This window comes from Perissodus microlepis, chromosome 3 (assembly GCF_051167445.1).
Source record: "Perissodus microlepis isolate ML-2025 ecotype Zambia chromosome 3, ASM5116744v1, whole genome shotgun sequence".
Lineage (NCBI taxonomy): Eukaryota > Metazoa > Chordata > Actinopteri > Cichliformes > Cichlidae > Perissodus > Perissodus microlepis.
Window position 1 is genome coordinate 5822501 of NC_140463.1, and position 56963 is coordinate 5879463.

Genomic DNA, 56963 nt, shown 5'->3' on the forward strand with positions numbered 1-56963 from the left:
AAATTCCACAACAATGATAGTGACATTTTCAGAAAGCCAGCAAAAATACCTATGTTTTGATGTATAATTTGTGGAAGTTGAGTGAAAATTGAGCAAGTAGCAAGAAGTTGTTCGGACATGAAGAGAAGACTGCGAAACCTTCAGTGGCACACTGGAAGCCAAGTGCATAGCAACCATAACAACGCATGTATTTTGTGAAAAATCACAATTTTGCAACTCAAAACTTTAAGAGGCATAAAAGTAAAACGGTAAAAGATTTGAAAAAGCTGATTTATACCTGAATAGCCCAATAATTTGAGAACATTTGAAAGTTTGAATGGTTGTTCTACGTGAAAATATGAGGAAGTAGTTAAGTTTCAAAAACAAGAAAATTTTAGCAGAATTGCAGAAGTTTTCCATTCATTTCAAATTAAAGGAAAAAAGCTTAATATTTTAAAAAGTATAATAGTGAAAAATACCAAAAGACATAGCCGTCATTAGCAGAAATAGCAGAATAGTTTAAAATTTGAACGGTGAAAATAGCACAAAAATTGTGGAAGTAGATCCACGGCGAAAAGTGTACGGAAACACCAAGAAGCATCCACACAATAAGCTGAAGGCACAGGTGTCGGGGCTCGGCCAGGAGCTGACCTCTGAGAAGAGCCGGACAGCAGAGCTGCAGAAGGCCGTGGAGCAAAGCAAGGAAAACATCAATAAACTTCAATCTGACGTGTACGGAAAAGACTCTGAGGTTTCTGCCCTCAGTAAGAGCTCAAGGCATCAGAGCAGAAACTGAGCATGGCTCAGGAGGAGCTGGCTGATAATCGAACCCATCAGTCAGGCTTGGAGTCCCAGACACAGGACTTGAAACCAGGCCGGAGCTTGCTGGAGCAGGAGGTCGCCAAACCTGACGAAAAGCTCCAACAGCAGGAGCAAGCCCTGAAGGAGCTACAGAAGCAAAAGGGTCAAGTTAAGGAGGAGCGGAACAAGGAGAAGATGCAGGACACTGGAGAAAAGGACTGCCTCAATTGGGGCCAGAACCAGTATGGACAGAACTTTGAGCAGCAGCACCAATGGATGCAAACAGACTGAAATGGAGGAGGGCAGGACCCCAGGGCACGCTTCAGGCCGTGGTTTACCCAGAACACCAGAACAGGAAAGTGATGAACACAAACACACACATCTACATACACTGACTCAGAATGAAGAGAAACACACATATGAACACATATGCACTAGTTGATTGAGTGAGAACTGACACACACACACACACACACACACACAAATCGAAATGCTGATTCAATTCACTGAGAAGTGATCCACACACACACGCACACGCTTGTGCAATGAAGAATGCTTTACTAACAAATGCTTATGCTGACATGCAAAATGCTGCACACAAACATCCAAATTCAGAATCTGTTACACCAACAAGAAGCCATTGATTGTTTATTGGTTAAATGCATTTCATGTCACCCAGAGGGCATTTGTGTAGGTTTAGGGGACAGGGTCTAAAGCAGTTTGGTTATGAAAACAATGTCTGTGCGTGATGTCTGTTTATGGCTCAAGGCCTCGACTGAATTGTTTACTGTGCTTCACACAGCCTGATAAGGAGCAGTGGTACAGAGTGAAAATGATGAATTAACGGTGTGAGCCTTATTTCGGAGCGCCACATTTTTGTGATTGAGATTTAATTGAAGGAGGAACACACTGAAAAAAAAAAGGGGGGCCAGCCCTTGGATTTACGTAAGCATCTCGCGTGTATTTAACACAATTGCCACAGGCTTTAAAGATCTGTACGAAATTCTGGTTTCCAGTGTGAGAGAAAAAGTCATGCAGTTATTAGAGCTAGGTTAATTGATGATTCTAAATCATCCATGAATGTAAGGTTAAATAGTTGTTTCTATCTGATAGACTGGTCGGCTGTCCGGGGTGTACCCTGCCTGGTAACCTATCACTTCAGGGTTATTTCCCAGCCCTGTTGCAACCAGGATAAAGATAGGAGGATGGTAGTTGTTGTAGACCCATTCAGTTTTTATGGTAACCAGGATCTAGACTTTGTTGAGCCGTATGCGATATGAAGACAACATGTAGTATTTAAGTGACCAAGTAGTAGTTGGATAAAAGTTATTGAATAGTGTTGAAATAAACTGACAGAATTGTGAAGGATTAAAATATTCCAGGAGCTCAACTTACTCCATCTGAACATGGTTCAATCGTGTTTTATGAACACAAAATGCACAGGTTTACTGAATATGAAAAGGTTGTGTTGATTTAACTCAGTTGTTTAAGTTTCTGCCAAAGCAAAACATTTGTGTGCAACCAGTGTCCACTATTGAATCAAGTAAATCCAACATGTTTTTTGTCAGGGCAAAAAGGAGTTATGGTCCCTGTGTTCCTACACAATATTGTCCCAGGAGGGAGAAAAACTTTCTGGTGAAGTTTTGGTTGATTTTTGGGTTTTTCTTAACACTAGGTTTATTTTATCAGTGAGGTTTGGATTGTTTTCTTTCTCTAAGAGAGAGAAAGATGGTTTTATGCTTGGACATGTTTGCAATGGGCCCCAGTATTTGTTATTATATGAGTATTGTATTGGTTACGTTTGTTTTTGCTTTTGTTACAGTGCACTGAGATAAGAACATCTGAGAGGTGTGATCCACCGGTGGTGATATTTTGGTATTTTGTGAGTTCCTGATTTAACAAATCAGCTCTTTAATCCAGGCCTGAGAGATTGAACTTTAAAGCGCTATAAAATATTCTTACTGGAAACAGTCGCAAAGTATTTTTCTCCATGATTATAATGGGCTTGGGAGAAATTCACTTATATGGGACATTGATCACATGAGAAGTCCTGAGCCTAAAAGGATTGCAGCGAGTCAATCCAGTCCAAAAAACAAGGAACTGTTTTCCTTTAAAATGATGACGTCATCTTGCTGGTGATGGAGGCTCGAATAGCTTGCGCGTGAGACTCCATTATCAGCAACTTCTGGTATGAATGTGTGTGGATGTATGCATGTGGCTGGACTGTGATGGACTGACGACTAAAAGTTTTAACTGACTTGATACTGAGACAAAAACGGTACAGACTTTAGGATTAGTAAATGTCCACAAACAATTCACCCAGCCTGTAAAAGAAGGGTGGATGTTTTGTCTGGCTTTGTTTTGTTTTTGCAAGAACAGAAGGATGACAGAGACTAGAGGGGGAGGCTGTAGCTTCACATGAGTGTGAACTGCAGACTGAACCCTTTGGTGGTTAATTTTGAGTTACTGATGTTTGCATTAAGGAAACTGTGTTTTATTAGCTGTGTTTCGATTAATGTATCACATTATATTGTTGGGAATGTTAAATGCTAAAGTGAAGAAAATCTTTGATTTCACTCATGACTGAACATGTTATTATTAACCATAGCAGGCCACTGTAAAGAGTCAATTAACTTTTATAGAGGGAAAAAAAAGCCAAAATCTCTATTAATATCTATGGATATCAGGGAAATGGTAGACTTGTCACATTCAAAATGGAGATATGTAACAATAAACACTGGTCCCCGTCTTTTAGGTGCTTTCTTGAAATAGTCAGCAATTTAAAAGTAGGATAGAACCGACAGGGGCATGCGCTGAGAGGTGGTGCTGCACAAGAACAAGAGCAAAATAAAGAAAAAATATTGTGTTTAGCTTCGACAAATTCAAATTAAAATGTACCATTACACTCAGAGGATCAATATGAAATCAAATATATGCAAATTTCGTATGAAGTACATGACTGACAACTGTTCTGTCCTGAGCTTTTGTTTTTACAGCACCCACTTGTCCACACCAACAGTTTCTCGCCACCAAAAGGGGGTACTTGCAAGGAATAGGGAGGAATAGCATCAAAACTGGGAAAGGTAAGCCCCAAAGGGGGTGATAACACCATAACTTTGACTTATGGTCAAATTCTCAAAATTTGACCCCAAACATGAAAAATTCTTCAAACATTTAGAGACAGAGTGGAGTTCTAGATAAATATAATGTGCCAAACCACATGCGAATGGAGCGTTGGAATCGATAAGATGGTGAAATAACACGCAGTAAAATGTTGATCATGTTGATTATGTTTATTCCAGTGTGCAGAGCAAGGTTATTATCATTAACGAAAACTAACGAAATAACGAAAACTAGAAGTGAAAAAAACATTTTTGTTAACGGAAATAAAAATAAAAACAAAAAAGGAAAACTAACTAAACTGTAATGAGTGTTCACAAAACTAAGTAAAATTAACTGAATTTATAGCAAAAATGTGTTTAGTTTTCATTGAGGTGTGCGTGTCCTACAATAGTCAAAGGTGAAAATGAAGTTTAGTTTCCAGATTTTTTTTTTCTTGCTGTGTCTCATTATGCCAGCAGGTGGCAGTACGTTAGTCGAGTCGTCTGTGTTGCTGCTCCGTCCACGCGCAGAATCATGTCAGGAAAAGTCAGGAGAAAGCGCCAGAGTCCAATTTGGGATTACTTTGAATATGACTGTGTTTTGGATAAAGCAAGTGTCTTGTAGTGGAAAGAGACAAATTATGAGGGACAATTCTAAGGGGAAAAAATCCCACAAACCTTAAAGTGCACTTGAAAAGCCCACACAAGAAGGCTAACCTAGCTTACCTTGAGAAGGTAAGGGAGCTCACTCAACCCCCATCCCCAGAAAACAGAAGCTAACCCCAGGCAAGGCAGCGTGATGCATCCCGAGACAACAGGACTGGGACATCTACATAACTGTGTGAGTCAATTGCCTTCAAAAAGTTTATCAATTCACTTGAACCAAAATTACGAACACCCGGTGCTGCAAGAGTTAATACTCAATACCCAAGGATAAGCACAAGAGCATGACTGATATGATGAAACTGGGATTTTGTTACACTTAATTTTTGCAAACACAACTAAAACTATAACTGAAACTAATGAAAACTAAACTGAAACTAAGGATTTTCAAAAAAATAAAAACTAAACTAAACTAGCAAACAATTGGTAAAAACTAATTGAAACTGATATAAAATTGAAAATCTGAAGTCGAAACTAAATAAAAATAAAAACTAATGAAAATTGCAAAACTATTAAAACTCTGATCCAGACTAAGATGGCGTTGGACATCTTCAGGGCAGAAAAGGGTTGGTGTGACCAAGGTGTGGTTTGGCTTGTTGTATGTATATTTCGAGATGATATGGCTCTGGATGGACCAGTTACCAGGGCATGGAAGGAGGACAGACTTATTAAATGTGGAGAAGGAATTTTCTGGGATTGAAGATCCTCTGGGTGAGTGGTTGACTAAAATCATGCATAAAATAAAAGCTATTTTTTGTTATTGATTGTTAATAGACTGATAATTGGCCACATTTACAGCTGTATTGACTTGTTGTGGACGCAGTCTACTTCATGTTTAAGCACTCTAATTAACAGATTGAAAATAGTGACATTAAAGGAAGAATATGCAGCACCACCCTGTCAGGCGCCAGTGACGGTGGGGCTCAGTGATGAATCAGGTGAGCTGGATTCATGGCTGAATCAAGACATAGATTCTCCTGCTGTGGTCAGTGAGGGAAAAACGGGGGGAAATAAAATTAAAAGAGGCATGGATAAACGTTTATTTGTGAAGTTTGTAAACGGGATAAAAGGGGGTGTTTTACTGTTATTTTAGCATCAGCATTATTGTTACATCAGAATCATATAACAAGCATTGCATTAATGATTTATTGAAGCTTTTGACATTATATTAACATTTGTGTTCCGGTGATTGTTATAACCTCAGGTTAATCTTCTATTTACAGGTGTCAGGATAATCGTATGATCTTTCATTGCAGGTGTAACCATGATCATTTTTATACATATTGCAGTTTGTTGCTCATTATAGAGTTGTGCTCAAGTTAATAAGGGTTAAAAGCTACAGTCAACGCGATGTTTGGCTGATCTATGGACTGGAGTGACTTCGGGCATTGAAGGCCGCACGCGCTTACATAACACTGATATCATGCTATTCTTTGTGATCTTTTATTCAGTTATATCGTTTGTTAAGTTTTACGTAGTGGCAGTTGATTAAACAACATTCATTTAATATTACATACCTGATTCAGAGCATTACACACAGATCAACTTAACAATCTGCAGAACCTTGTAGCTGCAATGTTGTGTCTCCATAAGGGACAGTTGGCTCCAGGAGATAAGTGGTAGTCAGTGCCTGTCCTCGGGAAAGAGAGAATGTTCCTTTGCTGTGTCAGAAGTAGTCAACAAGTTCATATTCAAGTGAATTTCATATTATTACAGGTTTTGTTTCTTGCCAATTCTGCGGACGCAGGCTCTGGGCGGAGCCAGGAGTTGAACAGATCTAACATGACAATTAAATTGATTTCATTCCCTAACACAGGATGACAGGACTGGAGCAACGACACTGGATAGGAGAAAGTCTGATACTTTCTGAGAGATGAGGTCACTAACCTTTCCTTTTAATTTTCTAGCTCCGTTGATTTGACACATGGGAATGTGTCAAAAAAGGGGGGAAGTTGGGTTTTAACATCAAACAAGGGTTATATGAACATTTTTATGACTTCATTTGTGTTTTAATAACTTAGGTATGGTACAGCTTAAGCTAATAGTGACCCAAAAGGTTTCTGGACTTTTTTTAGAGAACCAGTGAGAAGCATAAATCATTATTTCCATGTTTAAGCGTTAATCATTCAAATGAACTGAATAGCGTTTAGAAGATAAAATCCTGTGTTCATGAGAAGCTGAGTACCACACTGGAGAGGAAACCGTGGGACAGTAGGCGGAAGGAAACACATGATTTTTGTGAAAACGGGGGGCAAAGGTTAGAATTAAAAATGGCTAATTTGTTTTTGATGTCTTTTATTAAAATGAGTGGTTTTAATCATTTTCATACACACCTTGCAAATGTGCTTATAATGAGTTGGCACTCGGTCTTTTGAAGGTCATAAGCTTCGTTCGGCGTGATGGTCCGGACTGATATATTGCAGGTATTGACTTTGAGTGCAGAGGGCTAAATGCAAACACGCTTACACACACATAGGATATGATTAGAATAAGTTGCTGGGACATTCTGAATATTCTAAACCAATTCTGACTCACCAGAAGGTCAGTAGATAACAACAGTAGATTATTAGGGCTAGGCAGAGAGGTGTTTTGGCTTTCTGTCTCTTACAGAGAAAGGAACAGACACCAGACGAGGTCACAGATATACGAGGATCCTTCGCAGCAGAGACAGACACAGTGACTGCCAAGACAGCAACTGGGGTGAAGTGTCATGGCGTTTCGGCTCTGATTAGTCACCTCAAAAGGATGGATCCCATAAACACAGCAATAACCATGAAGGGGTTGGCGGAAATCCAGGAACACCAGACCAGCGAGGTTCGAGAGGCTCTTGGTCAAAAGGGGGACAAGTTCCTGTTCCTTTCTCTGGGGACACAGTTGTGACCCGAGGATACACAGATTGTTGTTTGACATCGGGGCAGAATAATCCCCTGATCTGTGCAACGACTGAAGGGTTGTCTAACCCCTGAGGTTGAAGGAAGAAGAGCAGTGGATCACCCGACTGGAAGACACTGGTGACTGCAGCAATAAAATAAAGGCTAAAAGCTCCTCGGACAGAGGTTCTAGTCTGAGTACGTCTGAAGGGTATAAGGTGGCACCAAAATAAAGCTGTGGGAGAACTGGGGAGAACTGGGGAGTGTCATCTGTACCTGCTACTGTTGGAATAATAGTTTTTCTTGCATCTGAACTGTGACACAGAGGTCATCTCACATATGGTTCACCCAACAGGGGGACAAAGGGCCTCAGGAGTGACAAGAAATGAACCCGGCAACACTGGATTACAGGGTGTAGGTGAGCTCTTTATTCTAAAGAGCACAACAGGGGGACTGTGAGATTATAATATTATTTTATGCCATGTTAGACCCTTAATTAAAGATGGTGAATTATTATGTAGTTTTAGTTTGCATTATTCTCCTGAATTAGAAGAAGGTGATAACTATTACATTTGTTAAACTGATTTGCATTACATTAGACTGCTGATTGATTGTGAATGAATGATATTGTTTTATGATGCATTATACTGCTGAGTTATGAGAAATACTGTTTGCAGAAAGTCATCGCCTTATTTGTCTGATTAGAAGAGAACAGAACACACTGGAGTTTTCTGCCCCATCTCAGCAGGAGCAGATAAACAGGGAGCCAAGGTCGTAGCTTAGGCGCCGTGTGAGAGAAAGAATGTGAATGTTTAGGCTTTTATGATTAGGTGGGGGCCACTAGAGGCTATAAGAGTTTGATCAATGCTCCACCATTTTGAGATCTGATGCTGTCTGCGTACGGTGTCCATCTCCCATGCGTGTGATCATTAAAATCATCGTTTGACTCAACCCGGCCGGACCAGTGTTGTTATTTTGGTTTTTCCTCTTGTATCCATCCCCAATATTTGAATCCGTAACATCATCCACAGCTTTTCTTTCTCCTCATCTTTAAGCAACATTTCCTAACAGGACAGAGTTTATGATGTGATTCTAAGGATGGATTTCAGATACACTGTGTGCCTGATCAGGAACGTCAGCACACACTTCATCCCAGTGATGATCTGTTAGCTCCGTCTTTAAGGCCTCACTTCTTCCTGCTGTCATGTCAGTCGTGTTGTTTCACTCACTGATTTTCTCCAATATTTTCTGTTGCTGACACTAAATCTGAGCACAGCTCACAGCTGAGTGTGTTCCAGTAAAGTGTGAGCAGCACAAACACAATCACACTTTCATCACAAGTTCCCTCCAACTATGTGCTGACACGTGTGAGTCTTTATATTGATGCTGTCATTATTATTTCTTATATTGAGACCATGATTGTTATTCTCTCACTGATAAATTCAAAAAGTGCAAACGTAGCTGGAAATGCACTGAAGGACTCGACGCTGCTGAACGGGCCAATCACAGCAGCCGTGGGCTGCGTGGACCCGACGTGTAGTTATATTTCTGTGGAGGTGCTACGACATAAATCTCCTGCTGGAGCAGAACAAAGCTGTCTCCTCACTGTGGCTGTGTGCTGTGTACCTGTACAGGTGTGTGTGAGCTGAAGCCCACGCTGTCCGTCAGGTAGGAGGTGAACTGTTCAGGTCTGAGCCTCAAACTCCTGCAGGGACCAAACGTCTCCTGAAAAACATCCATAGAAAAGAATCTTTGACTGTCTGAGCTCATTTTCATATTCTCTACACTGCTGTGACCTTCTATATGTTTGTATTCAGCTTTCAGGGCACCCTTATATCACATTCATGTTTTGGGGCGTGAGTGAGTGTGATGGAGCGAGCCGCTCAGACGTGAGAACACAGCGGCCATTTTTGGAAAAAGTGTCTTTTATTTAACCAAAAATGCACAAATATCCAACAGGAAGTGACACAGAGCCTCAGAGAGGTCAGCTGATCAGAACTAAAGTCAAACAACTTCACTCCAAACTAACTGCTCAACACAATCAAAGTGAGCCGACCCACAAGAAACAAAGAGGACTTAAATACTGGCTGATCAGAGCAGTGTGAGACATGAGGGCAACACAAATACCAACATTCATCTAACAACAACACAAACATGGGCCCCCAATGAGAGGGCTGTGCTGGGTTTGGTCCAATCAGCACTTCCTGTATAGAACTACCAGCAGCCCTCAGCAGTCACATGGAGCCTTCAGCAGCAGGAAAACAAAGAAATGTGACAAAGACAGAATTTAACTGTGTTGTACAAAAGCTCACTAAATGCTCCAAATAGAACTAATGGATTTCACCAAAGTCCAAATGAATGAGTGAGATATATGAACAAGGAGTGTGTGTCATTATATTTGTGTGTGCAGTGTGTGTGAAACTAACACAACTCATACTGCATCAAAGTGTTGCTGCACGGGGGTCACTCACTGCATAGTTGTGTGTCTGCAGGTGGGCCCGTCACACCAAACATCTTTTGCTGTGTCTGTTCCACAGCTGCAGCTCCAGGATGAACAATCTGCCCGGCAACAGGCTCTGATAGGCCCATTTAAACAGTCTAACTGCAGACATGTGAACACACAGAACAAACAGCAGACAGAGAAAATAAGAAAAATGGCTCCCGGAAAGTTGAACATCAGCTAAAAAACCTAATATGTTTCTCAGGGTCTGATTGAAGCCAAATCAGAGTTAAAATGAGGGAATCATGGACTTGTATGTAAATACTACTCCAAATAAATGGAAATGTTTCACTGTGTGGGCAACTTTGATGTGGAAGTGGGTAACAGAAATGTTTTAGCCTTGTTTCCAGGTGATACTGTCAGGTGTGATTGTAGCCACGCAGCTACCGAGTGGACAGAATGTAAAATCAAATCATCTTTACTTCTCATTTCATGGATTTTATGCTTTATTTTAAACGTTAATACTTTTTTCTCCTCTATGTAAGCTGGACTTGGAGTTTGTCAAGCTCACAGCAGGAAAGACGGATCGTTTTTATGAAGATGGGAAGCCAGTATCATTCTGAAACTCACATCAGAGGAAACAAGAATGTCCTCTCTGCTGAAGGACTTTGAAGAGAAGACTGAAGGTACTTTTCCATAAACATAAACTCCTCCCCTCATGTTTACTGATAGAAAGTGAAAACAAAAAAGGATGACCAAATAAGAGGTCTCCTTACTGTCTTTAGATGATGAGTAAGTGGAAGTTTTTATGTTAACTGAAAAATTATACAAAAAATATTTATAAATTTTTATTTTTGTTGTCGTTTTTCAAAAAAAATGTTAGATGCCACCCTCTGATAAATGGGCTGGAATATCAATATGATTACTGATGGGGGAGAATGAGGTCTATGGAGATGGTTGTGAAGAGGCTTTAAGTTATATGGCCTTGTGCAGCCGTCTTAGCTGCACATGATTGTAATAAGTTTTGTCCAGCTTTGTCTGAGAAGACAGTTTATCACATAGAAGCCAAAGGAGGAGCCTTTAGCCTCTGCATTTCTGATTTCAGCCATTTTTGTTGTACATTTCATGACTGATTGAATAACACATTTCGTCTCATTACTGAGAAGTAACAGCTGCTTAACATGAAGCCCAGATGTTGGTGTGGGTCAGTGCTGTGGGCATTTTTCTCCAGCATTAGGATCAGATTACATGATCTGGAGTCTCAGAGTGAAGTGTTTATATCTTCTGTGACCACGGCACGTTAACTTCCTGTTACTTTAACCATAAATCTGTGATCTCAGAGCTCAGTGAAGACAGGAAGTGAAGCTGCTGCATCTAATGGAGGAAGAGGAGGGACCTGAGTTCCTGTTAGAGGAACAAAGTGCTGATTAAACAGACTGAACATCATGAGCTCTGAAGAACAACCTCAAAGTTTCATCTTCTCAGACTCACAGGGAGGAGCATCTGCTGTCAGTGTCAGCAGCACAGCAGGTGTGAGGATGAAGGCAGACTCTGACCTGATGGTCACATGTCACATGACTCTTCTTCTTCTGCAGAAATGATCCCTGTAACTGCTGCCTGCACCAATCAGACGTCAGTTGATGATGATGATGATAAAATAATTAAAAATCTGTGAGGAAGATGGAATTAAAATTCAGCAGCTGTAACAAATAAGACGAGATTAAAGCAGAAAATCATCAATCTGCTGATTTAGTGCACAAAGCGGTAAACAACATTTTAATGTGATCATTATTTAATGCTGAGCAACTTAGTGCTGCTGTTTATTTCTGAGGTGATGGCTGCACGTGTGAGTCTGAAGCTTTAAACCCACACAAACACTGGAAGAACATGCAAACTCCACACAGAAAGTCTCTGGCCTGAATTGAACTCAGGATCTTCTTGCTGTGAGGCAACAGTGCTAACCACTGCACCGCCGTGCAGAATGCTACGTTAAAAATAGTCTGTAAATAAAAGAATCACTGAAAAGGTGGCACTTCTAAACGATTTACTCTACAGATTACAAGTTTTACAGTTTTACTAAGTCTGTGCAGGTTTTCAGTCATAACGGCTTGAAGGCAACAGGGAACGTTCCCTCTAAGGTGGAAGAGAAAGAAAATTAACATTAAAACTAGAGATGGCACGATACCATTTTTTATGTCTGATACCGATATCATACATTTGGATCGCTGCCGATACCGATATAGTGTGTTATTTAATCAATAAAACTGTTTTTTAAATATCTTGCTGCTTTTTGTATAAGTTCATACTCAAGTTAAAAAAACAAAACAAAACACTAAAGCTATTCTGTTCTACCTGTATGCAAAAAATACACTGCACCCAAAATATTTCATAGTTCAGCAATACTGATCAATCTAATAAACTTAAACCTACACCATCCTCCCTATTCTGGTAATTTAAAGAGTAAGCAACCTAACTAATACGGCTCTAAAACTCCCAGCAAAAAAAAAAAAAAAATAGGGACCCACCACCCACCCTCCACCTCATGATGCTTAATCGACGTAATCAACTTTAATTTGATGCAGTGTGAAAAAAAGATGCACAGAAATAAATTATTTTTCAAGAAGAATTAAATAGATTCAACATCTTTCTTCAACAGAATTGCAGACTGCAGAGATGGTACCTTCCCAAAGGAAAAAGTACTATAGCTTACTAGGGTATATTAGACTTAATAGTTACTATATACAGTAATGGACTTCTATACATTTTACATCAGATTAAAACTTTGGGTGTAAGATTCAGATAATTATTAATTAAAAGCTAGACATTTTAAATGAGAATAAGAAAGAAAAGTATGTCTTTGTGCCCCCTTTTCCCTGTTCATGCCCTATCGGCCCCCCTGGCTAAACTTTGCTAGATCCGCCCCTGCACAGTTACCAGCCGTCAGCTACGTAGAAAAAGATCCTGGTGTAGAAAGTAATATTAAATAAATTCTAACAACAGCTTATCAAGCTTAAACGTGCTGCTGTTGTTCAGCCGCTGGTTTCCTCTTTCTGGCACGAAGTGGGCCAAAAACAAAGAAGAGAGACGGACTCGCGACAGAAAAGCCGATCAGCTGATCATTGATCAGTTTCATGATTGAAGTAGCAGCAGGAGAGGGAGAAGCAGTCGCTCCATATATCGGTTGTTAAGCTTAACGCTGGAATGCTTTACAAACATTCAGAGATGAACTTACACACTTGCTTTACTTCTCTCTGGGATCACTTCCTCGGAGATGAAATGCCGGTTTGGTAGCGAGGCTACAAATACACACAGCCGCTCTATCACGTGATGCATACTGCTCCCACGTGCTACGGTTATGAGCCGAGTTATGCAGGGTCGCAAGTTTTGTGAGGTTCTTTTTTGATATTTAATGGATCCGATTACATTTTTTATTTCTCTCAGATATCCGATCCAGTAATTTAGGTCAGTATTGGACCGATACCGATATGTAATATCGGATCGGTCCATCTCTAATTAAAACATGTGGTTATCCAAACTGGGCCTTTATGAAACTAGTGAAGACACAAAGGAAGGAGTCTGAGACCGCAAGCAGAGAAGGGAGCAACAGAAAGAACAACACCATCATCACTTATGTAGCAGGTTTATCAGAGAAAATCAGGAGAGTAGAGAAGCAGAGCACTGAGTGCTGTGGCAAGGAGATAGTTGCAAACTGAGAAAGAAGCACTCGCCATTGTGTGGAGTTGCGAACATTTCCATTTGTATGTTTATGGACATTCATTCACACTGGTGACCGATCACAAGACACTCAAAATCATCTGGAATAACCCACGATCGAAACCACCTGCCAGAATAGAAAGATGGGACTGAGACTTCAGCCATATAACTTCAGAGTGGAATACAGAAAAGGTGCTGATAATCCAGCTGACTTTATGTCACGTCATCCAGTGCCAACACAGGAGAATGAAAGTGCTCGTGCATGTAAGGTTGCAGAAGAGTATGTCAATTTCTTCTCTTATCACTCCGCCCCAAAAGCCATGACACTTCAGGAGATAAAACCAGAGACTCTGAAAGACCAGGTTCTGCAGGAAGTCATCAGTCACATCAGAAACAACACGGGGCATCTTCTGCTATCCCAGTCATTGACGAAGTGTTCTCCATGTTTGGAATCCCAAGGACAGTAAAAACTGATAATGGTCCTCCTTTTAACAGTGAGGCTTTCTCACAGTTTGCAGACTAACTAGGATTTCATCATCACAAAATCACACCTTGTTGGGCTCAGGCGAATGCCATTGCTGAGAGATTTATGAGGACCCTAGCCAGAGCACTGAGAGTTGCCGAGACACAGGGCACACCATGGAAACAGCAACTAAACATCTTTCTTTGTGAGTACAGATCTACACCTCATAGCACAATGGCGAGCTCACCAACCGAAATATTGTTTCAACGCCAGCTATACACCAAACTCCCCTTCTTTAACACCACTCCACGCAAGTGTTCAGATGCTGAAGTGAGAGCAAAGGATGACGGTGCCAAGATCAAGATGAAGGTGATTGCAGATGCAACCCGTCACGCTAAACCACACTCACTAAGTTTGGGTGACACAGTGCTGCATCGCCAACCCAAGCACAACAAATTATCCACACCATACAATGTAAAACCCTACAAAGTGACCAAGGTTAAGGGTTCTGAAATTACAGCTACAAGGGATGGACACTCAATTGTCAGGAATGCATCATTCTTCAAGAAAACATGACATGGACTTGAAAATGCCCCACCTGGACTGCATGTCGACCCCGCCTTAACAGACAAGCCCAGATACCCAGTCAGATCTAACAGACGCGTACCCATGCATCTGTCTGATTACATCAGATCTAAGACTTGAACATCTGAGTGACCAGTTGAAGGCTACGCTGTGTGAACATGTTTGATGTGCCTGAATCTAACACTGTAACCAGTATTCTAGTGTTGAAAGTGGCCTGTTTCATGAGTAAATCATATATAAATTATATAAGGCTTACATGATTTACTCATGAAAGTGGCCACTTTCTCATTACTTTCATATATTTTTTTAGTAAGTATCCAAAACATACAAGTTTCATTATATAATTTTTCAAGGGATCTTATATGTGTTTTCACTCTTGTATGCTTTTCATACAAGTTTCATACAAGACAGATACAAACTTTATAAGATGTATATATATCTTTTCCATATGGGTGAGAATTAAAGAATGGAACTGATAAACACTGTTATCATTAATATTTGAGGCAGGCAAACTTTACAGGAGAGACCAAACAGCCACGTCATAAACGCACAGCATAGAAGAGCCACCTCCATGGGACAAGAAACCAAGATGGCGCGGCCACGTCCAGACGCCTTCCTGACCGCTCCGCTCCGACTATCCACTTTTCTTGTTTTTTACTTATTTTTTGCTCTGGTTTACATCCCAAAATCCTCTAGTCTTATAGTATACGACAGCGGATCACTTGTAAACATTGGTGACAAGGTTGCACATCTAATCTTGGACACTTTTAAACCCGACCCTTCCTGGCCGCCAGAGATTCTACGCGGCGCGGAGAACAACAAAGGACGGGCCGCTCATCCGAGGCGCAGAACAAAGAAGCGCCGGGGAAAACGCGCTGGCATTAGGAACAGACTGAGACAGCAGGCGCATCGCGCACCACTGCCCAGTATCCTACTGGCCAATGTACAATCCATGGAGAACAAGCTCGATGACCTAAGAGCAAGAGTCACCTTCCAACGTGAAATGAGGGACTGCAACATTCTGTGCTTCACGGAGACATGGCTGACCCCCACCGTGCCGGACCAGGCCGTAACTCCGTCGGATTCATTCTTTGTGCTCCGCGCGGACAGAACGGCAGAGTCGAACAAAACCAAAGGTGGAGGAGTGTGTTTCATGGTAAACAGAAAGTGGTGTGATGCCAGGAGCATTTCCACTCTTTCCAGCGGCTGCTCGCCACATCTGGAGTTCCTGAGCATTAAGTGCCGCCCTTTCTATCTGCCCCGTGAGTTCACCTCGGTCATCGCCACGGTGGTCTACATCCCACCCCAAGCGGACACAGGTATGGCTTTGTCCGAATTACATGATGTGCTGAGCTCGCTTCAAAACAAGGACCCGGGAGCAGCACTCATTGTAGCAGGAGACTTTAATAAAGAGAACCTCAGACAAGTCATGCCAAACTTTTACCAGCATGTCTCGTGTCCAACGAGAGGGGATCGAATTTTGGATCACTGCTACACGCCATACAAGCAGGGCTACAAAGCTGTCTCACACCCGGCTTTTGGGAAGTCTGACCACAACGCCATCTTTCTCATTCCCCAGTATAAACAAAACATACGGAGGGAAGACGTGACCACGAGGGAGGTAAAACGGTGGACTGCCCAATCAGAAGCTACGCTACAGGACGCACTCAACGACGTCGACTGGGACATGTTCAGAGCATGCGCAGTCGACATCAACGAGTTTATGGAAGTAGCAGTATGCTTCGTCAATATGCTAGTGGAGGAGATTATCCCCACTGCGAGAGTCACCACATTCCCAAACCAGAAACCGTGGATGGACAGATCAATCCGCACTGCAGTAAACGCCAGGACCGCCTCCTACAACGCGGGTCTCGCCACTGGCGATATGAGCGCCTACAAAGCGGCCTCATACGGCGTGCGGCGCGCGGTGAGAGATGCCAAACGCCGGTACCGGGAACGTGTGGAGTCCCGCTTCCACCAGGGCGACACACGGAGTATGTGGCACGGACTACGCACCATTACGGACTACAAAGCCAGGGACACTGCGCCGATCAACGCCGACTCTGCATTCACCAACGAGCTGAATCAGTTCTACGCCCGTTTCGAGGTTAGCCAGGCGGCTAATGCTATCTACCGCCTGACTACCGAGGACAGTGACGTCATCAGCGAGAGACCGGTGACCAGCATCGCGGAGCATGACGTCCGAGCGGCATTGAGGAGAGTGAACACAAGGAAAGCGGCGGGGCCAGACGGCATCACCGGCCGTCTGCTGCGCTGCTCTGCTGACCAGCTAGCAGGTGTGTTCACTTACATCTTCCTGGCGAAGTCTGTGGTCCCCACATGCTTCAAAAGATCCATCATCATCCCTGTGCCCAAGAACAGCAAACCCTCATCCCTGAACGATTATCGGCCAGTTGCACTGACCTTAGTAGTAATGAAGGTGTTTGAGAGGCTGCTGAAGAACATCATCTCCTCCTCCATCCCAGACACCACAGATCCGCTCCAGTTCACCTACCGACCCAACAGATCCACTGAGGATGCCATCGCCCACGTCCTGCACACCACCTTCAGCCACGTGGACAAGAAACAGGGTAACTATGTGAGAATGCTGTTTGTTGATTACAGTTCAGCGTTTAACACAATAGTGCCCTGCAGACTGTTCACAAAGCTCAGGGATCTGGCACTTAACAGCCGTCTATGTGCATGGGTGTTGGACTTCCTCACTGGCAGAACTCAGGTGGTGAGGGTGGGTAGATGCGTCTCCGACAGCATCACCATCAACACAGGAGCACCACAGGGATGTGTCCTCTCGCCACTGCTCTACTCCCTCTACACTTCAGACTGTGTGGCCACCCATGGCTCCAACACCATTGTGAAGTTTGCTGACGACACAGTGGTGTTGGGTGCCGTCTCCAACAATGATGAGGCGGCCTACATGGATGAAGTGAAGAATCTGGCATCATGGTGCCAGGACAACCACCTCCAGCTGAACGTCAGCAAGACCAAGGAGCTGGTGGTGGACTTCAGAAGGGGTCAGCACAGAGACTACAAGCCCATTATCATCAATGGAGCTCCAGTGGAGAGGGTGCAGTCCTTCAAGTAGCTTGGTGTCCACATCTCCTCAGACCTGACATGGGCTGCCCACATTCAGGTCCAGACCAAAAAGGCTAGGCAGCGCCTGTATCACCTACGACAACTGAGGAAGTTCAGGGTCTCTCCAAAGATCCTCAGGATTTTCTATACAGGCGCTGTGGAGAGCATCCTCACACAGAACATGACATCGTGGTTTGGGAACAGCTGTGTGAAGGACCAAAAAGCTCTCCAGAGAGTGATCCGTACAGCAGAACGCTGCTGCAGGATTGCTCTCCCCCCGCTTCAGGACACCTACACCAGGAGATGCCGGACTAGAGCAGCGCAGATACTGAAGGACCCGTCCCATCCTGGCAACAAACTGTTCCAACTTCTGCAATCTGGTAGAAGGTTCCGCATCATCCAGGCAAGGACAGAGAGACTCAAGAGGAGCTTCTATCCCCAAGCCATCCGGGCCCTAAACACACACACCCGCCCTCTCACATCATCTATAACTGACTGAGACAGGACTCTCTTCCAGACACTCTAAACCAAGGCACAATGTACTTTCCAAATTCCTTTAATTTTAAATATGTTTATATTGTCTATCCTGTAAAATAGTCAGATGTCTATTCATATTAATGTACAGAATTCACCTGCTTGCTGCTGCTACTGCACATTCACCCAATGTATATACTATATATATATATATAATGTCTGTGAAGGTTCTCAGTCATCCAGGTCATCGTAGTCAAAGGAGCTTGCAAAGAAAAGCGTCTGGACTTCTTTAAGTTTACTTGAAGACGTTTCACCTCTCATCCGAGAAGCTTCTTCAGTTCTAAGGTCAAATGGTGGAGAGTCCCAGATATAAACCTAGTGGGAGTATCCCCCCACAGAGGGACAAAAGGACCCCCTGATGATCTTCTAATCGCCTGAGCCAAGGTGTGAAACTGGGTGTGGGTCCCAATCAGCCAGAGTTTCGGGTGTGTTCATTGTGAAACCTGGCCCCACCTTATCATGCGAATTCCTGAGGTCAGATGGCCCAGGATGTGAGTGGGCGTTAAGGCGTCTGGGAAGGGATCTCAAAACTGGATTATAGATGGCAGAGAGTTGGTGTCGTAAACCCCCGCCTCTGTTCAAAGATGGTCGCTCACAGTGGACATAGATGGCTTCTTTCACTCCTCTTTCAAACCATCTGTCCTCTCTGTCCAAAATGTGAACATTGGCATCCTCGAAAGAGTGTCCTTTATCCTTAAGATGCAGATGGACTGCTGAGTCTTGTCCTGTGGAGGTGGCTCTTCTGTGTTGTGCCATGCGCTTGTGAAGTGGCTGTTTGGTCTCTCCAATGTAGAGGTCTGGGCATTCCTCGCTGCACTGTACAGCATACACCACATTGTTAAGTCTGTGTTTTGGCGTTTTGTCTTTCGGGTGAACCAGTTTTTGTCTGAGCGTGTTGCTGGGTCTGAAATGCACCGGGATGTCATGCTTGGAGAAAACTCTCCTAAGTTTTTCTGATACACCGGCTACATAGGGGATGACAATGTTGTTGCGTCTGTCCTTCTTATCCTCCCTCGTTGGTGGGAGAATATATATATATATATATATATATATATATATATATATATATATATATATATATATATATATATATATATATATATATATATAATGTTCTTCCTCTACCCCCCCCCCCCATTTTTGCACATGTCGAGGAGCGTGTCAGGCCACATTTCACTGTGTGTTATACTTGTATAACTATGCATGTGACAAATAAAGAACCTTGAACCTTGAACCTTGAAGAGTCCATCTGCATCTAAAGGTCAAAGGTCACTCTTTCGAGGATGCCGATGTTCACATCTTAGACAGAGAAGATCTCTGTGGCTTTTAAACCCCAAAACACGCTGCGCCAAAAATTGGTCCACCCAAGGATCGGGTCCCCTGACACAAACAGAGTAACATAGTGTACGCTGTTAAGTGCCAGGAGGATTGCCGGGATTTATACATCGGGGAAACCAAACAACCTCTGGCGAAGTGGATGGCACAACACAGAAGAGCCACCTCATCAGGCCAGGACTCTGCAGTCTATTTACACCTACAGGCCAGTAGACACTCTTTCAAGGATGAGGATGTACACATCCTGGACAGGGAGGAACGCTGGTTTGAGCGCAGAGTCAAGGAGGCCATTTACGTGGAAAGGGAAAGACCATCTCTGAATCGAGGAGGGGGCCTAAGGGTACATCTTTCGCCATCTTACAATGCTGTGATTGCAGCCATTCCCCAACTCTCTGTGAATGGTACTCATGGCCATTGATCAGTGGGCTTTGATCAGTGGGTTTTGGTCAGTGATTGTTGATCAATGGTCATGAGAATTTGCATAATCATGATTAAGGAACTGACCTCCCAGCCCATTGTTCCTTCAGTGGGCTGGTTTCAGTCATTATGCAAATGTACTGTTTTTAAGATTTGGGGAAACCTGCAGTCAGCTGAGACTGAAGAAGTCACTTGGATGAGTGACGAAACGTTTCTCCCACAAAACGCTACGTCCAGATGAACAGAATCAACTTTTGGAGAAATATAATAATAATTATGGCTGTCAGCGTTAACGCAATCATGAAAACCAACGCGATTTGCAATTAACCCAACTGGAGCGCAGACTGACTCAAAATCCCTGAAATGTCTCTGTCAATGCATTTTGGGCAGTTTGTCTAAAGTTTGTCCATTTTTCAAAAGCCCCCCCCTTGCTGACTGAGCCCCATCCAGGGGTCTGCTTTGGTATTTGCTGAGTGGCTAGTGCGTTAACGTGGGCTAATTTGTGTTAGCGAGTTAATGCTGACAGCCTGAATAATAATTATAATTCATTTAAATCCATACAAAGCAGTATGTCAGTTTGTTATCCTGGTATTCAGTCTGTGCTGCTCTCACTCAGAGATCAGAGTTCATGTTCAGTAACCACACTGACAGCAAGAGGGGGAAATGATTGGTTTAATTTAAAAGAACAGTCTGAGCTGTGGATTAAAACAATAAGAAATATATAAGTGAGTCACATATCAAACACAGATCAGACCATTAAGTGTAAGAAGAAGCAGAATAAAAAGCTGAGTGTGAGGGTCAGGGTGCTGTCTCACTGCAGAGGCTTCAGGCTGAATCCTGCTGAGCTCACAGAGTCCGACTCACCTGTGCAGCTTGGACAGGTAAACACATCAGGAGATGAGGAGAGTTGGCAAAAGTACAGACATTCAGTACCTTAGCACAAGTACAAATACTACTATTAAAAATACTCCAGTAAAAGTACTGATTCAACTTTTTTACTCCAGTAAAAGTAAAAAGTACAGGCTCTGAAATGTACTTAAAGATAAGATAAGATAAGATAAAACTTTATTAATCCCTCGGGTGGGTTCCTCTGGGAAATTCGGTTTCCAAAAAAGCACAGCACCGACAGAAGTTACAGAGTTACAGAATATTATATATATATACACATATATAAATACAGAGACATATATAAATAAAATATACAAAGGGGATGAATAGAATAAATAGGAATAAAAATAAAAAATAAAAATACAAGTGAAATTGCACATTTCAATTATGGAAGTCTATTGCACCGTTGACTATTAACAAAAGTATTGCACAAAAGGTATTGCACAGTGAAGTGAAGAGGCACTACAGCTTGCTTGTTCCCCCCTCCTTTGTCCTCCTGTTTCCCCTCCCTCTCCCCTCCAGAGAGGAGTTAAACAGTTTGATGGCGTGTGGGACAAAGGAGTTTTTAAGTCTGTTAGTTCTTGTCTTTGGGAGAAGCAACCTGTCACTGAACAGACTCTTCTGGTTGTTTATGGCCGTGTGCAATAAAATAAAATAAGAAAGTAAAAAGTAGCTCTTTGAAGGATGTTTGTAAAATATATTTATACTGGGGATACAAGTCTGGTCTAAGTCTTCTGTCAGAACGACTGCAGCAGTCCAGGAGTTTGGTTAATTGTTTTAAATTAAGTCCCACAAAAGATTTGTTTACATGAAAATGTTTGTGAGGCTTAATCTGAGTTCGGTGCAGCCAAACTTGAACTTCTTGTTTTATAGCAAACAGCACGTGTGACTATAAACATAGTTTTCTGGAAACAGAAATGGGCAATTTTATAATTAGTAGAGTCATAGATAACTAGGAAAACAATCACAACACATCATCTACTTAACACAAGCAACATCTCACAATGTCCACAAGGGGTCACTGCAGACCCAGAATTGGCTAAATAGTGCATGACTTACAAGTTGCTAATAGTGAGGCATAAATATGGCAAGCTAGCAACAGTTAAAGGAAACCATAGAAAAGTCCTTTATTCCTCATCCCGCTGATTGTAGTCATTGCAGGAGATTACAGCCAGATTATAATCAGCATCATGTTAATGAATCTGCCAAAGTAAGAACACTTACAGATTCATCAACTCACTCAATCACACAAAACTGCATCATAGCTGCGTTACAGCAGCTCCTTCAGTCATTCCCACTCTGTGTGCTGAGCACGTGACCACTGGTGCGCTTGTTTCCTTTGGGTGCGCTTGATTCTTGCTTCTAGACATCCTGAGGCCAAGTCAGAGCAGGAAATTTGAACAATGTTTGTATTTTTGTGCAAAGCTAACTGAACCTTGTGCTGTATTAACATAATGATAAAATCATATCAGTATATGTGAGTACAAACTTTAGTCTAACTCTTTTATTCTAACTGTATTCAGCTTGAACCAGAAGAAAAAGAAGGAAAATAAAACTATATTTCTATTTCCTGTTGCTACATTGTAGAGGGCGACTTTGCCTCTAAACAGGAACATGTGTACAGTCCTGCATCAGCAGCTTCATTCTTATACAGACCTTTCTACTCTGTTTGTTAAACTGAGCTCTATGTTTGCTACATAGCAGTCAATGAATCCAGTTTTTATACCACAGTTAAGTTAATGTAGTTAAATCTGTGTATTTGTAACTCAAATATTCAGTGATCTGTTTTAAACAGAAACCTGACTTTGACATATTTAAGTTGGTATTAACACAGTCAGAGCTGCTGCTGCTTTTATTGTTCTGTTGCTTTTTAAAAGCTTTCTGTGCAAATCAATAGAAATATTTATTGTTCCATCTTAAAGCTGACAGCACAGCAGCAGCATGAGGAGAAGAGTGTTTGCTCAGGAAATACACGGGTCCCTGAAGAGTTCAAACAGGAAATATCCCTGCATTAAATCTGCAGTTCAATCATCAGCAGATTACTGTGAGTGTCATCTGTCACCAGGCAGGTTTTAACAGGCGTGTAAGACACATATTATTTTAACACCCTTTTATATTTGGATGATAAACACATTTAGTTGTGTTTGGTCTTTTAACTTGTGCTCAGTTTCCACAATGAATTCATGATGGAAATCTCTAATAAACTATCAAAATAGACACTATTTCCCCCCACCACACTCTCTGTCTGTGGCTGGTACCCCCACAGACAGAGAGTGTGGTTCTCGGTGCTTGGGTGTGTTCTGGCTAATGGCTGCTTGGCGGGGCCTGCCCCCTGGCTCTGTCAGGACCCTGCTTGGGGGTGAGGGAGTCCTTGGGTCTCAGATCTCTGGGCCTGTGGCGCGCTCTGCTCTGGCGCAGCCGGCTGCTGGGACCCTGCAGGCTCCTCGCTGAGGCCCCGTGTGACTTCAGCACCATGGCTGCAGTTTCTCTGTTTGCCTGGTTTTGTTGTGTGTGTGTGTGTGTGTGTGTGTGTTTGTTTGTTTGATTTTTTTGTTTGTTTGTTTGGTTTTTAGGCAGGTTTGGAGCAGACCCTCAGTGTTTTTTTTCTCTCCCTCTTCTTCTGTAAACTTCCTCACTAATTTCTTTCTTTTTCTTTTCTTCAGACGGTCTTTTCTGTTCTGATTGTAATAACTCAAAATAAAAACTCCTAATACATTTCTAATAAAATATGACCATTATAGCAAAAGCAGTAATGATGCACTTGGGAAAATCCCAACACATGTATGAAGTAGAAAGTTCAGATATGTGTTTAAAATTGTAGGGAGTAAAAAGTAGTTCGAAAAAAAAAAACTACTCAGGTAAAGTACAGATACCTGAAAATTGTACTTAAGTACTTACTGCCCAACTCTGGAGAAGAGGAGAAGTTTTTATTACTCACATTATGTAAATAATAATGTAAACTTTATTGATCCCCGTGGGTAAGTTCCTCTCTGCATTTAACCCATTCACTCAGTGAAGCAGTGGGCAGCCATTGGCTACCTACTGAGCTATCCCTGCCTGATAAATGAATTAGCTGTTAGAATTGTCATCAGTTACTATGAAACTTTGTAATCAATATACACCAATAATGTAACATTAGAGTATTGACCTGAATGAGTTTTGCCTCTTGAGGGTTACAGCTGTGTATGATGTGTTTAACAGGCACAAACTAAGATTTACAAACATGTTCATCCAAACTTAACATTAAATACACCTCCATGAGTCACCTGAAACACACCTGTGCACGTGTAGTTGTGAGACTCTGTCAGCTTTCAGTGAGCTCACATTTATCAATCAATCAATCAATCAATCAAAGCTTTATTCGCCACATGCACGTTGCCCTGCAGTGAAATGGGAACCCCCCCCCCGACCTTACACACACAGCACAGACATTACATGGCGATACAAGTCGGAGATCGGTAGCGTTACAGAAAAGAACACTGAAATATACACTACAATGGGAAAGTACAAGAGGAAAAAAAGAGACCTCTACTCATGCTGTGCTTCCATGGTAGGACAGCATGAGAGCAGGAGACAAAAAAACTCCTCTGCACAAAAGCACATAAATGTCCACAGCATAACATTATGAGAGACATGACAAGCCACAGGGTTGGGTGGGGGGTGAGTAGTAATCCGAAGCAAACACAGCAGCCGTCCTGCCCAACGCTACCATTCCAGCGCGGCACACAGACCCGCCGTGTTTCCCCGCAGGAAACAAGCATCGAAGGCGTTTGGAAAGGGAGGGGGATGAGTGTGTGCTTATCAGTATGTGTGTATGTGTGTGCGTGTCCAGAGTCAAGCTGAGACAGTGTCCTTCACCCTGCCAGGCTAAGTAAACAGTCTACCAGCCAACTCAGGTGGCCTTGCATGGAATGGGGGGAACAGTCTAAACACAGTCGTTATCAGGGAGTTTTTGTTCGGCTCCAGCCTTGAGCCCACAGCTGGCGCCGAAGGGGTAGCCGCATGAAGTGATGGTGTTTTTTTCTTTTATGCGAACAACTCATGAGAATTTCAGAGCTGTTCTTTAACACTCCGACACCGACATAGGTCTCTCAATTTCCCGTTGGAGAGCCGCGAGCTTTTCCATGATGTTATCAAGCTTGCGTTCCGTGGTGTTGTCATTCTTGTGCCCAAGGAGCCGATTCTGAGACCTCACGACCACAGTGAGCTGATCTAATATGCGCGCAGAGGTGTTGGACTGAGTATTCACTGCAGCCGTGAGCTTCTCCAAGGTCTTAACCATGCTGCACTCAGTGGGCCCATTCTGAAAAGTCGCGCCTCGTCCCATCGTTTCAATCCCAGCGGGCAGCCTTGGGGGGGTTGAACAGCCAGTTCCGCTTTCTTAATTCTCCAATAAGCCAGGGCCAAGCCAGCTCCGATCAGCAAGAACCCTGTTATCATGGTTCCGAATAGGTAGATATCTTCAGCATCCTCGATCGACAGTCCCGCCAGGCACACGACCCTCCATGTCTGCCACCCGTCCATCATGTACTCGGCAGCGAAAGTCCCTCCAGGGCACTCGGGCTCTCCCGACCCGGGGCTTCTCGTTGAGAAGAGCGTGTCAATTGCATTCAGAGACCAGTTTATCAAATCCATAATTCTCTTTTAGGTTTTAGAGAACAGACTGTGAGAGAGTGTCCAGGGAAAGTGAGAAAAGCACAAGACACGACAAGGACATAAGAAGCTAAGCAGGGAAGAAAAGGGAGAGGAGAGCAGAAAAGTACGACCGCCTTCGCTGAGAGCCAAACGAGACGTGTAGGCTACGTCCACACGTACACGGGTATTTTTGAAAACGCAGATTTTTCTATGTGTTTGCACCTTTCGTCCACACGTAAACGGCGTTTTCGATCACTGAAAACTGAGATTTTTAAAACTTAGTTTTTGGTTTTACGTGTTGACGAGGAAAACAGAGATTTAGTCACGCAAAGTCAAGGGTGTGCGCCTTTTTTGACGTGCCGCTGTATATTTTATGTTGTTTACATGAGATTAATTTCTACAATGGTGGATATACACAAAATACTGTTGCTGTTAATCTGACTATCTGCAGTTTTTACACACATACATATACACACACAGTTACTGTCCCTCCATTTACAAAGACAGGGACGTCAGAGTGAACAGAGTCAACACAGACGCTCTCACAACCTAAATCCAGACGCCACGTCGTTGTCGGTTTTTAATGAATTTAATTTGTATTTACTTTAAATTTATGCATGCTGTATGTATTTGTTCATTCCTAAGTTGTGAGTCTACAGCAGCCAGAGTACTGTTTTTGGTTATTAACATTTGAAATGATGAAGTCACTCGAAAACACAAAAACTTTTCAGAAGTACTTCAGGTTTACATCAAACCCTGCTTACTCTTTCCCTCCCAGGCTTCTAGACTTCTGATTGGCCAACATTTCTACACAGCGTGGATTTGACATGGTCTTGACTGTGTTTGACTGCGTTTTTGGCGAGATTTTCTTTAAAAACAAAAACAGAAAATCTCAGTTTTCCAAAGTACGTGTGGACGTAGCCTTAGTGTGTGCAGCCAAACATGATGGCAGACTGCCACAGATCACTTCTGAGGAAAGAGGAGGCGTTCAGCTTCCTCATAGTTTCACACCTGCATGAAGCAGCCTCACCCTGACAGCTTCAAATCACTGTGTCAGCTGATCACTTCCTGTCCTGTGATTGGCTGAGCTTCAGGCCTTCTCTCAGTCAAACTGGAAACAGGGATTGAGACAGTGTGAGGGTTTGTGGAGTGCCACAGTGCTGTAATGAAAACTGTAGTGGAAGAAGTTCTTTCACACTCTTCATCCTGCAGCTGCTTTATGTCCATGATCTGCATGGAAACACATCTATGGAGAGGAAATCCAGCTGCTGAGGGTCACATCTGCATCATTGTAGCTACAGTGGATGTTTCAGTGTCAGGACTGAAGGTGGAGCTTTGTGCGTGTCAGGGTGAGGCCGCAGCAGCCGCCTCCAACCGGAGCACTCGGGCGTGAAACTATGAGGAAAGCCGACGTCCTCCTCTTTCCTCAGAAGTGATCTGTGGCCGGCCGGACTTCATCCCACAGATGTGCTTTAACAAAGTGTGAAGCTGAACTCTGAGCTGTGACAGTGTGAGCAGTGTGAGAGTGTCAGTAGATGATCAGCAGAGGAAAGTGAAGCTGCTGTGAGCTGATGTCCTGAAGGGCTTTTAAAGAGTCTCTGAGTTTGACAGGAACATGAAGATGTTTGTGGTGTTTGTGATCCTCCTGCACGGTAAGTACACCTTCCTCTCTCTGCTCTCATCATCAGCTTTTCTTTCATCTCTCTCTCGTTAATGTGTTGAAGTGCAGCAGGAGGAGATTTCCATCAAACACTGGATTCTGATTCAGATCAAACTAACAATCCAAAGCAGCAACTTTCAAATCACTGGATTCTTCTTGGTGGCTTTCAAATGAGCTCATGTTACAATCAGCTGCTGTGTGTGTTGTTGTGTAGCTGAAGCTCTGACTCACATTTCATATGTGACCAAAGGAAACTTGGTGCTGTGTGACACACTTTAGATTCTCTGCTGCTGCTTTGAACTCTTCAAACTAAAGAGCCAAACTGATGATTGACTGTGCAGCTCTGACATGGCACCAAATGTCCCTGTTATCAGCTGCTGGATGGACGTTATCAGAGCTTTTTAGTCCCACACGGATCACCAGGAGCTCCTCCTCTGTCTGCAAACAGGCTCAGCAGCTCTGATCATTCGAGTCAGCACAGAGTGTGGAGACATCTAGTGGTCGTGGAGAGAAGTGCATGTAACGTGTGTGTGTTGTGTTAATCAGCATGAGTAGTTAGGGGGACGTGCCTCCCTGTGCCTGATGGGAGTCCTTGTAATTACCCAGCATGCTGTGCTGTGTGTTTCATTTCTAACACTGGTTTCACTGAAGAGCTTTCTGAGCTTCTTTCATTGATTCTGACCAACATACATGTTTGCTGTGGATCCACATCTGCTCTTACTGCTAATGTCATGAAGCTGTTTGAGTGGTGAGCAGTCAAAGAAGCAGGTCCTAACAGGGACATAGCAGGATATTCCTGCCTGTAAATGAGCTGTAACTGCAAATATGAGCACAGCTGGTCTGCATGTAGTAAACACAAATGCTGTGTCCAAATTTCGAGGCTGCATTTGTAGGCCGATTACATCACAGCGACGCGACGAAGGCTGTCCAAATTCGGTGTCCTTTTTTCAGTGTTCTATTTGTTCCTGAATAAATCGGTTTGGCTGAGATTAAAATTATAGTTTTCACACGGCTGAATAAACGTCAAACAGAAAACTGATTAAACAAAAGTGTGAGATGGTAGAGAATTTACGCCAGTGTCCTGTTATATTTTAGACAGCAAGGAGCAGACGGCTGAGTTTATTAAACTCCACGTCTAGTTTCACAGGCTCTCACTTCGGGCCTTCTCGGTCTTCAAAGGACTCGGCCTTCGCAGTCTATGTTGGCCGGGTCCTTCCCATTAGAGCACTTTCCTCTAACACTGCAGGCTTACTTCTTGTTCGTAGAGTATTTTATATCGTAGAGTATTTGATTATATATATATATATATTTTGGAGGCAGAGCCTTCAGTTTTCAGGCCCCTCTTATGTGGAACCAGCTTCCAGTTTGGATTCAGGAGACAGACTATCTCTACTTTTAAGATTAGGCTTAAAACTTTCCATAACAGCAGAGTGCAAGATGTAAGCAAGGGCATTGATAGAACACCATACCCAAGTGGCCAGCATATATAGTATACAGCAGTCCTTCTCAAATAGTGAGGCGCACCGAGGGGAACTTGCTTTTTTAGCCGTGCTAGAAAGTGTAATTGCACATTCACTGCAGTGAGTGCAGAGTTTTTTGCATGTGTGCAGACACAGTACAGAGCAGGAGATATGAAGTGCAGTAAACAAGCCCTCAAGAAAAATGAAAAAATGAAAAGAGAGGCAGAAATAATTAGACAAAAGTCTCCCAAAAACTAAGACAAGGAAATATGACCAAGCATATGTAGCACTTGGCTTCACAGTAACAGAAAATAATTGAGAAGCACTGACATACAATAACGTCTGTGCTGAGTATGGCCTGGAAGTCCTGAGGTCAAAATGGGAGACGCTCTCTAGGGTGGTCGAGAATGACCAAGCTAAGATCCTGTGGGACAGATGGACAAACTAGTGATGGCTAACCAGCCGGACATAGTGGTGTTGGACAAGCAGAGGAAGACGGCTGTAGTGATAGATGTTGCAATACCGAATGACAGCAACATTAGGAAGAAGCAACACGAGAAGCCTAAGAAATACCAAGGGCTCAGAGAAGAGCTCGAGAAGATGTGGAGGGTGAAGGTAACAGTGGTCCCAGTGGTAATCGGAGCACTAGGTGCGGTGACTCCCAAACTAGGCGAGTGGCTCCAACAGATCCCAGGAACAACATCAGAGATCTCTGTCCAGAAGAGCGCAGTCCTAGGAACAGCTAAGATACTGCGCAGGACCCTAAGTTCCCAGGCCTCTGGTAGAGGATCCAGGCTTAAAGGATAAAGAGACTTTTTGTAGGAAAAATGCAAAAATGCCAGGGCTCATTTTCCACCTCAGTCCAGCTCCGTTTTTATCTGACACATTTGAAAAAGTCCTCCAGTCCTCCCCCATCTCATGTGTGACTGGACTCTTTGATGATGTTTTTATTTTTTATTGTTTTTATTTGTCTGTCATACTATTCACTTTATTTGTTCAGGTTTTTATCTGTGAGTTGTTAAAATGTTTAATGTTTCTGTCGTTCTGTCTCCTGGTTTCTGTAAATGTGTCTAAACTTGATCTTTACCTCAAAGTGACTCATGGAGTCTCTGTCTGTGTGTCCTCAGTTTCCCAGCATGCCTCAGCTGTGGAGTCGTATGAGGGGAACTCGTTCATCCTGCTGTACTGTCAGTTTAACACTTTTCTACTAGACAACCCCTCGGTGGTGTGGAGTCGCTCCGACCTCAGTCCTCCAACTGTCCACCAGCGTCAGCTTCAAGGAGACGAACTGAAAGATCAAAACCAGCGTTACAGCGGCTGAACATCCATGAAGACTGACGCTCTGGATACTGGAGACCTCAGCCTGAACCTGACCAACCTCCAACTGTCTGACAGTGGCACCTACACCTGCTCCATCAGAGACTTTATAGGTGAACTGAGTCGGAGTGATGTACAGCTGCAGGTCAAAGGTCAGCAACAAACACCTGCTGTAGATACATCTGACATCAGTCAGATAAAACCTTATTATTTTAACACAGTCAGAATAACCATGTTAGCTTTATGATTAAAGTATAGGCCTATTTATTAAATTCAGAGGTCAAAGGTCACGTTGTTCTTTGTGTTTCTCCACAGAACGGTTTCCATCCTGGGCCAAAGCTCTCCTGGTTCTCCTGGTTCTTCTTGTGGTTTCTGGAGGTCTTTTATTTCATTTCCGGCACTATTTCATGTCAGGTGAGTGTCTCCTACTACACTACCCATAATGCCGATGGTTAGCAGAAGTTCTGGTTGGTAGTTTGATCTCTGGCTGCTCCAGTCTGCATGTCAAATATCTTTGGGCAACATGCTAACCTCTGGTGCATCCATCAGAGTATGACTGTGTGTGAATGTTAGATAAAAAGCACGTCGCAACACAGAAAAAAATGTTTGTGTGAATGAGGCAAGTTGTATTAAGTGTTTTGAGTGCTGAGAGTAGAAAAGTGCTAAATAAGAACCAGTCCATTTACCAGCAGCAGTTTAAAATCAAGCACAACAACATTTTTACATTATCTTCACTAAATTAATACACAGGTGTTCCTGTGACAGTGTTTGTCCTTCTTTGGGTTTTTAGTATTGTGCTGCACATATAAAACAGTTTCCCACACCAGAAAATTCATTTCACACTCAAAACATGCTGTGAATAAAAATGTGAGTGAAAGCTGCCAGCTGATTTTAATCTGAACCCTGAACATCAGCTGCTCCTTACACTTCAGTCTTTATTTTCTCCGCTGCAGACTCACTGGTGTTTAAGGTTTCAGAGTAAACATTAAATATAAAAACTGAATTCAAACATAGTCTACATACAAAGTTTACATGACATGATATGAAGTACAGTGCACTTGTCCTGTTGTAGGATCATATATATATATATATATATACATACATTAGATTATAGGACAACAAAACTGTTGTAAAATCTTTTGCTGCCAACAGGGGAAAAAATCAAGTAATAAGGTTCCTTCTGACAATATATTTTACTGATGTTCATCACAGAAACGCAAAGACGTTAGATGCTATTAAAAAAACTTCCAGAGATTTGTTAAGTCAGTTAGAGGTGATTTTATAAATGCTGATCTCTGGATCTTAAAATGATCTGGAGTAGGCAAGGTTCACAGCACAAGTTACCATGGCGATGTACTGCGCTAAGAAATGAACAACCTTCATAGTGCAGAAAACTCAGGGTTTACCCTCAAATTACCTGGATAAGCCAAAATCCTGCTTTTTGTTGTACAGGCTTCAGATGTTGTTACTACAGCTCATGTTGTGCTTTGTTGTCCTCTCAGTCCCCTGGGTGGGGGTGGATTCAGGGGTGGAGTCTGTCCAGCTGATCTGCAAAACCACAGTTTGCCTACCCAAAGACGCTAAAGTGGAGTGGAAGGACAAAAACGACAGGAAGGTCCACGTGTATGAGAACGGCTCTGACCGACCTGAAGAAAAACATGGGGATTACAGAGACCGAACGAAGATGAAGAGGAAGGTCCTGGAACCTGGAGACCTCAGTCTGACCCTGAAATACCCCACAGATGGAGACAACTCCACCTACACCTGCACCGTCTACAGCAGGGAGGGAAACATCCTGATGGAGAAACAAGTGGAGCTGAAAGTCAGAGGTCAGTGGTGTAGATACAGGTCAGAGGTCAGTGATGGTGGTTCAGTCTCAGTGGCTCCCTCCAATAATGTTACAGTGTTAGCATGTCTGATGTTTGTGGCTGTTTTGGTTTTTATTTGATTTCCACCCAAATGTAAAAGCTTCATCAGATGAACTGTAGGAGCAAAGTTCATGTGTGAGACTTCATCTGAAAGGTAACATCTTCTAGTTTCTGAACATGTGTTTGTTTAGCATGTGGCTAAAACACAGGCTAAGCTAAGTCAGCTCAAATCCCAGTAAAAACCTTCTTTGGTCCTCATCTATAATCAGTCATATCTGAGTCACAATAACTAGAAGATGATTTCTAGCAGAAGTGTGAAAATCTCCACATCCTTTCTCCATGTTATCATCCAAAGCTGTGTGAAGTTTCAGAGCTCTGCAGCTAACAGAGACTTTCAGTTTCAGAAGTGACATCATCCCACCTGAGGCTTTGATTCAAACAATAAAAGAACTAAACTGCTGAGTAGAGAAAAGATGGGTTTACTAAAACAGAGTATCAGATGTCAGGTCAGGTAATGTCTTCATTTAATCCAGTAACAAACCAAAGGTTCCAGATTTGAGCTTCTTGAAGTCCTGTTATTAAGTCTGTTCATCATTTTCATTTCATTTGATAACTTCTACCAATAACAACCAATTATTTTCAAGCTGAGAGATTTAGTGTGAAAACCAGAAGCAGGAAATGATGCTGTGCAGTATATTTGTGGAAAACAATGACGAGGCTAAAATCAAAATCACACACACGTGAAAATAAACACAACATTTGTGGGTAAATACACCAGGTGGAACATTTATTTGATGCTTTAGCTGCTACTTGTGATACTAAATGTTTGCAGTCGTGCTTCATGGTTACTGAACGTAAAACAACACAAACACTGCTGATTGTTGGTTTGTGTGTTATTTGTGTTGTGTTCAGGTGACTATAGAAAGACTAATAACACAAATATTATGGATGAACACGTTTCCTGGGCTGTTTCAGGTTTTCCATACAAACACTTGATGTTTGGTAGTTCCAGGTTCAACATGGTGCATCGATATATCCAGCGTCCCTCTTCTGCACGTTTGCTGTTCATCAGTCTCAGCCTTCCTCTCTATCTTTGTCCTGTAGACTCCTCAGCCTGAGCTGTCCCTGTCACCCACTCATTTCCATCCTTTCTATTCTGCTCACTTGTTCAAATCTTCTACTCTGCCACCTCCAGGTCGCCTCCTGTCTTTGTGTCATGTCTCCATCATCACAGCCTCACTAGGCTGTAAAGCTTCATGTTGACTTTAGCTGCTGTCCTGCTGTCACAGATCACACCTGATACATGTGTGCACCCACTCCATCCTGCTATACTGTCACTTCACCTCTTTTGGACTTTGCTGCTTTGTATGGAGGACTTCATGTATTTAAACTGATCCACCATCACCACCTCGACTCCTTCATCTTCACTGTCGTATCTCCAGCTTCTTCACACACACTCTTCTCTTCAGAGCATACCTCCACCTCTGCAGGCTCTCTTCCACCCACCTGCTTCCTGCTCTCACTACAGATCACAATGTCCTCAGCAAACAGAGCTGCTGAGACTCCTGCCTGAGCTCATCTGCCAGCCTGTCCATCAGCACTGCTAACAAGAAGGGGCTCAGAGTGGATTTCTGATGTAATCCCAGCCCCAGCAGGAACCCATCTTTCCCTGCTACTGCAAACCTTCCCACTGTCTCTCTGTCCTCATACATGTACTGCACCAACCATTGTTTCCATGCACACAGAAACAGTGCAGCTCCTCCTGACCTTCTCGGTACATCTGAAGTGCTTGTTCTTGTCATGAAGCTGCTGCTCACACGTCACTCTTCCACCTTCTCAACACACTCTTTACATGTCAGTACATTTACACCTCTATCTGTCATCACACTAACCTGCTGTAATCCTTTCAGCTGGAGCTTCTTTGTAGACACGTCCCTACATTGCAGCCTGATTACAATGCAGACAGTCGGCTACAGTGTGGCTGGATTTCCTTTCTTAGCGTCCTTTGCTATAAAATACCAGGATGTTAGGCTAAGGCTGAGTCGCTCCATAATATGAGCCGCAGCCCGGAAAGTACAAAGATGGAATATTGTTTGTTGTTCTGGAAATTTCCCATGAAATAACCCAGCACTTAAAATGACTGACGCTGTACTTAAATGTACTTACAGTGTAGTTATTTTATTCTTTCTGTACAAAACCTACTTGTTACACAAACTTACAGGTAACTACAGGCTACTTGAGCCTTATTTGCAGGTGGTGTTATAAAGTGTTACTGAAACAGCTGCTGACCAAAGTGATGCACATTTAAATGAGTCAAAGTCCTGAAATAATTCAACAGATTAAAAACAAACATAAAATGAGAAACCATGAGTGAAACAAACAGTATGGTGGTGCTGATCATTGTTGCCTCACAGCAACAAGTTCCTGAGGTCATTTCCACCACCTGAGTGGGGCCTTTCCCCCGACACTCCTCTCTGTGTGCTGTGAGTGTCTCTCTGTGTTAGCTGGGATAAGGAGAAGAGGAAGAGGATGGAGGGTGTTGAAGGTCTCTAATGTTGCGTGGGTCTTTGTTCCACAGTTTAGGAGCAGCTGCAAAGCCCTGATCTCCTCTGTGTTTGAACCTGATCTGGAGACAGTGAGAACCAATAACTGAGGGCAAAATAAGGACACTGAAACTAAAAGCAGTCTACAGGGACGACTTTATGTTACAAACACCAAAGCATGAAGCACTGGTGCAGCTGACTCACACAGACTCTCCTCCACACTGTCCTCAGTTATAAAGTGCTTTACAAACACAAACATTATGACTAACAGCTGGATTTTCCTGTTTCAGTGCAGCGAACTAACAATGAGCCAACAAGGCCTCACGTAACATCAGTCAGTGAGAGTTTCACTGTTGCAGCAGCTCTGTTCACTCACACTTATTAATATTAATGCTCATTACAAATGTTACAGCAGCTGATGCACAAATCTTTGTCTGTGTTAATAAAGTTGGATCAGTTCAAATAGTTTGTTGCTCTGCACTTGAAAGCAGCAGTTTTTCTAATGCACCACCTTCATGTTTCCTTCATATTTGAATCCCCCTGTAGATACTGACAGGTAACCATGTCACACAGAGCTCAAGCCTTTGAATCCAGCTGTGATTGTTGATTTTCTATTGAATGGACTTTTTCAAATCCAGCTGTAGGCCTGTGTTTGTGAGCTCATTAACAGCTGTTTATTTAGAGAGACGTGGTCCTCACAGGACAGCCACTACAAACATATGATTTTATAGAATATGATGCATTACTGCAGATTCAACACAATAGAAAGGATTTGAAATGAGCTCAGCCTTAAACATGTGCAGCAGTAATATTGATCCATAGACACTGATGGGAACATTTTTCTGCACAATAAGTACTTTGACTTTTCATACTTTATGTACAATTTGCCAGTACTGCAGTTTTGTGTGTAGTGAGGTGTTTTCATGGTGTTTTCTTGGTGCTTTTACTAAAGGAAGGCTTCTATCAAATTCTTCCAAATGTTGTCAAACTGAGCTGTGTGATGAAGTGAGTGTGACAGAAACACTCAGACTGTGTTTCTCTGCTTCATCAAGTCAAATCTGGTCCTCAGAGACTGAATAAAGTCCTGTCCCACTAACAGCAGCTCCAACAGTCTGTTCACTGCTTTCTTCCTGTCAGTCTTCATCTTTCTGCTGCGTCTCCTCTTCACACTGACCACTTTCTATCTAACAGTGAGCTCCCAGTGAAGCAGCAGCATTCAGCCTGTTAGAGTCAACACAAATGTCTCCATCCAAGCTCATGTTGTGCTTTGTTGTCCTCTCAGTCCCCCAGGTGGAGGTGGATTCAGGGGTGGAGTCTGTCCAGCTGCCCTTCAACACCACACTTCACCTGCCTGAAGACGCTAAAGTGGAGTGGATGGTCAATTATGAGTTACACAACAGGAAGATCCACGTGTACAAGAACGGCTCTGACCAGCCTGAAGAACAGGACCAGGTTTACAGAGACCGAACAAAGATGAATGAAGACCTGCTGAAAACTGGAGACCTCAGTCTGACCCTGAAACACCCCACAGACTGGGACAACTGGACCTACACCTGCACTGTCTACAGCAGGGAGGGAAACATCCTGCTGAAGAAACAAGTGGAGCTGAAAGTCAGAGGTCAGTGCTGTAGATACAGGTCAAAGGTCAGAGGTCATGTAGGAGTTTATTCTCTAAAAGCTTTTAGTTTGAATCTATTTTCAGTTCATTCAAATAAAATAAATTCTTTGATGTTTTGATCTAAAAGCCAAAAATGTCAGGCGGAGCAACTGTGTGTTTAAATGAACAGACTAAGAAGACCATTAAAAATGATCCTAACTTCAAAATAAAAGCCTCTGGCATGATTGGAGTTTGGATCAAATCAATAGTTTTGTTAGTTTAGTCCAAATCAATGTAAATGTATAAATATCAATAGTTTTAAAGCTGCTGAGATCATTCAAACACTTTGATCCAGTCATTTGGATGTTGTCACATGTCAGGGTGGAGCAGCCATAAATATGACGCTTTTATTGTGAAAATGCTGAGTGTGATGATCCAGAGGAGCCCATGGGGTCTTTGTGGCTGGATGCAAAGGTTTGTAGCTCTCCTTGTAAAGAGAAACAGCTTGAAGCTACAGAGGAGCGTCTGCAGAAGAAGACAGGGGAAAGAGGAAGAAGCTGAGGCCGCTGGAGAAAAGACAGGAAAAGGAAATCAGCTTTATTTGTTGGAGGCCGTTTGTTCATCACACTGAAATATTCCCACTTTAGAGACAGGAAACAAAGTGAAGTGTGGATTGTATGTATTGTATGTATCTGCATGTGATGCTGCAGGGATTTCTTCAAGTCACTATAATATAGTGTCAGATGGACACATGAAGCTAACACGGCACATCTTTGTGAGTCTGCAGCATGTTGACACACATGTCAGTACAGATCTGAGAGCAGCACAAACAAACTCCATCAAAGTGATTTGTGCTGTTGCAGAGCTGTGTGACTGCATTTGTCTTCATTATGGACACATTTCTACAAATGGGACTAAACATGTGACCCTCTGCACATCCATGGGTCAACAGTGCACCCATTGGCTGGATGCAGCTTGTATTGTGGCTCCTCCCCCTTAGCTTCAGGTCAGTTTAGCTGTGTTTCCTCCAAATCCCAGAATTCCTGAGGAGCAGGAATATGTGGGGCTGGGCTCTAAACACTCAGGGTGAGGACTGAGTGAAGCTACAGGACAGAGCCAAAGTTTCAGCACTGCGCTCACAGCTTTGAGACGTCCAATCAGCAACTGGTCCTGATAACATCTCCCCTCTCATTCCACATACATGAAGACTGCTAGAAGCAGCTATCAGCCACATCAGGCTCACATCATGCTTGGTATTAAACATGCTGCAGTCTGCAGTAAACTCCCTGCCACAAAGCTTTGAGTGCTCTGAAAGGGAATCTCCTCCAAATCCACCTGTAACAAGGTCACCTGCAGAAATAACTGTGTCCACGGGCAGAGTCACTAACACTCTGCACCAGAGCTAAACCTGCTTTGGAGCTAAAAAGCTGCTGTCAGGGTTTCCTGCAGAGCTTCACAGGAAATGTGGAGACTGAAAGCTGTGGACAGTTTCTGTGGCTGGATTATTTCATATGTGTTTGTAGGAGTTTCACTTTCAAAGTTTGGAGTAAAGTGTTGAAATAAATCAGGTCTGTGACGCACACTTTACTGCAGATTGTTCTCGATGTAACACAAAAAGCAATCAAAATGTGATTGATCCTGCTGTGGTTGTTGCTTCTAGCAGTGTTCATGTATTTGCACAGAGAGGGGGAGATGTTATCAGAGTGTGTAAGTGATCAGATCTGATGCTGAATCATGTTCATGTACAGTCAGCTGATCCTCACAGTTCAGTTTGTAATCACGCAGCTCTCCTCTGATAAATCCTGAGCTCCACCTGAGTCTCAGTCCTCAGGACCTCACACAGTCCCAGCAGCTTCTATCAGCAGAGTTCTCCCTGATATCACAAACATATTGATCCTCCTTCAGCCTCCTCTCATTGAACTGTTTCCACAGAGAAACTCATCAGTGAAACCTGAGCTTACTGTGGATTATTCTGGTTGCTCCATCACTCTCTGCCTCACACTCCCTCATCTGCTGCTTTCCTCTGATTGGCTGCTCTGACAGAGTCATGATTGGCTGCATGTTTGTATATAAAGCAGCACGTTGCTGGTAGATCAGCCATCAGCTCATGTTTGTGACTGCAGCATGGCACCAGTTTGCTCCTCGTGTTTCAGTCCCAGACTGACCTGCAGCTCTTTAGTAAATTCAGACAGCAGCTTTTTAACTGTTAGTAAATCTGACCATGAATATCATTATGACACCTCTGACCACTCATTCTGTCTTTATTGGCTTTCATACATGAAACACGCTTAAAGTCACCATTGAATCTAAACTGGATGAAAGCAGCTGTGAGTCACTGCAGCAGCTCTGTGCCAACAACCAACCAACACCTGGGTGGAGTCCCAGCTGAAGCTGAGAGATACTCAGAGATCAGAGACAGAAGCAGCTGTATGTAAGCGTTCTACAGGACGGCTTACACAAACCTGATGTTACTGATGTCTCCTAGATAGATCTCATGGACCAAAGGCTCTCTGTGTCATCTTGGCTCCAGCTGAACTAAACTGAGAGTGAATTTGGGCTTTTAGGGAGGGGTGAAAGCAGAGCGCTGTAAAGGAAAGGGCTGTGATTGGTTCATAACACGTCAATGAGAAGAAAGGAAAGCTTCAGAGCAACATGAATGAAACAAAGTGTTTTGATGACGACTGAAAGCCAAAACTGTCCCTGAAATCAGAATCCAGTTCATCTCCAGCCCTGTCAGCAGTTCCAGCTGTAGTGCTGTTACAATAATAGTCATCACTTCTAGTTTCACAGCAGGAAACTGGGAACATTCAGCGTCTCAAAGATTGACCTGTTAGCACCTGCAGACATTGTTGAGCTGGGTCTGCTGATCTTGTCTTCATTTCTCCACTATTTGGAGAAGCTTCAGCAGGATCCACAGTCAGAGTCAAAGTGGAGTTCTAGCATGGACGTAACGCTTCAAGAAGCTTCAGACAGACAGTGTTCTCCAAAAGTTCTGCTCTACAAGGAAGCTTTGAGCTGGCTCTGTCATTGTTGTAGTCAGAAGGATGGAGGCTGGATCTTTGATGAGTGCTTGCACACAGGCTGTCTTTAAGTATTCTGGGACACAGCCAGAGGACAGACAAGTGTTCATTATTGGAAGCAGCCGAGGGGCAGGGACATCCCAAACTTCACTCAGGAACTTTGGAGGAATCATATCTACACAGCTTGATGAGCGTTTCAGTTGTGCCACAGTCCTTCAAAGCTCCTCCACAGAGACTGGCAGAAAAGAAGATCAGAGATTGTGGCTGGGGTCGGGGACATCAAGAAAAGAATCAGGAGCTGCTGTTTTGGATTTCCTCTCATTCATTTGATCCTTCAGAAAGTTTAGAAAGTGAAGACGTTCCTCACTCGATGCCGTAATCTGATGAAAACTTGCAGGGTTTCAAAGACGCTCCACTGAGCTCCAAAGAGCTCTGGGCTGTGCTTATTAGAATGAATTAAAGGAGAGAAATAGCCGGCCCTCGCCTCGTTCACCTGTTCATTGAAAGCAGTCGTTCATGCTTTCATTTCTTGATGACGCAGCTGAAGATTCACCTTCTTCCGTCTCCTTTCTGCCCTCCGGCATTGTCTTTTCAGACTGTGAATGTCTTTGTGGATCCAGGGCAGCGAGCGAGCACCACGTTTAGTCCTGATCTTAAAGGCGCAGTTGAATCTAAAGTGGATGTACAAAGGAGGTTCAGATCATTCAGAGTGTTTGTGTGTGTGAAGGAGGAGGAACACCAGTGGTGGTAGAAACACTGATGAACATGTTTCTCCTGCTTCCTCATGAAAAGAGCGTCAGCGTACTGACACAGCTTCTTTTGCCTGATCACTTGGAAAAATGATCTCAAACAGAAACCATCAATGATCAGATAGAAACACATCAGCTCAAAGCCTGGAGTTCATACTGAAGCCCACAGTTATATGTAGGCCAACAACACGCTGTTTGAAACCAATGAATTTACTGTACTGAGGAACTCAAATGAGTCAGTAAGATCATCAGCATGGATCTTAAAATCAGCAGCTCAGATCATGTGATCACACATAAGAACCATGGAGCAGGAAACATCTGAGAGTTCAGCTCCAACTCTGATGGAGTCTTAGGAGGGCGGAGATACCTGCACAGATAGGAGCTGTTTCACACTTTACTTTAACAAGCAGCACCTCCAAACTACACCCTTCATCCACCTTAATGGGGGAGCATTTGAAGCCAAAGCTCCACCCACCCAGCCACTTTCTCTGGGCTGACTGAAACAATCATATGTGGGGTCAGAGTTCACAGACTAGACAGTCCTCTCCAGATTTCATCATGTTTCTGTTCAAAACATCAAATCAAGCTGATGGGAAGTTGTAGAATCCTTCAGAATAAAAGCCTGACTATTCAGAGCTCCAACATTAAGAAGAGCAAAGTGAACCAAGGTGGATGGAGGCAGCAGAGAAACTGTAGGGTGGAGCTGAATGCTTCATCAATGGGATGATGCAGCAGATTTTCTCCACCTTGCACAAACTGTCCTGTTAGTTATTATGACTGGAACATCCAAAATGTCTCCAGAGGCTCCGAGTCCAGCTGAACATGTATTAGTGTTTAGAGTGGAACTGAGATGATAGGGACTAGGACCTGGGGGACGTCAGTCAGTGACGGAGCGGTCAGCAGGTGTGGGCAGGTGTGGACAGGTACTTGATGGAGTGTTTCCTGCTGGACTCCATATGATATGTTAGCAGAGAGGATCTGGCTCCTGATTGGTTGAAGTGGAGCCCATCTGCTGCAGAAAGATGCCTCCTGTCCCAGAAAACATTGAAGTTGTCTCTAAAGACCAGGCTGTGGGAGTCACACACAGAGGAGAGCCAGGTGTGGAGGCCGAGCACCCGCCCAAACGCCCCACGGCCACAGGTGGGAGTGGGGCTGGAGATACAAACTCTACGGTGGGCTTGTTTCACAGCCTCACAAAGACACACAAAGTCCAGTTTGAGGAAGTGGGAGCGCTGTTTGGAATCCGGTTTGTGCCCATGTGGATAAGGATGGTGTCGGCCTCCGGACGGGATCGTATTCTGCCAGGAAACTTGTCTAAAATGTCCCAGAGCGTCAGGCCGGGAAAAGACAGAGCGTACGCCTCCTTTATTGTGAAATTCCTCACCATGGTAACTGAACACATCAGCTGGTCTGCAGCAGGTTATGTTCAGAGTTTGAGGCTCAAATTGGCTCAAAGTTTCCCATTTTCACTGATTGTTTCCCGACGACATGCTTCAAGTGTGATATGGATCCTCTGCTGAAGGAATCTGCTTTCTATCCACAACCTGTTGATCCGTATCTGACTAACAGCAGCGCAGGAAGCCCTGCAGTTATAGAGAAACTGTCTGAGTCGCATTGTTGCTGCAGTTTACCTGCAACTGCTGATGAAGAAAAAGTCTCAATGTGTTTGTGTTTGGTCCTAATCTGCTGCCAAGTCTGTTTGACATGCTGGATTTCCAGCTGATAGATGACAGATTAGAAACTGATCAGTCTATTGATCACACAATATTCCATCAATAGAATTGATTTGACTTTGATTTGTGTAACAAAGTGATTTCCACGTCTCCTTCATGATGTGACAGTGTCAGAGCTGAATGCACTTGTAGAGTATCATGTTTTTATGGCTCACATTTAAAGTGTTCCAGCTCTAATGTACAGCTGTCATATTAGAAATAGAAGCAGCTCTGATTTTAGTGCTCAAAGAAATCTATGAAGTTATGAATTCACACATGAACAGTTTTCTGCAGCGTTCCTCTCGGCCTTATTTGCAGCTCCACTCTTGTTTTTGCTCTAATAATTATTTCTCTCCATGAGCTGTTTCTCTGCCTGAAGGAGGCGCCACTCCATCGCTTCATTTAGTGCAGAACAAGAGTCACATGATGCTGCTCTGTGAACACCAATCACACTTTGTACAGCTCATGTTGTGTTTGTTGTCCTCTCAGTCTGTCAGGTGGAGGTGGAGGAGGGGGCGGAGTCTGTCCAGCTGCCCTTCAAAACCACACAAAACCTGCCTGAAGACGCTGAAGTGTTGTGGTGGAACATAAGTTCAAACAACAAGGTCCACGTGTATAAGAACGGCTCTGAGCAGCCTGAAGAACAGCACCAGGTTTACAGAGACCGAACGAAGATGAATGAAGACCTGCTGAAAACTGGAGACCTCAGTCTGACCCTGAAAAAGCCCACAGAGAGAGACAGTGGGAGATATGAATGTGATGTGAGGAGGAACGGACGGATTAGATTCAAAACAGTGCAGCTCAAAGTTAAAGGTTTGTGCTTGTGTGTGTGTGTGTGTGTGTGTGTGTGTCTCTGACTGTCTTGTGTCTCCTCTGCAGGGAGAGTTCAGGTCCAGGATCAAACAGGGGACATCAGGAACAGAAGCAGCTCCATTGATCCGACTCCTCTGATGGCTGATCAATCAGTTTGATCTGTGTGTTCTTTGATTGTTGATCAGTGATGTCAGAGTGGAGTCAGTGTGATGTTGTTGTTGTGTGTTTGAGACTTTTAGTGTGCATGAAGGTCTCTGCTGCCGTAGATCCTCTGAACTGTTTGTAAATGGGGTGGTAAAATCAGCTTTTTATCACCTCAGACGCCTGTCGAAGGTTAAGCCTTTCCTTTCTAAACCCAATTTGGAAACTCTTATTAATGCTTTTATCACCTCACGTCTGGACTATTGTAATTCCCTTTTAATAGGGGTCGGGTCGGGCACCTTGTCACGCCTGCAGTTAGTGCAAAATGCGGCGGCGCGATTTTTAACCGGTAGTAGGAAATTCGATCACATCACTCCGGTTCTGGCTTCCTTGCATTGGCTTCCCATTGAATTTAGGGTTCGTTTTAAAGTCCTTTTATTGGTTTTTAAATCTTTAAATGGTCTGGCTCCTGTCTACTTATCTGATTTGCTGAAGCCACATGTTTCTCCTCGCTCGCTCCGTTCAGCTGAGCAGCTGCTGCTGTCGGTCCCTAAGTCGCGGCTGAAATGCAGAGGAGACCGTGCCTTTTCAATTGCGGCTCCGATGCTCTGGAATAACCTTCCCCTCCAAATTAGACAAGCGTCATCAGTGCAGGTCTTTAAGTCCAGATTGAAAACCTATTTTTATTCCCTGGCTTTTAACTCTGTAGGAAACTGACACCTTCTTATTTATTTTATTGTATGTAATGATTTTATGGTATTTTTAATTTGGTAGTTGTTTTGATCTGTGTTGTTCAGCACTTTGGTCTGCCTGGTGTGTTCTTAAAGTGCTATACAAATAAACGATGATGATGATGATGATGATGAACTGTGACAGAGGTCTCACTCTGGAGGAAACTCTCAGCACTTTCCAGCAGCTCCTCCATCATGGAGGACGTTCCAAAGAAGCAAAGAATTTTATAATCGAATTATTGGAATTACTCGATGAATCGTTGCAGCTCTACACGAGACACTTTCTTTAAAAACCATCAGACTGGTTTCATACATGTTAACGTTTAAATACAGAAAACTTCAGCCTGATATTCCCGACGTATGAAACTATGTTCAAATCCAGATGAACTTTTTTAGAAAGAGCCTGTTTCTGTTAATATCATATCAAAAGTCTGTGATGGTGTTCGGTCTCGTTTCCCAGTTTCCTGTTAAACACAACACTTTTCAGCTCAGTGTAGTCCAGTGGATGGTGCTGCCTCTGCTGGTCCCTTATACTGCAGTGTTGCTGGAATACTGCTCTGCTCTCACCGACCTCCTCCTCGGCCTCCTAAAGGTCTCCACCTCCACTGCTGCCTACTGACTCACCAGCCTGTCCATTCTCCTGAATTGTCCCTCTTCTTGGCTCCACCTTGTGGATGCCCTCCTGAACTGTTTCTGCTCCCCTCTGAGTTTTTTATTTCTACGTTCCTGTCTGTTGGTCGTCTGCTTCGACTCCTGGACTCTGAAGCTTCTCTTCTGTTTTCTCTGATGTTTGATTTTAACTTTGTTCCACTGGAGATGTTTGTGTTCTTTGGACGTCTGCATGAAACCTAAGAAAGTGTTGGTGTGTTTGTTTTTAACTGTGTCAGGTTTGAATTTGGACCCACTCACTCCTGGATCATAACACAGATTTATTTAGAGAAGAGGTCAGAGTAACATGTTAAACATGTTTATATATTTTACTGTTAAATTCCACTTCTCCTAAAGCTGTTCCCACAAAACAACACATTTATAATAAAGACAAACATTAATAAACAAGTTTTTGAAAATGCCAAAAAGTTTCTAACATTTAAAAAAAATACAGACCAAATGAAGACTTTAGATGCAAAACCCTCTGAGTTGGTTTTACACCTTTTGTTGTGAATAAGGCTCCTGTCTGTAATTTAGACAAAGACAAAGATAATCTGAGTTAATACAAAATGGAGTTTATAAATGATGATTTCATTGATTAAGAGAGAAAAGTCATCCAAGCCTGCCTGGTTGGAGGTGGAGACCTGTCGCCAGTCCCCTCAGAGGCCTTCCCCAAACCGCAGCTCAATTCATGTCCAACCATTCACCTTTACCTACTAAAACGCTGTCAAACCTAACATGAGGACGTGGGCCCAGCTGGTGAAGCATGAAGTGTCCACTTCCTGTGTTGTTGCAGGGGACGGAGGCCTGTTTCCTGCAGCTGCCACACATTCAGTCAGTAGAAAGCATGGAGGTGATGGAGGAGCTCACAGCAGGTCCCAGCTGAGCCACACTGTCAGTGTTGGCCGGCGGTCATGTGTCAATTCAAACAAAATGAGACTAGAATAAAATGTATCCATAAACTGGGAGACTTTATTAAAGAGAGCGCACATTTACACAGTAACACAGCAAAGAACCCAACATCCTGCAAAAGAAGCAACCAGCAAAAGATGAGTATGAAGAAACTTTTACAAACTCAGCTTTGATTTTAATCTAGAAATAGACAGTTGTGTGTCTGTGCTGGTCGCTGGGATTGATTGTTGTGTTTCTGAGGTTGACTATTACTGAAAGGTGTTTCTGTTTTATCGCTGCTTCACTGTTTGGACGTTTTCATTGTGTTCCTGTCTCAGCTTTATTTCCTGTGACTTGTTTGAGTTTGTGTTGTGAGTTTATTGTGGTGCTGCCTCAGTGTGCGTCTGGATCGTGTTTAGTTATTTCTTGTCTTGTTCATTCGGTGCTGTTTTGATGTTTAATGTTTTACTTTTGTTTGATTTCTCTGACCGTCATAAAACCTTCATCTTTTTCTGATCTGAAGTCCAGAGTTCAGAGTTCACAGTGTTTGATTTCATGTGTAGTTAATCATTTCTTCTTCCTGCTGGGATCCTTTGTCCTTTTTTTCTCTGTTGTTCCTGATTGTAGAGCTGAGATCAACATAAAGCACCACTTCTGTTTCCTTCTTTCATTTGCAGAAGAACGTGTCTGCATGTGTTTCTGAGTAAAGTGTGCAGTGATACAAACAGCCTGGTTTACATGTGAACTTTAATGACAGATTTAGAGCTCAGTGCATGAATCTGAAGTAATAACACACATATACATTTCAGCCTTTGTGCAAACACACAGTTTCAGTGAGTTTTGTTGGTCTTTGAAACAATAATGGTCTCTCAGATTAATCACATCCATATATATCAGGCGCTGTTTGTTTCTTAGTGCAGCTGTTTGTGTTGGTGGAGGTCAAAGGTGTGTTCAGTGTCTCCACAAAGAGTCTGAAATCACAGGAGTGTGTGACCTGTGATTAAAAAGGTTCTGGCTCAGGCTGAAATCACCACATTAATCCCATAAACACTGATGTACAGCACAGAGTGAAGCTTCATGTTGGTGTGTGTGTGCAGTATGTAGCATCCATGCTAACATAAACTCACTGAAGCGCCAAAGCTTCATGTTTCAGTTTTATTGTGTTTGACTCATAAAGTTGCTCCGAGCTGGTTGTAAATGATGGTCATGTGACAGGACTTTGAGCTTTCTGGGTGTCGATGTGAACCTGGAGCAGTCACACTACGAGGAGGCTGAACGTCCTCCTCTTTCCTCAGACGTGATCTGTGGCAGTCTGCCATCATGTTTGGCTGCTCACACTAAATGTGACTCACTGAAAGCAAAACTACACGTACACAGGTGTGTGTCAGGTATATTTAATTTTCTGTCAGGGACTGAAACTAACAAATATTTTCAGACACAGGAAGATTTTTGTGTCTTTAAATGATATTTAATCAAGTTTGGATTCACACATTTGTAAAATACTTCATGTTATTTTGTTATTTGTGTCTGGATTGAGGCACAAATGATTTCACACGTTTGTAAATCTTAGTTTGTCCACGATAAACACATCATACACAGCTGTAACCCAGAAAACACATTATATACTGCGATAAATGCACTGCCCAAGTGTCCCCTCTCCCCACTGCCTTTCAGCAACAAACAGGTCGTCAAAGGAGGCCGATGCGATGATTAAGTTTAACATTTATATAGCAATATTGCCAAAGAGTGCCAAAGCACTTTAAGCACTTTCTCAGTAACTTATCTTTCTTGTAGAACAGTGCTGCAAATAAAGAACTTTGTGTTCACAAGATTGTTAGTTAATCATTTACAAATCAATATTGTCTGTATGGACAGCAATAAAAAAAAGTGAACATGTAAAACTGCGGTGTTAATCGATGCGATTGAAAAATTTGGGTGCGCCTAAGAACAAAATGGTTTAATTGTTTATATAGCACATTTAATTACAACAGGAGCGTTGACCAAAGTGCTGTACAAGAATACAACATACCCAATAAAATAACAAATAACTCTCATGCTGTATTAAAAGCCAGTAAAAAAAAAAAAGTGTTTTAAGATAAGATTTAAAAAGATTGACAGTAGGAGCCTGTCTGATGTATAGGGGTAAATTATTCCACAGCTTAGGTGCTACGACAGCAAATGCTCGATCGCCTCTATGAACCAGCCTCGACCTTGGTACGGCTAAAAGCAAAAGATCACTTGATCTAAGAGATCTAAAGGGGGTATAAGTCTGCAAGAGGTCAGACAAATACCCGGGAGCCTGTCCATTCAGGGCTTTGTAAGTCAACAATAAAATTTTAAAATTAATTCTGAAGCGGACAGGGAGCCAATGAAGAGAGGCGAGCACCGGGGAAATGTGTTCACATCCTTTAGTACGTGTCAGAAGACGAGCTGCAGCATTCTGGACTAACTGCAGCCTTACCAGGCAGGTCTTGCTAACTCCAGCATATAAGGAGTTACAATAGTCCAGCTGGGATATAATAAAAGCATGAATTGCCCGTTCAAAGTTTTTAAAAGATAAAAATGATCTCACCTTAGATAAAAGCCTCAGTTTGAAGAAGGACCGCTGTACGACTGAGCTAATTTGTTTTTCAAATGTGAAATTGCTGTCAAATATAACCCCCAAATTTTTGGCATGTGATTTGACAAAAGGCTCAAGACTGTGCAGGTTAAAATTAGAGGTGCTGGGATTGGTCCAAAAATTATCACTTTGGTTTTGTTCTCATTGAAGTTAAGGAAGTTAGAGGCTATCCAAGATTTAACTTCACCCAGACACTGAAGTAAGGGTTCTAGTGAGGCAGGACTGTTTCCCTTCAGTTGAAGATAGATCTGAGTATCATCGGCATATGAATGAAAACAAATGTTATATTTTCTAAAAATTAGACCTAGAGGCAGCATATAAATGGAGAATAAAATTGGCCCCAGTATAGATCCCTGGGGAACACCACAAGTAAGGGGAGCTGAGGAAGAGATAAAATCGCCAAAGCTCACAGAGAAGGTCCTGTCAGACTGGTATGACCTGAACCACTCTAATGGGGTGCCCTTTACGCCACAATGCTCCAACCGTGAGATTAAGATGCTGTGGTCAACAGAATCAAAGGCAGCGGTCAGATCTAAAAGCAGTCTATAAACCCTGTCATGCTAGCTAGTACGCAGTACGAGTTATTGTAACTGACTGTAAAAAGTCAGCATAACGAAAATAAACTCCACCTAAACTTGGTTTATATCTGATCCAGATAGACTGCAGGTCATAACTTCTTACCTGAAGTTCAGTTCACCGCCTCGGGTTTCTGCTCCACCTGCCTTTCCGTCATCCACCCACCAGCGTGTTGCATCTGCTGGCCTCCACCACTTGCTAATGTTACTGAATCTGTAGAAGCTCCGCAATAGCCACCACCAAACAATTGAGTTAATTTTACACATCTCCCAGCATCTGGCTAATCCACCACCTTTCAGTGTTTATACTGTTACGGAAAAAAAAACGAAAAAAAAAAAACCATCGGCCCATAAAAACGAAAAATCACCATCGGCCCACCGAGCAAATGCCCGGTATGCCCGATGGCCAGTCCAGCTATGGTTTTCAGTAATACGAGATCAAACATAACCTAATATAAATGTGATTTATACGGAGCCCCTCTGATGACATGGTGCAAAAAATAAATAAATTGTGGCCACGAAATACCATTTCGAGGCCACGAAATAGGTATAACGTGCGCACGAAATGCTAATTTGTGGCCACGAAACACTTGATGATATATATATATCATCCCAGGGCACATTCACTAGAACCTGCGTCAGCCATAGTACGGAGTCCTTGCTGTTGGTGATGTCCTTAAGGTGAGTGTATTATATTTTATATTTATTTTATATTGTTATCCCACATTTCGGCAGTTATTTATTCAGATCTATCTTTGTTACTATGTTCTAAATGGCATCTGCTGACGTTTCAAACGTTGTATCCTCATGTTGTTACTACACGTTGTTTTGTTGTGCTAATATGTAGCCGTAAACTCATTTTTAACTGTAGGACGTGCGGCGGCCCCGCAGCACACTTTCAAAGTAGAGCAAGGCTGAAGGCTACTAATAAACGAGGTATGTTCAACATAAAACCTTAGTTCTCTGTGTCACGAAGGTGTCTCTCTTTTACTCTGGCCACATCACCATACTAGCTGGTGCAACTAATCTGGTCTGGACAATAATAACAGTTTTAGATGGAAAGCATCTTAAAATTGCCTCTTTTTTTCGCTGAACATCTCCTTTGAAAGTAGCATCATGTGAGTCACACTTGTTAAGGTAATACATGCTAAATGAGCCGTAGCTTTCAATGCATCACCGGATGAAGCCTTGCAGTTACAGTAGCTCACTGCGGGTATCACGTTGCCAAGGGAACTAATAAAGCATACAGTGATCGGAATGATTTTGTATTGATGCAGGTTGTCATTGCTCATACGGAACTACAAGTAGACAATCGCTCCATTCCTCATTACCATAGATAATATCTAAGTAATAAAACAATCATTATCAAATTCTGATTTGCCATAGATAAAGTGATTTTATAGGTAGGCTATCATGTAAAAATCTGCTACATAAAATTAATTTCATTTTCATGTGGTTTGGAGGTCAGCTATGGATACTCGGCTGTGAGAATTTTTAACAGAGCGCAAAGTTGAAGAAGATGTGATCAAGAAACTTGAAGATGAGAATGTAAGCCACTGCAGCTGTTGCTGTGTGCGTGCGTGTGTGTCTGTGTGTTTGTTTGTGAACGGAGAGCCGCAATCCACAATTTACTATGCACATTCTAAAAAGATTTATTGAATTTCATATTTTTGTTTAATCAATGACATTAATTAATGACATGATATGTTTAAAGAGTAATTAAAAAGTAATTTTTGTTCATCTTATGTTGGACAAATGTGTACCACATTACCAAAAGTATCTGTTATCAAAAGTAGATAGCAAAACACAACTCTAAAATATGCAGTTGTATGTATTCATTGTTTTTTTTAATATTGACAATTTTATTAATTTGTTGTTTATATTTTTCAGATTGATGAAACTGTCATTCCCTTAATGACAGACAGTGACCTGGCAAAGTACATCCCCAAAGTTTGCGATAGAGTCTCCACTGTGGCCTTCTGCAGACAAGCAACACTGTCACGGACGTCACCATCCAGGAAAGAATCTATACTCTCAAGGCTACGACAAAGACTGACAGGAGCTGAGGGAATGCCTCCTAAAAAGAAATTGTCTCAGTGGGCAGAAAATACAAATGCAAAACGAACAGTGAGACGAATTGAGCTTGGCTGGATGGATTTTGATGAGGAGAAGGGTGGGTTCAAACAGGTGAAGTCTGTAAGTGGTGGTGGAACAAGGCATTTATCTGTAGATAAAAATGAAACAGTGTCAAATATCAAACTTATGGCTGAAAATCTGTTTTTCCCCAATGGCATCTCAAAAAAACCCAAAAGTCTTTCACACTATTCAACTCATATTGAGAGCTCACAGATGCATGTGGATGCTTCCAGTACAGTTGATGAGTTGTATATGTTGTGCCCTTAAACAGGGGAAATAGTGAGGAGAGGTAAAAGAACGGCACAGACACGCAGCTCTCACTCTCACTCGTCTGTATTGAGTTTCAGAAGCAATACAACCAAAACAATATTCTTATGGATGCACTCAGTCTCAGGACAACTGTATCCAAACTAAGTCACTATTGTTCGCTGCATTAGCTGATGAGAATACTTTAGATAACATGAACTGTAGCATTAGACAAAAACATCTTTTTAACTCGCACATGTTAGCTGACACAGTCACTAACTTTCCACAGCAATGAAATAATACTTTAAGCACTGCATGTCTTTCAGTAGTCAACTTATACAGATAGTAACAGAAAAATCTTCACACAATATGGCGGAGCAATAGCGAGAACTAGCATACACAGCAACAGAGATTAACTGGAACTTCTCAGCAAAGTAGTCTGCAATTCACATCTTCCGCTACAATGAACAATGATAACAACGTAATAATCAACGGTAACACACATTTATACAGATTTGTGCATGACAGTTACCTTAAACAGGGGAAATAGTGAGGAGAGGTGAAAGAACGGCACAGACACGCAGCTCTCACTCTCACTCGTCTGTATTGAGTGAAGGAGGAAGCGCGCGAACCCACCTACTGGAGCCCTGAGGCATTAACAATGGATCGACGCACAATCAACCCAGGCAAAACTTTCACTACTTATCTCCCTCTATATTCCCACTGCATATTCTATTCGAAAACAGTCAAAGCAACAAATAAAACATTAATAAAGGCATCACATGAAATGTAAGGAACAGAGATGTACAACTCCAAAACTAATCAAAATTATGATCCACCACATACTCCCCCTCAGAATAGATGTTGTCCTCAACATCCAAATTTTTAACATTTAGCACAAACGTGGAGTTATGACCATTAATATCACCAAAACCACATACAATAAACCATTGCATACTATAACCATTTCTTGTACCTTATATGTACTCTACAAAAATAGTTTCACAAGCTGGAACTCTTTTCATACATTCTTTAGTGTGGGTTATTACCCGAAGTCTTTCAGTGTTCTCATACAGTCTGTATGAATTACAGTGTCCATGCAGTTACATTAACACAGTCTGCTGCTGGCTTGAGAACAAAGTCCTTTTAGTGTAGCTTGTCAAAGCAGTCACTCTCTCCTTTGACCAATGTCCATGAGAGTGATATAAGTGGCCGTAGCCATGTGGTGTGCTTTGGATGCGTGTGTTAAGCTGCAAGCACAATATGAATCAATTCAACGTCCAAAAGTCACTTTGAATATGAATTCTGTGTTAAACAGTCCATTTACTTGTGGTTGGTGTGGAGTGTAAGTACATTGTCTCTGTTCAGTAATGTGTTTCGTGTGTGATCACAATGTTTCTTTTCACTCAAGTCCATACAGTTATCAGTGGCAGTATGCCTGAACAGTCCGTGGAACCATGAAGTGTGTATGATGTGATGGTGTTCTCAGGTTATAACAAGCTGGTGAACCAAGCCGATCATATGTGAAGATGTTTGGTGGTTTGCGCTCTCTACTCGGTCGCTGATGCTCTTGCTCACTGGTCCTGCTGTGTTTGTCTGGAACAGGTGCAGGAACAGGTTCCTCCACTGATGGTTCCTCGACATAATTTTCCTCTTGGTCGGGTAGTTGTTCACATTGGTTCAGTACTTCATGTTCATTCTCTGGCTCAGATGACATGTTTTCCACTGTTTGAAAGTGTTTGGCTGGTTCATCAGTGCTCATAGGATTCAGTGTCTGAGGGTAAAGTTGCTCAAATGGCTGCTGAGATGACACTGGATAGTACTCATCATCGTCATCCTCTTCCTCAGCTTGTTCCACTTCCTCACTTGTCTCCACAGCTCTTTTTCTTGTTCGTGGTCGCACTTCAGTTTCAACAGGCAGATGGTCACATGGCAGAAGAAGATTGCGATGCAATATCCTTGATCTCCCTTTTGCTTTCTCAGGTCTGAGATCATAAACTGGGATATCTCTGCTGACCTGACGAACGACTGTGTGAACCACATCCACCCAGTGGTTCCTCAGCTTGCCTGGACCTCCTCGAGGTGTCATGTTCCTTATTAAAACACGATCACCTGGCTGTAATACTGAGCTCTTCACCTTGCTGTCATAATGTCTTTTACTTCTTACAGCTGCTTTATGAGCGTTTTCTCTGGTGATCTTATATGCTTCTTCCATGCCTTGTTTCCATTTTACCATGTAGTCATGATGATTGCCATCTCCTTGTTCTGAGGTCAAGCTGAACAGCATGTCGATTGGCAATCGTGGGGAGCGTCCGTATAACAAGTAAAAAGGGGAAAATCCAGTTACCTCGCTGCGGGTACAATTATAGGCATAAATCAGTTTGTTAAGCGAGTCCTTCCAGTTAGTTTTCTGACTCTCTGAGAGTGTTTTCAGCATCTGGAGTAGTGTGCTATTAAACCGCTCCACTTGTCCATTCCCTTGGGGATGGTAGGGAGTAGTCCTGGACCCAGCAACTCCACAGTAGTTTTTTAGTTGTGCAAACAGAAGATTTTCAAATTCAGCACCTTGATCATGATGTATTCGTGCTGGAAAGCCAAATCTTAAAGCATAGTCATTAAAGATTTTGTCTGCAGCCGTTTTACCTGATTTGGAAGTTGTGGCATACGCTTGGGCGAAGCGTGTGAAATGGTCAATGACTACAAGGATGTATTCATAACCCCCTTTGCACTTGTCAAGGTGCAGGAAATCAATTGAGACAAGTTCAAATGGTTGAGTAGTGACAATATTAGTCAGTGGTGCTCTGCTCTCATGACAAGGCTTCTTCTGTTTTATGCAAACACACCTCTGGTCACATAATCCTCTACTTCCCGTTGCATATAGGGCCAGTAAAACCGGTCCCGTATCAGTGACAATGTTCTCTCTACACCTTGATGGCCCATTTCATCATGTAGCTCCTTTAGTACAGTACTTTTGTGTATTTCTGGTAGGACCAACTGTTTTCTGTTTGCTGTTTTTCTGTGCAAGATCCCGTTCTCATCCATCTCCAATTTGTCCCACTCCCTCTGGAGACATATGACCTGTGGGCTGAGTTGTCTTAGTTCGGAACGTGATGGTTTTTCCTGTGTTAGTTTACACTGAATTACAGGTCCATTAGTCGGATCACTTCTCTGGTCCTGTTTGATCTGGCCTTTTATCAGTGGAATGATGGAAACATCTGTGGCCATGGCTGAACACCTGACTGAGACACCCATGGACCATGACACATTGGAGTCATCCTGCCTTTCCACTGCCTGTGTGGTTGCTCCAATTACATCGTATGCCATTTCCTCTGTGCATTCATTCATAAACGTTTCCATGTCTACCGGCATCCTGGAGAGGCTGTCTGCGTCCACATTTTCTTTACCAGGGCGATATTTAATTGTGAAGTGAAAATCTGCCAGTTCTGCTACCCATCGACACCCTGTTGCATTCAGTTTGGCAGTGGACAGTACATAGGTAAGTGGATTATTGTCGGTGTACACGGTGAAGAATGGTGCATAATATAGGTAATCACGGAATTTTTCTGTGATAGCCCACTTGAGAGCAAGAAACTCTAACTTGCTTGAATGCAGATGGTAATTCTTCTCAGCTGCAGTTAAAGTGCGGGAACCATAAGCAATCACACGAAGCTTTCCATTCTGCTTTTGGTACAACACGGCACCTAATCCCTGGCTTGACGCATCAGTGTGAAGGGTGAATGGCTGTGAAAATTCTGGAAAGCCTAGAACAGGGGGCTGAGTTAGACAGTCTATCAGCTGCTCTAGTGCTAACTGGTGCATGTCGGTCCACTCAATAGGTGTGCTCGAAGGGACACTACACCTGTTTCGCTTTGTTTGCCACTTTAATCTTGTGTTTCGCTGGGTCTCAGCATCTGCAGGTCCCTTGAGCAAGTCATACAGAGGATTTGCAATTCTGGCAAAATCCTTGATGTATTGTCTGTAATAACTTAGTAGGGCCAACATTGCTCTTAGTTCACCAACAGTACCTGGCCGTTTGTTTTTCAAAGCTGTTACAGCAGCAGTGTCTGCGGGGTCTATCCTGCTTCCCTCTGCTGACACAATCCTGCCAAGGTACCTCACTTCTGTCCTAAACAGGTCACACTTCCTTGGTTTGAGTTTGATTCCGTACTCCCTGAGTCGGCGCAGCACTTTCCTGACATCCTCAACATGATCCTCAAACGTTCTGCTAAAGACAAGGACATCATCGAGGTAAGGCACACATATTTCATCCCTTAACCCTTCTAAGCACTCCTCCATGCAGCGTTGAAATGCTGCCGGAGCATTCATCAGTCCAAATGGGATTCTGACCCACTCATACAGGCCCCAGGGGCTGTTAGGTGTTTACTGTCTTTGCCCATGAACCCCTGGTGGTATGCTTTACCCTGGTCCAGTAGAGAAAAGAGAGTGTTGCCACCTAAGTTGTCCATGATGTCTTGTACTCTGGGAATGGGGTGGCGGTCTGGGTGAGTCTTCCTATTCAGCTCTCGGTAGTCAATACACAAGCGCAGTGTACCATCTTTTTTTCTCACACAGACTACCAGAGAGGAGTAAGATGAGTTAGGTTTTTCCACCCACCCCTGAGCTATTAGGTCCTGTAGGTAGTTTTTCATTTCCTGATACAAGGGTTTTGGTACAGAGAGATAAGTCTGTGTGACTGGCTCATTATCTTTCAATGAAATGTTCATTTGCAAGTTTTCAACACAGCCTATGTCATCATCAGATTTAGAGAATGACTCTGATTCTTCTCTTAGCATCTGACTAACAGCTTGTCTCTGGTGGTCATTCAGGTGAGTCAAGTCGACAGGTGGGTCCCATTGTTCACTTTTAGGTGTGTTCTCACCTGAGCTCTTAGCCTGGATGGGACGGACTGATGCAGTAGGGAGGCAGTCAGTTTTGAATACATTAGCAGGATATATTGATGCAACAGACTGCACAGTTCCAATAACAGTCCTACTTGGCAGTATGATGTCATGGCTAGTGGGATTTTGTACACTAATGACAATTTTTGGTGTCATACCAGTCTTTACTAAAACAAGGGTATCACAGAACTCGAGTCCTTCAGGCCGCTGTGGGTTCTCATGAGGCTCGAAGATCAGGGTTCTATCTTCTTTGAAAGGTGGGGCTTGCACTTGACACTCAATTTGGATGGAGCTGTGTTTAGGCACTTCAACTCTCTCATTTGTTGTTCTTACACTGTGCTCACATGGCTGTCCCACTGTCACTGCATTAACAAAAGCTCTTGCCCTACTCTTTCTGAGGTGAGGAAAAGCTACTTTTACTGTTTTCATGAGTTTCTCTTTATTCTTATTGTTTGTCGTATCCTGTACTCTGTTTGCAACTAGGTGTGAAATCACATTGAAGCCAATTATGGGGCATGACTCTTGGTTACCTTTTAATACTAACACAGGTATTAGCAGATCTTCATCATTAGCAGTAAGTCTGAAGCTTACCTCGAGCCAACCAATATATGGTATTTCCGTCCCATTGGCTGCTTCAAGTTGCAGTGGTTCAAGTGGGTCTACTAGTTCTGCTATATCTCTTAGTTGGACATCAGGCAAATGGGTCTGTTTCCAGGCCATATCTACAGCACAAATTTGTGAACCTGTGTCCCAAAGTGCCTGGATTCTTTGGTTGTGCAGAAAGCACTGAATGAGACATTTCTCTCCTACCAGCTCTTTTACAGTAGGCGTCTTCACTGGATTACTTCTTTTCCTACACTTTGGTTTGCAACTTGACTGTATTTCCTGTTTCTTAATAGATGAACATGTATATGGCTTACAGTACCTTTTGTGCACAGACCAGTGTGTCTCTTGACAGTCTTTTGAGCAGTACAATGTTATTTTACAAACAGAACAACATTTTAACTTCATACTCTCTTCCTTTCCCTCACAGTTAGCACAATATTGGGACTTTTCAGTGCTGTCGGTTGCCCCATGTCCCGTGGGAGCAACCCCCCTTAGTTTAAAGGGCTCCCTTTATTTGATTTGGTCAGTCTAGGTGCTTTACAACCTGCACGGAAATGCTCACTACTCCCACACCTAAAACAATGCTGGCAATATGCCTCACCTGCCTGCACACATGCAAAACATCTGGGACGGTGACTTGGTGAGGGATAATATCGCTGTGGTGCGAATCTTTGTTGAAACTGTGCCGTCCCATGCACATGCCCAGGTCCATGTGCTGGGTGGTATTCCTGTGCTGCTGCAGGAGGGTGCTGGTGGTAAAATGGCATGCAGTTTTGTTCAGCCTTAATGGGGGTGCTGAGGTGCTGGGGTTGTCTTTTGAATGGTTTCTCTGATTTGGGAAACTTCAGCCCTCAAGTCTTTCAGCAGCACCATGTCAGCACGCATTTCCTTTATTTCTGTTAGAAGATCAGGGGGTAGAGGGGCTGGTTTCTCTTGAGCTGTGCTTCTCTTTCCCACTGGGGAATCATTAGACTGGACAGTATTTACAGCTGTTACTCGTGATGGAGCGGCATGTTTCTTTTTGTCCTGTCTTTCCTTTTCATTTGCGACTGCAATATCTACCTTCTCGAGCAACAACTCATCTGAAGTATTTGTTTGCAGGAGGTAAGGTTGCAGGTCACTTTTAATATTGTCATTCTGAAGACCAGTCAGGACAGTATGCATGAAAAGGCTCTGGACTAGTGCTGGATCATACTTTAGACTGGACTCAACCT

The 56963-nt window shown here is 42.9% G+C and overlaps 1 protein-coding gene across 1 annotated transcript; it reads left to right on the forward strand.

The window, feature by feature from the left end:
• Positions 1-26424: 26424 nt before the first annotated feature.
• LOC146389576 (butyrophilin-like protein 2) lies at positions 26425-46436 on the forward strand. The gene is made up of 7 exons (XM_084912217.1): positions 26425-27170; positions 29766-30107; positions 30271-30369; positions 31458-31784; positions 35649-35984; positions 41934-42257; positions 42324-46436. The coding sequence occupies exons 2-7, from the start codon at positions 29966-29968 to the stop codon at positions 42413-42415; spliced, it is 1320 nt and encodes a 439-aa protein (XP_084768343.1). The 5' UTR covers positions 26425-27170; positions 29766-29965; the 3' UTR covers positions 42416-46436.
• Positions 46437-56963: the final 10527 nt, after the last annotated feature.

What these genes read in the sequence shown, in the direction of transcription:
- LOC146389576 (XM_084912217.1), top strand. Translation starts at nt 29,966, where the DNA reads ATGAAGACTGACGCTCTGGATACTGGAGACCTCAGCCTGAACCTGACC. An exon ending in TGTACAGCTGCAGGTCAAAG is followed by an intron (nt 30,108 to 30,270) that starts GTCAGCAACAAA and finishes GTTTCTCCACAG; the next exon opens with AACGGTTTCCATCCTGGGCC. An exon ending in AGTGCAGCTCAAAGTTAAAG is followed by an intron (nt 42,258 to 42,323) that starts GTTTGTGCTTGT and finishes TCTCCTCTGCAG; the next exon opens with GGAGAGTTCAGGTCCAGGAT.